The sequence below is a fragment of the Passer domesticus genome, unplaced genomic scaffold (assembly GCF_036417665.1).
Source record: "Passer domesticus isolate bPasDom1 unplaced genomic scaffold, bPasDom1.hap1 HAP1_SCAFFOLD_150, whole genome shotgun sequence".
Taxonomy (NCBI): domain Eukaryota; kingdom Metazoa; phylum Chordata; class Aves; order Passeriformes; family Passeridae; genus Passer; species Passer domesticus.
The window spans coordinates 1-56,536 of record NW_026989940.1 but is presented as its reverse complement, the minus strand read 5'-3'; the positions used below and the strand labels follow the sequence as shown (position 1 = coordinate 56,536).

General features: G+C 50.6%; 2 protein-coding genes across 2 annotated transcripts in view; both read right to left on the bottom strand.

The window, feature by feature from the left end:
- The window catches only part of LOC135291930 (sodium/potassium-transporting ATPase subunit alpha-3-like), a 41,507-nt gene extending 25,206 nt beyond the window's left edge, over positions 1–16,301 (bottom strand). The window contains 7 exon segments of the mRNA XM_064406175.1: positions 1,510–1,767; positions 3,343–3,477; positions 4,234–4,347; positions 5,454–5,657; positions 7,946–8,005; positions 9,213–9,336; positions 16,130–16,301. Coding sequence (XP_064262245.1) covers positions 1,510–1,767; positions 3,343–3,477; positions 4,234–4,347; positions 5,454–5,657; positions 7,946–8,005; positions 9,213–9,336; positions 16,130–16,134 — 900 coding nt within the window. The 5' untranslated portion in view covers positions 16,135–16,301.
- A 3,140-nt stretch (positions 16,302–19,441) lies between these two features.
- GRIK5 (glutamate ionotropic receptor kainate type subunit 5) lies at positions 19,442–56,408 on the bottom strand. The gene is given in 21 exon segments (XM_064406176.1): positions 19,442–20,389; positions 21,782–21,903; positions 22,601–22,729; positions 22,862–22,970; positions 22,972–22,992; positions 22,994–23,089; positions 24,407–24,572; positions 32,049–32,222; positions 33,926–34,035; positions 35,682–35,795; positions 38,259–38,453; positions 40,191–40,298; positions 40,954–41,058; positions 42,983–43,135; positions 44,425–44,586; positions 45,900–45,953; positions 46,872–47,050; positions 49,507–49,672; positions 51,388–51,485; positions 53,314–53,479; positions 56,263–56,408. Coding segments are annotated over 21 exon segments (3,138 nt in total). The 5' UTR covers positions 56,383–56,408; the 3' UTR covers positions 19,442–19,798.
- Positions 56,409–56,536: the final 128 nt, after the last annotated feature.

The window sequence follows — 56,536 nt, the reverse complement described above, 5'->3', positions numbered from 1 at the left end:
GAAATGACCCGAAATGGCACCAAAACGGCCCCAAAACAGCTTCAAAATGGCCCTAAAAGTGTCTCCACATCATCCATGGTCACTATGTCCTGAGTTGTGCCTGAAAATAGGCAAAAATGGGAAAAATTGAGAAAAATGAGGAAAAAAATAGAAAATATTAGAAAAATGGGGAAAAAGTGGAAAAAAATTGAGAAAAAAATGGAGAAGATTAGGTCAGAAATGAGGAACTGGCCCAAAAGTGGTTCTGGATTGTCTGTGATCACCATGCTGTGAGCTGTGCATGGAAATGGGGGGAAAAAGGGAAAAAATGGGAAAAAAATGGGGGAAAATGGTGGAAAAATGGGGAATTGACCCAAAACGGCACCAAAATGGCCTCAAAATGGCTTCTAAATGTCCTTAAAGTGTCTCCACATCATCCATGGTCACTATGTCCTGAGTTGTTCCTGAAAATGGGGGAAAATATGGGGAAAATGGGGAAAAATTAGAAAAAAATAGAAAAAACGGGGGAAAAGCGGAAAAAAATTGAGAAAAAATGGAGAAGATTTGGTCAGAAATGAGAAACTGGCCCCAAACGTGGTTCTGGTTCACCTGTGATCACCATGCTGTGAGCCGTGCCTGGAAAACGGGGGGAAAAAGGGAAAAAATGGGAAAAAATGGTGAAAAAATGGGAAATTGACCCGAAATGGCGCCAAAATGGCATCAAAACGGCCCCAAAAATGGCTTCTAAATGGCCCTAAAGTGTCTCCACATCATCTATGGTCACTATGTCCCGAGTTGTGCCTGAAAATGGGGAGAAAATGGGGAAAATGGGAAAAAACTAGAAAAAAATAGAAAATATTAGAAAAAATGGGGGAAAAGTTGGAAAATAAATGAGAAAAAATGGAGAAGATTAGGTCAGAAATGGGAAACTGGCCCCAAAATGTCTCCAGATCACCCATGGTCGTCATGTCCCGAGTTGTGCCTGGAAATGGGGAAAAAAATGGGAAAAACAATGGGGAAAAATGGGAAAAAAACAGCAGGAAAAAAAAAGGGAAAAATGGCAGGAAAAAATGGGAAAAACAAGAGGAAAAAATGGGAAAAAACAGGAAAAAAATGGGAAAAACAACAGAAAAAACAGGAAAAATAACAGAAAAAAACAGGAAAGAAAACAGAAAAAAATAGGAAAAATAACAGGAAAAACAGGAAAAAAAGCAGGAAAAAACAGGAAAAAATGGGAAAAAACAGGAGAAAACAGGAAAAAACTAGGAAAAAACGGGGGAAAAACAGGGGAAAAAAAAAAAACCAAGAAAAAACAGGGAAAAAAAAACAGGAAAAAAACAGGAAAAAATGGGAAAATAAAACAGAAAAAATTGGAAAAAAACCTGGAAAAAAACAGGAAAAAATGGAAAAAAAAATAAAAAATAAAAAACAGAAAAAAAACCCCAGAAAAAAACCCAGGAAAAACCCAGGAAAAATGGGGAAAAAAACCGAATGAAATGGGGAAAAAACCAGAAAAAAATGGGAAAAAAACCAGGAAAAAAACAGGAAAAAAAACCTGAAAAATGGGAAAAAAACCAGAAAAAAACAGGACAAAACCGGGAAAAACCGCCCCAAATGCTTCGAAATCCCCCCCAAATTCCGGGGACCCCTCCCCAAATTCCGGGGCTCACCCTCGACGCAGTTGGTGGAGAAGAAGGTGATGTTGCGCGTCTCCAGCGGGTTGTCGTGGGTGCAGTCGGGCGAGCGCGTCTGCGGCTCCGACTCGCCCGTCAGCGAGGAGTTGTCCACCTGGGGAGGCGTTTGGGGTGAATTCCGGGCATTTTGGGAAAATTCATCGTTTTGGGGTGAATTACGGGGGATTCTGGGAAAATTCCCTGAAAATTCTGGGGGGGTTTTGGGAAAATTCTGGAGATTTGGGGTGAATTCTGGGGGTTTTGGGACAATTCAGTGTTTTGGGGTGAATTCTGGGAGATTTGGGGAAATTCTGGGGATTTTTGGGGTGAATTACGGGGGCTTTGGGAAAATTCACCGGTTTGGGGTGAATTCCCTGAAAATTCAGGGGGTTTTGGGAAAATTTCCTGAAAATTCTGGGGGTTTTGGGAAAATTCTGGAGGATTTGGGGTAAATTCTGGGGGGTTTTGGGGTGAATTCTGGGGGTTTTGGGAAAATTCATCGTTTTGGGGTGAATTACAGGGATTCTGGGAAAATTCCCTGAAAATGATGGGGTTTTTTTTGGGAAAATTCTGGAGGATTTGGGGTGAATTTTGGGAGTTTGGGGTGAATACAGGGGATTTGGGAAAATTCTGGGAGTTTTTGGGGTGAATTACGGGGGTTTTGGGAAAATTCAATGTTTTGGGGTGAATTACAGGGGATTTGGGAAAATTCCCTGAAAATTCTGGTGGTTTTGGGAAAATTCTGGGGGGGTTGGGGTGAATTCAAGGGGTTTTGGGAAAATTCAGTGTTTTGGGGTGAATTATGGGGCGTTTGGGGAAAATTTCCTGAATATTCTGGGGGGTTTTGGGGTGAATTCCCTGAAAATATTTTGACTGATTTCCAGGACATTTTTGGGTTGATTCCCCGGTATTTTTCCCAGTATTTTTTGAGGTGATTTCCCAGGATATTTTTGGGTTGTTTTCCCAGTATTTTTCTCAGTATTTTTTAAGTGATTTCCCAGGATATTTTGGGCTATATTTTGACTGTTTTCCCAGGAATTTTGGGGTCGATTTCCCGGTATTTTTGGGTCGATTTCCCAGGATATTTTGGGCTATATTTTGACTGATTTCCCAGGATATTTTGAGTGATTTCCCAGGACATTTTTGGGTTGATTTCCCAGGATATTTTGGGGTGATTTCCCAGGACATTTTTGGGTTGATTTCCCGGAATTTTTGGGTCGATTTCCCAGGATATTTTGGGCTATATTTTGACTGATTTCCCAGGATTTTTGGGGTGATTTCCCAGGACATTTTTGGGTTGATTTCCCGGTATTTTTCCCAGTATTTTTTAAGTGACTTCCCAGGATATTTTTGGTTTGATTTCCCGGTACTTTTCTCAGTATTTTTTGAGTGATTTCACTGGATTTTTGGGTTGATTTCTCAGGATATTTTGGGTTATATTTTGTCTGATTTCCCAGGATTTTTGAGGTGATTTCCCAGGATATTTTTGGGTTGTTTTCCCAGTATTTTTCTCAGTATTTTTTTAAGTGATTTCCCAGGATTTTTTGGGTTGATTTCCCAGTATTTTTCTCAGTATTTTTTAAGTGATTTCCCAGGATATTTTGGGCTATATTTTGACTGATTTCCCAGGATTTTTTGGGGTCGATTTCCCGGTATTTTTGGGTCGATTTCCCGGCTTTTCGGGCCCCACCTTGCAGCCGTGGGCCGAGATGATCCTGAGGTCGGCCGGGACTCGGTCGCCGCCCTTGACCTCCACCAGGTCCCCGACCACGACCTCCTCGGCGTTCACCTGCATCTTCTCTCCCTCCCGGATCACCAGGGCTTGCTGGAAAGTTGGGAATTTCGGGAATTCCGGGAATTCCGGGAGTTCCGGAGCCGTCAGAACCCCGGGAACCCCCAAAGTTCACGAAAATCACCCATTTTTAACCCTGTTTTAAAGCCAAAATGCCACCAAAACCTCTCTGAAAAAAAAAAACCCAAACCCTAAAAATCCCAATAAATAAACAATTTTTTTAAAAAATCTCAAAAAAACCCAAAAATAAAAAAAAAAAACAAAAATCAAAAAAAAAAACCCCCAAAATAAAAAAAAAAAATCACAAAACCTCCCCTCTAAAAAAATGCAAATCCCAAAAAATGCAAAACAAATCTCAAAAAAAAAAAAATCCTCCAAAAAAACCCCAAGAATCCCAAAAAAATCCAAAAGCAACTCAAAAAATCCCCAAACCCCCCCACCCAAAATTTCAATAAATTTAAAAAATAAAATTTAAAAAAATCCAAAAAAGTCCCCCAGAAAGTCCCAAAAAAAAAAAATCACAAAAAAATCACCAAAAAAATCACAAAAATCACAAAAAATCCCAAAAAACTCCCAAAAAATCTCCAAAAATCCCCAAACCCCAAATTTCTCCCCCTGCCCACAACCAACCCCCAAAACCCCTCCCCAAAATCCAACTCACGGAGCCCTTTAGAGCTGAAAATTCGCATTTTTCACCCCAAAACGGGAGCTCCCCGCCCCAAAATTCAACTGCAGGACCCCAAACCCTGCGGGAACCCCAAAATCCGCCTTTCCTGCCCCAAAACGCACCTGGGGCACCATGTTCTTGAAGGATTCCATGATTTTGGAGCTCTTGGCCTCCTGGTAGTAGGAGAAGCAGCCGGTGATGATGACGACGGCGGCCAGGACGATGCCCAGGTACAGCTGGGGGGCCCCAAAAAACGGGTCTGGGGTCACTTTTGGGGTCTTCTGCGCCCCAAAAAACCCCAAAACCCACCCCAAAAACCCCCAAAACCCACCCCAAGTTGGGATTTTATTTCGGGTTTTTTTGTGGCGGTTTCGCCGATTCGGCCCCAAATTTTGGTGTCTTGACACCCCCGGAACATCCCAAAAACCCTCAGGACACCAAAATCTCCCCAATTTCCATCAAAACACCCCAATTTCACTTTCTCTCCCCCCACCCCAGAAATTTCCAAGACCCAAGAATGTTCCCCCCCGAAAAAATGCCCAAAATTCACCTAAAATCCCTTAAAATTGCCATTTTTGCCCCATTTTAAAGCCCACACCCCCAAAATCCCTCCAAAAAATCCCCCCAAAATCCCAAAAAATCCCAAAAAAAACCCCAACCTCAAACAATCCCCTAAATACACCCCTAAAATTAAAAAAAAATCTCAAAAAAATCCCCCAAAAAATCCAATTTTTTCCCCGCCACACCCCCAAAAACCCCTCAAAAAACCCCAAAAAAATCCCAAAAAATCCCAAATAAATCCCAAAAAATTTTTAAAAAATCTCAAAAAAACCCCAAACTCTAAACAATCCTCTAAATACCCCCAAAAATCAAAAAAATCTCCAAAAATCCCCAAAAAATACCATTTTTCCCCCAAAGACCCAAAACCCCTCAAAAAACCCCCAAAAAATCCGAAAAAATCCCAAATAAATCCCAAAAAAATTTTTTAAAAAATCTCAAAAAAACCCCAAACTCTAAACAATCTTCTAAATACCCCCAAAAATCAAAAAAAATCTCCAAAAATCCCACAAAAATCACTTTTTTTCCCCGCCACAGCCCCAAAATCCCTCAAAAAAATCCCAAAAAAATCCCAAAAAATCCCAAAAAATCCCATAAAATCCCAAAAAAAACCCCAAACCCCAAACAACCCCCCTAAACCCTCCCTAAAATAAAAATCTCCAAAAATCCCATAAAAATCCCATTTTTCCCCCTCACACCCCCAAAACCCCTCAAAAAAATCCCAAAAAAATCCCAAAAAATCCCCAAACACCCCAAAAAGGGGAATTGTTTTTTGGGGCCGCACGTTGTCGTTGGAGGGCTCGTCCTCGGTGCCCGCCTGGATGCCGTAGGCCAGGAAGCAGAGGATGGCGCCGATCCAGAGCAGGATGGAGAAGCCCCCGAAGAGCTGCCGGCAGAACTTCACCCACTCCGGGGTGGTGGGAGGCGGCGTCAGCGCGTTGGGGCCGTCCCGCGCCAGGATCTCCTGGGCTTTGCTGTGGGTCAGGCCCTGAAACGGTGAAAAAATGGTGAAAAAACGGTGAAAAACGGTGAAAAAACGGTGAAAAATGGTGAAAAATGGTGAAAAATGGTGAAAAAATGGCTGGAAAATGACAAAAAAATGGCCGAAAAATGGCTGGAAAATGGCTGAAAAATGGTCTAAAAATGACTGAAAAATGACCAAAAAATGTCCTAAAAACAACTGAAAAATGGCCAAAAAATTGTGGGAAATTACCTAAAAATGGTGAAAAACAGTGAAAAAACGGTGAAAAACGGTGAAAAAACGGTGAAAAACGGTGAAGAAATGGTGAAAAAATGAGCTAAAAATGACTGAAAAATGACCAAAAAATGAGTGAGAAAATGGTGGGAAATGAACGGAAAATGAGCTAGAAATGACTCAAAAATGTCCTCAAAACAACTAAAAAAACAGGGTGAAAAAGGTGGAAAATGAACAAAAAATGGCAAAAAATGGTGAAAAATTACCAAAAAATGGCAAAAAAATGACCTAAAAATGACTGAAAGATGACCAAAAAATTACTGAAAAATGGCTGAAAAATAATCAAAAACATTGTCTAAAACTGACCTAAAAATGACCTAAAAAGTTGTCTAAAAATGGCCTAAAAATTTACCGAAAAATCAACTAGAAATGAACTAAAAATGGCCCAAAAAGCGGCCCAAAAAACGGTAAAAAATGGTGGGGAAAATGACCAAAAATTTACCTAAAATATTACCAAAAAATGGCCCAAAAATGGCCCAAAAAAACGGCAAAGAAAAGGTTGGTAATGAAGGAAAAGTGACCTAAAAAGTGACCAAAAAATGACCAAAAAATGACCCCAAAATGGCCCACTCTGGGGTGGTGGGAGGCGGCGTCAGCGCGTTGGGGCCGTCCCGCGCCAGGATCTCCTGGGCTTTGCTGTGGGTCAGGCCCTGAAACGGCGAAAAAACGGTGAAAAACGGTGAAAAACTGTGAAAAACGGTGAAAAAACGGTGAAAAATGGTGAAAAATGGTGAAAAAATGGCTGGAAAATGACCAAAAAATGGCCAAAAAATGGCTGGAAAATGGCTGAAAAATGGTCTAAAAATGACTGAAAAATGACCAAAAAATGTCCTAAAAACAACTGAAAAATGGCCAAAAAATTGTGGGAAATGACCTAAAAATGGTGAAAAACGGTGAAAAAATGGCGGGAAAATGGTGAAAAATGGCTGAAAAATTACCTAAAAATGACCGAAAAGCAACTGAAAAAATGGCCAAAAAAGTGGAGGGAAATGACCCAAAAACAGTGAAAAAGTGGTGGGAAATGACTCAAAAACAGTGAAAAAATGGTGGGAAATGAATGAAAAATGGTGAAAAAATGGTGAAAAAATGAACAGAAAATGACCGAAAATTGACTGGAAAATGACAGGAAAATGACCTAAAAATGACCTAAAAAGAACTGAGAAAACAGCCCAAAAATGGTAGAAAATGATCTAAAAATGACCTAAAAATGACCTGAAAATTAAATAAGAGCGACCTACAAATGAAGTAAAAATAACCTAAAAAATGACCTGAAATTGTCTTGAAACGGCCCCAAAACCACGCAGAAATGGCCCTGAAATTATCTCAAAACATGGAAGATTTTGGATCTTTTTTGGAATATTTGAGAACAGCCTGGGGGCGTCAGGAATTGGGGGGTGGTGAAATTTGGGGAGTTTAGTGGGAAAAAATGGTGAAAAGTGACTGAAAAATGACTGAAAAATGGCCTAAAAACAACTTAAAAAAGGGAGAAAAAAATGGTGGAAAAAATTACCTAAAGATGGGGAAAAAATGGTGGGAAACAAACGAAAAATGGTGAAAAAGTGGTGGGAAATAAACTAAAAAGTGTGAGAAATGGAGAAAAAATGGAGAAAAAATGGTGGGAAATGAACTAAAAATTGTGAAAAAATGGAGAAAAAATGGTGGGAAATGAACTAAAAATTGTGAAAAAATGGTGAAAAAATGGTGAAAAAATGGTGAAAAAATGGTGAAAAAATGGTGGGAAATAGTCAAAAAACAACAACAAAAAAAAAAAAAAAGTGGGAAATGAACAGAAAATGACCTAAAAATGACCAAAAAAATCAACTAAAAATGACTGAAAAATGAACTGAAGTTGAAGTAAAAATGACCAAAAAAATGACCAAAAAATGAAATTAAAATGACACAAAACCGCCTGAAAATGCCCCAAAATCACCGGATAAAAAGGGGGAAAGGGGGTGGGGGACAGCCCGCGATTCCCGGCGCCCCCAGGGACCCCAAAATCTCCGGAATTCGCCCCAAAGTACCTGGACGCAGTCGGTGTTGTATTTCCTGCAGACCTCCTCGATCGACATCTTGTGCTCTGTCTGCGGGGAGGGGGCACCCCAAAATTCCGGGACCCCCCAAAATTCCGGGACCCCCCCAAAATTCCGGGACCCCCCCCAAAAATCCAGGGAATCCCCAAAAATCTGGGGAACCCCCAAAATCCTTCAAAACGCCCCCAAAATCATCCTGAAAGCCCCAAATCCCACAAAAATTCCCCCAAATCCCCACAAATTTAACCCCAAACTCCCCCAAATCCCCCAAAATTTCAACCCAAACCCCCCGAAATCCCCCATTTTGACCCCAAATTTCCCCCCAAAACCCCCCGAATTTCACCCATATCTCCGTAAATTCCCCCAAATCTCCCCGATTTCCCCCAAATCCTCCCAAATTCTGTCATTTTCCCCCCAAATCACCCCAAACCCCCCAACCTCCACCCAAATCACCCAAATTTCAACCCAAACCCCCCAATTCCACCCAAATCCCCCCGAATTTCCCCCCAAATCTCCCAAATTCTCCCAAATTTCAACCCAAACCTCCCGATTTCCCCCCAAAACCCCCCAAATCCCCCCAATTTTCCCCCAAATTTCACCCCCAAACCCCCCCAATTTCCCTCCAAACCCCCGAATTTCCCCCCCCAAACCCCCCAAATTCTTCCAAATTACACCCCAAAACGCCTCGATTTGCCCCAAATCCCCCCAAGCCACCCAAATTTCACCCCAAACCCCCGGATTTCCCCCCAAATCCCCCGAATTTCACACCATACCCCCCAAATTCTCCCGAATTTCACCCCAAACCCCCCGATTTCCCCCCAAATCACCCAATTTTCACCCAAAACCCCCCAAATTTCACCCAAACCACCAGAATTTCCCCCCCAAACCCCCCAAATTCTCCCAAATTTCACCCCAAACCCCCCGATTTCCCCCAAACGCCCCAAATCCCCCATTTTACCCCCATATCTCTGTAAATTTCCCCCAAATCCTCCCCAATTTCCCTCAAAACCCCCCCAAATCCCCCGATTTCCACCCAAAACCCCCAAATCCTCCCGAATTTCCCCCCAAATTTCACCCTAAAACCCCCCAACTTCACCCCGAGCCCCCCAATTTCCCCCCAAATTCCCCAAATTCTCCTCAATTCCACCAAAATCCTCCGATTTCCACCCAAACTCCCCCCAAACCCCCCGAATTCCCCCCAAACCCCCCAAATTTCACCCCAAACCCCCCCAAATCTCACCCCAAACCCCCCACTCACCATGGCCACCTCCTTCTTGAGGTCATCGAGGTCGCGGGTCTTGCTCTTGCCCTTTTTGGGGGACTCCTTGTCGCCCCCCTTGTCCTGCGTGGTGGCCACGCGGTAGCTGTCGGAGCCGCCGAACTGGGGGGGGCCGTTACTGGGGGGGCCCCAAAGCCCCCCGCCCCCGGCGGCGGCCCCGCAGCCCCGGAACGGGCCGAGAACGGCCCAAAAAACGGGAGAGAAACACCCCAAAACCCACCCAAATATGGTGGAGAAATAACCCAAAATATCCCTAAAAACGGGAGAGAAACACCCCAAAACCACCCCAATATGGCGGAGAAATAACCCAAAATATCCCTAAAAATGGGAGAGAAACACCCCAAAACCCACCCAAATATGGCGGAGAAATCCCCCAAAATATCCCTAAAACCGGGAGAGAAATAACCCAAAATATCCCTAAAACCGGGAGAGAAATAACCCAAAATATCCCTAAAAATGGGAGAGAAACACCCCAAACCCCCCATCCAAAATATGGCGGAGAAATCCCCAAAATAACAGAGAAACCTGGCCCAAAAACGGGAGAGAAACACCCCAAAACCCACCCAGAATATGGCGGAGAAATAACCCAAAATACCCCTAAAAACGGGAGAGAAATACCCCAAACCCCCCACCCAAAATAACAGAGAAACACCCCAAAAACGGGAGAGAAATACCCCAAAATATCCCTAAAAACGGGAGAGAAACACCCCAAAACCCACCCAAATATGGCGGAGAAATCCCCCAAAATATCCCAAAAAACGGGAGAGAAACACCCCAAAACCCACCCAAATATGGCGGAGAAATAACCCAAAATATGGCAGAGAAATACCCCAAAATATGGCAGAGAAATATCCCAAAAAACGGGAGAGAAACACCCCAAAACCCACCCAAATATGGCAGAGAAATAACCCAAAATAACAGAGAAATACCCCAAAATAACAGAGAAACCCGGCCCAAAAACAGGAGAGAAATACCCCAAAAACCACCCCAAATATGGCAGAGAAATCCCCCAAAATATGGCAGAGAAATATCCCAAAAAACGGGAGAGAAATACCCCAAAACCCCCCCAAAATATGGCGGAGAAATAACCCAAAATATCCCTAAAAATGGGAGAGAAATACCCCAAAACCCACCCAGAATATGGCAGAGAAATACCCCAAAATAACAGAGAAACCCGGCCCAAAAACGGGAGAGAAATACCCCAAAACCCACCCAAAATATGGTGGAGAAATAACCCAAAATACCCCCAAAATAAGAGAGAACTACCCAGAAAATATACCTAAAAATGGGAGAGGACCCACCCCAAAATGGCAGAGAAATACCCCAAAATCCCCCCAAAATATAGCAAAGAAAAATCCCCCAAAATACCCCAAAAATGGCAGAGAAACACCCCAAAAACGGCAGAGAAATACCCCAAACCCCACCCAAAATAGCAGAGAAACACCCCAAAATACGGCGGAGAAATACCCCAAAAACCACTCCAAAACCGGCGGAGAAAGGCCCCAAAAATCGCACCAAAATACCCCAAAACATCCACCTAGGAAAATCCCCGAAATCCCCAAATTTCGCTCCCCCGGACCCCAAAATCCAAAAATTCCCCCCCCAAAAAATTCCCCCCAAAAAATCCCCAAATTTCGCCCCCAGGACCCCCAAAATCCAAAAATTCCGCCCAAAAAATCCCCAAATTTCCCCCCAAAAAATCCCCAAATTTCCCCCCAAAAAATCCCCAAATTTCCTCCCTGGGACGCCAAAACCCTCAAATTCCCCCCAAAAAATCCCCAAAATCCCCAAATTTCGCCCCCAGGACCCCAAAATCCAAAAATTCCCCCTAAAAATCCCCAAATTTCCCCCCCAAAAAATCCCCAAAATCCCAAAATTTTCCCCCTGGGACCCAAAAATCCACAAATTTCGCCCCAAAAATCCCCAAATTTCGCCCCCAGGACCCCCAAAATCCAAAAATTCCCCCCCAAAAAATCCCCAAATTTCCTCCCTGGGACCCCAAAACCCTCAAATTGCCCCCAAAAATCCCCAAATTCCCCCCAGAAAATCCCCAAAATCCCCAAATTTCGCCCCCAGGACCCCCAAAATCCAAAAATTCCCCCCCAAAAAATCCCCAAATTTCCCCCCAAAAAAATCCCCAAAATCCCCAAATTTCCTCCCTGGGACCCCAAAATCCACAAATTTCGCCCCAAAATCCCCAAATTTCCCCCCAAATCCCCCCCCAGCCCCTCCCCCCGCCCCTCCCCCCCCCCCCCCCGCCCGGCCCGGGGGGGATTTGGGGGGTGGGGGAGGGGAAGGGGGGGGAGGGGATCCCGCCCCTCCCCCACCCCCCCCGCCATCTGCTCCCCGCTAATCCGGGTGGGGGAGGGGCGGCGTGGGAACGGCGGGGGGAGGGGCGGGGGGAGGGGCCCGGGGGGGAGGGGAGACCCCAAAAATGGGGGAGGGGACCCCAAAAATGGGGGGGATTCCCCAAAATTCGGATTTTTTGGGTTTTTTTTTTAATTTTTTTCCCTTATTTTGCTTTTTTTTTTTTTTCCCCCCATTTTTGGGTTTTCCCCCCGGGTTTTTTGGGGGGGACCCCAAATTTTTGGGGGGAGCCCAAGATTTTTTTGGGGGGATTTTCAATTTTTTGGGGAGAAATTCTCATTTTTGGGGGGGATTTTTTCATTTTTAGGGGAAATTTTCCATTTTTGGAGGGGATTGTTCCGGTTTTGGGTGGAATTCCCATTTTTAGGGGTGGAATTCCCATTTTTGGGGGGGATTTTCCATTTTTGGGTGGGAATTTTCATTTTTGGAGGGAAATTCCCCCTTTTTTAAAGTGGTTTCCCTTTTTTGTGGGGTTTCCCAATTTGGGGGGATTTTTTTTTTTATGGGCTTTCTCTATTTTTTTATTGAATTTCTCTATTTTTTGAGTAATTTCTCTATTTTTAATGGGGTTTCTCTATTTTTTTAATGGGGTTTCCCTATTTGGGGGGCAATTTTCCCCATTTATTTTTTATGGGTTTTCCTCGTTTATTTTTTATTTAATTTCTCTGTTTTTAATTTGATTTCTCTATTTTTATAGGATTTTTTCTATTTTTATGGGGTTTCTCAATTTTTTTTAGTAATTTCTCTGTTTTTTATATGATTTCCCTATTTTTTATGAGGTTCTCTATTTTTATGGATTTTCCTTGTTTTTTATGGAATTTCCCTATTTTTTATAGGTTTTCTCTATTTTTATTTAATTTCTCTATTTTTTACTTAATTTCTCTGGGGTTTTTTGGGCGGATTTCTCTGTTTTTTATTTAATTTCTCTATTTTTATAGGATATCTCTATTTTTATAGGATTTCTCTATTTTAATGGGTTTCTCTATTTTTTATTTAATTTCTCTGGGGTTTTTGGGGGGATTTCTCTGTTTTTTTATTTGATTTCTCTTTTTTTATTAATTTCACTGGTTTTTATGGAATTTCTCTATTTTTTATTTAATTTCTCTATTTTTTTATGGGATTTCTCTCTTTTTATTGAATTTATCTGGGGTTTTTGGGATTTCTCTGTTTTTTATTTTATTTCTCTATTTCTTAATTAAATATCACTGTTTTTTATGAAATTTCTCAATTTTTAATTTAATTTCTGTATTTTTTATGGGATTTCTCCATTTTCCAGGGCTGGGGATGGGCCCAGGGACAGGGACAGGACAGGGGGACAGGGGGACAGGGGGACATCACCAAGACTTGGGGACATCGGGGTTTGGGGACATCGGGGCTTGGGGACAATGGGATTGACACGGGGACAGGGACACAGGGACATTGGGGTTTGGGGACATCGGCGTTTGGGGACATGAGGGGGACTTCAGGGCCTGGCCAGGCCGCTGGCACGGGGGACAAGGACACGGGGACATCGGGGTTTGGGGACACAGGAATTGACACGGGGACAGGGGGACAGGGACATCGGGGTTTGGGGACACGGGGATTTGGGGACACAGGAATTGACACGGGGACAGGGACACAGGGACATCACGGATTGGGGACATCGGGGTTTGGGGACATGATGGGGACTTCAGGGCCTGGCCAGGCCGCTGGCACGGGGACAAGGACACGGGGACATCGGGGTCTGGGGGACATCGGGGTTTGGGGACAAGGGGACACGGGGCCTTGCGGCGCTGCCAGGCTGCTGGCGCAGGGACAAGGACACGGGGACAGGGACACGGTTTGGGGACATCAGGGTTTGCACCAGGATGGGGACAGGGACAGCGACAGGGACACAGGGACAGGGACAGGGACACGGGGACAGGGGGACAGCGGGATTTGGGGACATCGGGATTGACACGGGGACAGGGACAGGGACAGGGACAGGGATGGGGACACAGGACAGGGACACGGGGACAGGGACAGGGACATCAGGGCCTGGCAGCGCCACTGGCGCGGGGACAAGGACACGGGGACATCGTTGGGGTTTGGGGACACCGGGATGGACACGGGGACAGGGACAGGGACGGGGGACAGGGACGGGGACAGGGGGACATCGGGATGGACACGGGGACAGGGACGGGGACAGCGACAGTGGGAGGGGACAGGGACACGGGGACAGGGACAGCAGGGCCTGGCAGCGCCGCTGGCGCGGGGACAAGGACACGGGGACATCGGGATGGACACGGGGACAGGGGGATGGGGACAGGGACATGGGGACATGGGGGACATCGTCGGGGTTTGGGGACACCGGGATTTGCACCAGGGTGGGGACAGGGACAGTGCCAGCAGGAGGGGACAGCGACAGAGGGAGGGGACAGCGACACGGGGACAGGGGACAGCGGGATTTGGGGACATTGGGGTTTGGGGACACTGGGATTGAGGACATCGGGGTTTGGGGACACCGGGGTTTGGGGACACCAGGATTTGGGGACATCGGGATTGACACGGGGACAGGGACTTCAGGGCCTGGCCAGGCCGCTGGCGCGGGGACAAGGACACAGGAACATCGGGGTTTGGGGACATCGGGATTTGGGGACACCGGGATTTGGGGACATCGGGTTTGGGGACACCGGGATTTGCGGCCATGACAATCCCGGGCCCGGTGGCGCGGCTGGCACGGGGCCACGGCCGCGGGGACACGCGGGGGACACGCGTGACAGGCTGGGGGACACGCAGGGGACACTCGTGACACGCTCGGGACGTGCGTGACAAGCCTGGGGACACCGAGGGGACACGGGTGACACGCTTGGGGACACGTTTGGGGACACGCGCGCGGCTCCCGGTGACGCAGCAGCCCCACGGTGTCCCCAAAGTGTCCCCGAGGTGTCCCCGAGGTGTCCCCAGCCCCTTGCACGCCCCACGGTGTCCCCCAAGGTGTCCCTTGCACACCTGGCACACCTGGCACGCCCCTCAATGTCCCCTCAATGTCACCTCAGCGTCCCTTGCACAACCCCCAGCCCCTTGCACACCTGGCACTGTCCCCTCAATGCCCCTTGCACGCCCCTCGGTGTCCCCAGGGTGTCCCCAAGGTGTCCCCCAAGGTGTCCCTTGCACGCCCAGCGCTGTCCCCTCGCTGTCCCCCCCCCCCCCCCCTTCCAGCACCTTCCACGCCCGTCCCCGTCCCTTGCACGCCCCTGCGGCACCGCAGCGGCGCCCAGCACGCTCACACTGAGCCTTGCACACTCACCCCGAGCCTTGCACACTCATCCAAACCCATAAAAACTCGTTACAGACCCTTGCACGCTCACCCTGACCCCCTGCACGCTCACCCTGAGCCTTGCACACTCATCCTAAACCATAAAAAATGCATTCTAGCCCCTTGCACGCTCACCCTGATCCCCTGAGTGCTCACACAGACCTTGCACACTCATCCTAAACCATAAAAACGCACTGCAGCCCCTTGCACGCTCACTGCAGCCCCTTGCACGCCCATCCCGGACCCGTCCTGAGCCTTGCACGCTCACCCTGATCCCCTGCGTGCCCACACCGAGCCTTGCACACTCACACAAATCCATAAAAACGCATTGCAGCCCCTTGCACGCTCACTGCAGCCCCTTGCACGCTCATCCCAAACCTCAAACCCCCACCCCAGCCCCTTGCACGCTCATTGCAGACCCTTGCACACTCATTGCAGCCCCTTGCACGCCCGCCCAGCCCCTCCCCCGCCGCTGCAGCAACCCCTGCAGCCCCTTGCACACTCATCCAGCCCCTTGCACACTCATCCAGCCCCTTGCACACTCATCCCGCACCTGTCCGGACCCCTCCTCGATTTCTCTCCCTTCCCAAATTCTCGGGACCCCCCCCAAATTTATCACATCCCCCAAATTTATCAAATTCCCCCTCCTCAATTTCTCCCTCCCCTCAATTTATCAGGACCCCCCCCAAACCTCTCAAGACCCCCCCCCCGAATTTATCAGGACCCCCAAATTCATCAGGACCCCTCCTCAATTTCCCTCCCACCCCAAACCTCTCAGACCCCCCCCCCCGAATTTCTCAGGACCCCCAAATTTATCAGGACCCCCCCCCAAACTATCAGGACCTCCCCTCAAATTTATCAGATCCCCCCCAATTTATCAGGACCCCCCCCCCAAATTTATAAGACCCCCCCCTAAATTTATCAGGACCCCCAAATTTATCAGGACCCCCAAATTTATCACGACCCCCAAATTTATCAGGACCCCCCCCAAACTATCAGGACCCCCCCCTCAAATTTATCAGGACCCCCCCCAAATTTATAAGACCCCCCCTAAATTTATCAGGACCCCCAAATTTATCAGGACCCCCAAATTTATCAGGACCCCCCCCCAAACTATCAGGACCCCCCCTCAAATTTATCAGAACCCCCCCAAATTTATCAGATCCCTCCCCCAAATTTCTCAGGACCCCCCCCCCCCCAATTTCCCCCTCCCCCCTCGCCCCCTCCCCAGTTCCCCCTCCCCCACCTACCCCCCATGGCTGCGGCGGGTCCCGGCCCCGGGGGGGGGCGCGGATTTGGGTCTGGGGGTTTCCCTGGGATCCGGGGGGGGGTCCCCGAGGGTCCCCTGGAATTTGGGGAGGGGTCGGAGCCGGGAGCGGGAGCGGAGCCGGCGGCGGCCGCGGCGCTTCTGGGGCGGGGGGCGCGGGCGCGGGGAATTGGAGGGGAGGGGGCGCGGGGCGCGGCCAATCAGAGCGCGCCGGACACGCCCCCTCCCCTCCCGGCCACGCCCCCTCCCCTCCCGGCCACGCCCCTTTTACTGCGGATCCGATTTTTTTTTTTTTTAAATTTTTTTTTTTTTTTTTTTTTTTTGGTGGGGGGGGTGGAAAATTCGGGGGGGTTCCAGACGAGGCGACCCCCCCCCCTAATTAAACCCCCCTCCTTAATTAAAGCCCCCTCGGTAATTAAAGCCCTCTCCGTGATTAAAGCTCCCTATAATTAAAGACGCTTCTGTAATTAAGGCCCCGCCGTAATTAAAATCGCCCCCCCCCATTTTTAACCCCTCCCCCCCCGCTTGGCGCAGTGCAGCGCGGCCCCTCCCCCACCGCAATGCGACCCCCCCCCCCCCAAAAAAATAAAATAAAATCGGGGAGACCCCAGCGCTAATTAAACAACCCTAATTAATCCCCCTGCTGATTAAATAACCCCCTCTCTAATTAATCCCCCGAACCGCAATGCGACCCCCCCCCAAAAAAAAAAAATTAAAAAATAAATCAGAGGAGACCCCCCCCTCAAATTAACGCCCTCAATGCGCCCCCCCCGCGCTGATTAACCGCTGTAATTAACCCCTAATTAACGCCTCCCCGCGCCCGCCGCAATGCGGCCCAAAAACCGCAGCGCCCCCCCCCCAAAAAAAAAAAATTAAAAAAAATTTTAAAAACATTTTTAAAAATTTTAAAAAAATCTTCAAAAATAAAAACCGGCGACCCCTCCCCAAAATCGGCCCCAAAAAAAAAACCCCCGCGGTAATTAAACCCCTTTAATTAATCCCTAATTAGCGCCCCCCCCCCCGGCCGCAGCATCCTGGCGCGGTCGCCATGGCAACGGGAGCGGGGCAACGGCGTTGCCATGGCAACGGGGGGTCCCCGGCAACGGGGGGAGGGGGAGCGCCGCCCCTCCCCCCACCCCGCCCGGGACCCCCCCCCGGAAACGGCCTTGGGGTGACCTTGGGGGAGGGGCGAGGGAATTGGGGGAAATGCGGGGGAATTGGGAAAAATGGGGGGAAAATGGGAAAAATGCGGGAAAATTGGGAAAAATTCAGGGGAAAACGGGGGAGAAAATCCCGGGAAAATTGGGGGGAAAATCCCGGGAAAAAATTGGGGGAAAATCCCCGAAAAATTGGGGAAAATGAGGAAAAAAATGGAGAAAATCGAGGGGGAAATGGGGAAAAATGAGGGGAAACTGGGGAAAAAATCCCGAGAATATTGGGGGGAAAATCCCAGAAAAACTGGGGGAAAGTCCCCGAAAAATTGGGGGGAAATCCCCGAAAAATTGGGGGGAAATTGGGGAGAAATGCGGGGAAATTGGGAAAAATGCGGGAAAAAATGGGAAAAATGAGGGGGGGAAAAATGGGAAAAAATCCCGGGAAAATTGGGGGGAAATGCGGGGAAATTGGGAAAAAAATCCAGGAAAATTGGGGTGAAATCTGGGGAAAAAATTGGGGGGAAATGTAGGGGAATTGGGAAAAATTGGGGGGAAAGAAAACGGGGAGAAATGGGGGGAAATTGGGGGAAAAAAATCCCAGAAAATTGGGAAAAATGTGGGAAAATTGGGGGGAAAGTCCGGGGAAATTGGGAAAAATGCGGGAGAAATGGGAAAAATCCCGGGAAACTGGGGGAATTCCTCGAAAACTGGGGGGAAATTGGGGAAAAAAACTGGGGAGAAATGCGGGGAAATTGGGGGAAAACTCCCGGGAAAATTCGCGGGGAAATTGGGGAGAAATCCGGGGAAAGAAATTGCGGGAAAATCCGTGGAAAAAATCGGGGAAAATTCCCCCAAAATTGGGGACAAATGCTGGAAAAATCGGGGAGAAATCCCACAAAAAAACTAGGGACAAATCCCCGGAAATTGGGGAAAAATCCGAGAAAAAATACTGGGGAGAAATCCGGGGAAATCGGGGAAAAATCTGGGGGAAAAATTGGGGGGAAATTCCGGGGAATTGGGGGGAAAAAAAAAAAAAAAATCACGGAAAAACTGGGGATAATTACCCCAAAATTGAGGGAAAATCTGGGGCGAAATTGGGGGAAAATCCCCGAAAATTGGAGAGAAATCTGGGGAAAAAAAATTGACCACAAAATTCAGGGGAAAATTGGGGGGAAATCTGTGAAAATTGGGGAAAAATCTGGGAAAAACTGGGGAGAATTTGGGGGGGGTGCCGTGTTAACTTATTTTGGGGGGGGGGTCCCGTGTTTATTTTGGGGGTATTTCCCCGTGTTTATTTATTTTGGGGAGGGGTCCCGTGTTTATTTATTTTTTGGATGTTTTCCATGTTTATTTATTTTTGGGGCATCTCGGTGTTCATTTTTGGGGGGGTCCCGTGTTTATTTATTTTTGGGGAGGGGTCCCCGTGTTTATTTATTTTTGGGGGGGGGTCCCATGATTATTTTTTGGGGGTCCCGTGTTTATTTATTTTTTGGGGGGGGTCCCGTGTTTATTTATTTTTTTGGATGTTTCCCGTGTTTATTTGTTTTTGGGGAGGGGTCCCCGTGTTTATTTATTTTTGGGGGGGTCCCGTGTTTATTTTGGGGTATTTCCCCGTGTTTATTTATTTTTGGGGAGAGGTCCCCGTCTTTATTTATTTTATTTTTTATGTTTCCCGTGTTTATTTATTTTTTGGGGGGGTCCCGTGTTTATTTATTTTTTGGATGTTTCCCGTGTTTATTTATTTTTTTGGGGGGGTCCCGTGTTTATTTATTTTATTTTTTATGTTTCCCGTGTTTATTTATTTTTTATGTTTCCCGTGTTTATTTATTTTTTTGGATGTTTCCCGTGTTTTTTGGTTTTTTTTGGGGGGGGTCCCCGGTTATTTTTGGGGGGGGTTTCCCCCCTCCGGAGCCTCCCGCGCGGAGTCCCCGCTGACGTCACGTCTGGTTGCCACGGCAACCCCCGAATCCGGCGACCTTGACGGGGGGAGTCCGCTCTGAGCTCATTTGCATCTCATTTGCATCGCGACCCTCCGGCGCCCCCCGGCGGCGAACGCGGGAATTGCAATTTTTTTTATTTTTAATTTTTTGGGGGGGTTTTTTTGGGGGCGATTTCGGGCGATTTCGGGACTCGCACGCGATCGTAAAAGTCCGGGTGGGTTTTTATTAATTTTTTTTAAAGGGGAGGGGGCGCGCGCGATGACGTCACCCCCGAACAGAGAGGGGGAGGGGGAGAAAAAAATAAACAAAAAACAAACAAACAAACAACCCGCCCCGAAATCTCCGGAAAAAAACCCAAAAAACCGGAAAAATTAAAAAATAAAACCCAGCCCTGCCCCCCCCACCACGAACCCCCCCCCGACCCAAACCGAAATCATTAATTAGAATAATTAATTAACAACCGCCCCGCCCCCTCCCCTCCCCTCCCCCCTCCCCCCCCGGGAAGGCACAGTGCAAATTTGGGGGGGGGGGGGGGCGTCAAATTTGGGGGGGGGGAGGGGTTAAATCCGGATTTGGGGGGGGGGGTCGTCGCCCCCTCCCCCCCCCCCCTCAATTCCCGCCGCGCGCACGGCGCACAAGGCGGGGGGGGGGAGGGGGAAAGGTGGGGGAGGGGTTTTTAAGGTGGGGGCGACCCCCCCCCCGTCCACCGCGGGGGGCTGGGGGGGGGCGGGGGCGGGGGGAGGGGCGGCCCCCTCCCCCACCCCCACCGCGGGGGGGGGGGCGGGGGGCGTGGCGCGCAGCGCTTGGATGCGGCGGCACTCGGGGCAGACGCGCACGTGCGCGCAGGGCGGGGGCGGGGCCGGGGTCGCCCCTCCCCCTCCCCCACCCCCTCCCCCACCCCCCACAACCTCGGGGTGCGCCCCCTCCCCCCACCCCCGAGTAGAGCTTCCCGTTGCTGAAGCGCATCTCGCGCAGGGCGGGGTGGGGGTGGGGCTGGTGGTGGGGGGTGGTGTGGGGGAGGGGCGGAGGATGAGGAGGGGGCGCCCCCGGCCCCCGAATTTGTGGGGGCGGCGGCGGCGGCGCGCGCGGGGGCGGCGGCTGCAGGAGACGGCGCGGCGCAGCTCCCGCAGCATCTCCGAGCACAGCGAGATCTGGGGGAGGTTTTTTGGGGTTTTTTTTGGGGTGAATTCCGGCCGTTTTGGGGCTGTCCGCACCCCTCCCCCTCCTCCTCTTCAAATGGGGACCCCCCCCCGCCCGCCCCGCCCCGCGTGGAATGTTCCAGATGGTTCGGGATGTCCGGGATTTTTTTTGGGGGGTTCAAATTCATCGGGGTGACCCCAAACCCCTTCTGGGATCACGCTGCACATTCCATGGAGACCCCTCCCCAAAAATTCCACTGAATTCTGCCCCCCAGCCCCACTCCCCCACCCCTAATTCCCCCCAAAATTCCCCCCAAATATTCTCCAAATCGCCCCCCCAAAATTACCCCCCCCAAAATTCCCCCCACATCCCCACCCCAAACTCCCCCAAATTCCCCCAAATTCCCACCCTAAATCCCCCCAAATTTCTGCCCAAGGTTCCAAACTTTTATCCCCAAAATTCCCCCAAATCTTTGCCCCAAAATTCCCCCAAATTCCCCCCAAAATCCGAAACCTCTCTCCTCAAAACTCCCCAAATCCCCACCCTAAATTCCTCTCAAATTTCCCCCAAATTTCCCCCAAATTTCCCCCAAATCTTTGCCCCAGAATTCCACAAAATTCCCCAAATTCCTCCGACAATTCCCCCCAAAATCCCCCAAATCTTTCCCTCAAAATTCCCCCAAATCTTTGCCTCAGAATTCTCCCAAATTTTCCCCAGAATTCCCCCCAAATCTTGCCCCAGAATTCCCCCAAATATTTTCCCCAGAATTCCCCCAAAATTCCCATAAAATTCCCCCAAATCTTTGCCCGATTTCTCCCAAATTTCCCCCAAAATCCCCCAAATCTTTCCCCCAAATCTTTGCCCCAAATTCCCTTAATTCCCCCAAAATCCCCCAAATTCCCCAAAACTCCCCCAAAATTTCCCCCAAAATTTCCCACAAATTTCCCCCAAATTTCCCCCAAAATTCCCCCAAAATTCCAAATGTTTTCACCCAAATTCCCCAAAATTTCCCCCAAAATCCCTGAAATTCCCTAAATTCCGCCCCAAAATCCCAAATGTTTTCCCCCCAAATTCCCCAAAACTCCCCCAAAATTTTCCCCAAAATTCCCCCAAATCTTTGCCCCAGAATTCCCACAAAATTCCCCCAAAATTCCCCCAATTCCCCCAAAATTCTCCCAAATCTTTGCCTCAGAATTCTCCCAAATTTTCCCCAAAATTCCCCCCAAATCTTTGCCCCAGAATTCCCCAAAATTCCCCCCAAAATCCCCCAAATTCCCTAAATTTCCCCCCAAAACTCCAAATGTTTCCCCCCAAACCTCCCAAAATTCCCCCAAATCCCCCACCCCAAATTCCCCCAGCCCCGCCCCCCGGCCCCTGGCCCCGCCCCCCGGGCCCGGCCCCACCTCCTCGGTCTCGGCCGAGCGCCGCGTGGACCAGACGAACTCCATGACGGCCACCAGGATGGCCACGACCAGGCCGCACACCAGCACCACGAAGATGCCGCCGATGTTCTCCATGCCCAGCCCTGGGGGCGCGCGGGGACACGCGGGGACACGGGGGGACACGGGGGGACACGGGGGGCACAACTCAGCTCCGCTTGGTCAACCCAAGTCAACACAACTCAACCCAACTCAACCCAACCCAACTTGGTCAACACAACTCAACCCAACTCAACCCAACCCAACTTGGTCAACACAACTCAACCCAACCCAACTCAACCCAACCCAACTCAACTTGGTCAACACAACTCAACACAACTCAACTTGGTCAACCCAACTCAACTCAACCCAACCCAACTCAACCCAACTCAACCCAACTCAATCCAACTCAGCTTTGCTTGGTCAACTCAAGTCAACCCAACCCAACTCAACTCAACTCAACTTGGTCAACCCAACTCAACCCAACTCAATCCAACTCAGTTTCGCTTGGTCAACCCAAGTCAACACAACTCAACACAACTCAACCCAACTCAACCCAACCCAACCTGGTCAACACAACTGAACCCAACTCAACCCAACTCAACATCACACGGTCAACTCAAGTCAACACAACTCAACCCAACACAACTTAAATGGTCAACCCAACCCAACTCAACCCAACTCGAATTGGTCAACACAATTCAACCCAACTCAATCCAACTCAACCCAACCCAACCGATCAACCCAAACTGGGCCGAGCCAACCGGGGCCAGCCCCACCCAACCCAACCGAAGCCACGCCCACCTTTGGCGCGGTGATCCTCCTCCTTGGGGCAGTGCCCCCCTTCCCACCACTTCCTCTTGAGGATCTCCAGCCGGTTGTTCTCCTGCAGCTGCAGGATGGCCAGCGTGATCTCGTCGCGGAACGGCGACCCTGCCAGAGGAGGGGACGAGGGACACGACACCGGGGGGGAGGTCCCACCTGCTTTCCCGGGGAGGGGGGGGGGCGGGAACCCCACCCCGGCCCCGCCCCGGCCCCAGCCCCGCCCCCCCGGCCCCGCGGTACCCAGCGGCATGCCGATGCCGTAGCCCTTGGTGTCCAGCAGCCCCCCGATCTGCGTCAGGTTGCAGTTGTGGCGCCGGTGGTACTCGTTCATGGTGGACTCCAGCAGGAAGGGCGTACTTGGAGTTGAGGACAGCGCGCGATGCCTTCCTCCGTGCTCTTGACGAAGACGCTGGGCTGCTTGGAGTGCATGTAGTTCCACATCCGCTGGTAGGTCTGGTAGCGCGAGTTCTGGCGGGGGCGGCGGCGGGAGACGGGCTTGGGGGGGGGCTGCGGGGGCTGGGGGGGGCTGGGTTGGGTGGGGTTGGGTTGGGGTGGGTTGGGTTGGGTTGGGATGGGTTGGGTTGGATTGGGTTGGGTTGGGTTGGGTTGGGATGGGTTGGGTTGGGTGGGTTGGATTGGGTTGGGTTCAATGGGTTGGGTTGGGTTCAATGGGTTGGGTTGGGTTGGGTTGCATTGGGTTGGTTTGTGTTGGATTGGATTAGATTTGAGTTGGATTGGGTTGGCTGGGTTGGGTTGAGTTGGATTGGGTTGGGTTGGATTGGGTTGGGTTGGGTTGATTTGGGATGGGTTGCATCGGATTGGATTGAATTGGGTTGGGTTAGGTAGATTGGGCTGGGTTGGGTGGGTACGTTGGGTTGAGTTGGGATGGGTTGGATTTTATTGGCTTGAGTTGGGATGGGATGGGTTGAGTTGGATTGGGTTGGGGATGCATTGGGTTGAGTTGGATTGGGTTGGATTGGATTGGATTGGATTGGATTGGATTGGATTGAATTGGGTTGGGTCAGGTAGATTGGTCTGGGTTGGGTTGGGTTGGGTTGGGTTGGGTGGGTAGGTTGGGTTGGGGTGGGTTGGGTTGGATTGAGTTGGGTTGGGTTGGGATGGGTTGGATTTTATTGAGTTGGGTTGGGTTAGGTAGATTGGGCTGGGTTGGGTTGGGTGGGTACGTTGGGTTGAGTTGGATTGGGTTGGGTGGGTTGGGTTGAATGGGGTTGAGTTGGGTTGGGATGAATTGAGTTGGGATGGGTCAAGTTGGGTTGGGTTGGGTAGGGTTGGTAGAGTTGGGTTGGGTTGGATTAGGTTGGGGTGGGTTGGGTTGGGTTGAGTTCGATTGGGGTGGGTTGACTGCTTGATTGGTTGGGTTTATTGATTGGGTTGGGTTGATCCATTGGTTGGACTGATTTATTGGTTGGTTGGGTTGATTGATTGATTGATTGATTGGTCCACTGGGTTGATTGGTTGGGTTGGTTGACCGGGTTGGGTTGATCTATTGGTTGATTGGGTTAAATGATTGGATGGATTGGATTGATTGATTGATTGATCAAGTTGATCGGGTTCACTGACTGACTGATTGATCGATCGGGTTGGGTTGGGTTGGTTGGTTGAGTTGCTTGGGCTGATTAATCATTTGATTGAGTTAAATGACTGGATGGATCGCCTTGATTGATCGACCAATGGGGTCAATTGATCGACCGATGGGGTCGATTGATTGATCGATCAACCAGGCTGACCGAATCGATCCATCGATCGGCTGCCGCGGCCCCTGACCTGGAAGAAGGTCATGGTGGAGCCGGCGTGGATGGTGCCGTACTCGATGTTGGTCTGGTCGGCGAGGTCGTCGGCCGACTCCACGGGCACCTCCATGCGCTGCACGGTCAGGAACGCCGCCAGGTTGGCCGTGTACGACGAGATGATGATGAGGGTGAACGCCCACCTGCGGAGGGGCGGGGTCAGGGGCGGGCGGGGCAGGGGGGGTCAACACCTGGTGGGGGGGGGGGAGAGACCCCCAGGGTCGGACCCGAAACGGCCCCAAAAATCCCCCCAAAAAATCGCATAGAACGGAAAAATCATGCCAAAAATGCCAAAACTTTACAACAAAATGCAAAGAAATTAAGGCAAAAAATCCCCAAAAAGGTTGCCCCAAAGCCCACAGAAATTACCCCAAAAATCCCCAAAAAAAATCACTGGAAACCCCAAAGAAATCATGCTAAAAATAAAAAAAAAAATACACTGAAAGCCTTATAAATCATCCCAAAAATGCCAAAAATTTACAACAAAATGCAAAGAAATTAAGGCAAAAAATACCCCAAAAAGTTACCCCAAACCCCACAGAAATTATCCCCAAAAATCCAAAAAAAATCACCCCAAAGCCCACAGAAATTACCCCGAAAATCCCCAAAAAAATCACCGGAAACCCCAAGGAAATTACCCCAAAAATCCTGAAAAATTTACACCAAAATGCAAAGAAATTAACCCAAAAAAATCCCCCCAAAAAGTTACCCCAAAGCCCACAGAAATTACCCGGAAAATCCCCAAAAATTTAAACCAAAATGCAAAGAAATTAATACAAAAAATCCCCAAAAAGGTTACCCCAAAGCCCACAGAAATTACCCCGAAAATCCCAAAAAACAATCACCTGAAACCCCAAGGAAATTACCCCAAAAATCCCCAAAAATTTACACCAAAACGCAAAGAAATTAAGGCAAAAAATCCCCCAAAAAAGTTACTCCAAACCCCACAGAAACTACCCCCAAAATCCCCAAAAAATGACCCCAAAACCCACAGAAATCACCCCCCAAAAAAGGAAACCCCAAAGAAATCATGCTAAAAATAAAAAATCAGCCCAAAAATCCTACAAAAATCAGCCCAAAAATCCCAAAAAAAATCCCCCCAAAAATCCAAAAAAAATCACCCCAAAACACACAGAAATTACCCCGAACACCCCCAAATTCCCCCAAAATCCCTCCCAAACCCCCCAATCCCTCCCAATCCTCCCCAAACACCCCCAAAACCGCCCAAATCCCCCCGAAATCCCCCCAAATTTCGGGGGTGCTGACCAGATGCACCCCAAACCTCCCCAAATCCACCCCAAATCCACCCAAAACCTCCCCAAATCCCCCCTAAACTTCCTCAAACACCCCCAAAACCTCCTCAAACACCCTCAAACAGCCCCAAATCCACCTCAAACACCCCCAAAACCTCCCCAAACACCCCCAAATCCTCCCAAACCCCTCCCAAACCACCCCAAATTCCCCCTAAATCCTCCCCATACACCCCCAACACCCCCACAAAACCCCCCATAAATCTCCCTCTAATCGCCCCAAATCCCCTCAAATCCCCTCAAATTGCCTCGAACACCCCCAAAACTAGCCCAAAATCCCCCCAAATCCTCTCAAACCCTTCCCAAACCTCCCCAAAACCCCCCAAAACCCCCCAATCCCTCCCAAATCCTCCCCATACACCCCCAATACCCCCACAAACCCCCCACAAAACCCCATCAAATCACCCCAAATCCCCCTCTAATCACCCCAAATCCCCCTCAAATCCCCCAAAACACCCCAAAACCCCCTCAAATCCCCCTGAAACATCCCCAAATCCTCTCAAACCCCTCCCAAATCCTCTCAAACCACCCCAAATGCCCCCCAAACCTCCCCATACACCCCCAATACCCCCACGAAACCCCCACAAATCCCCATAAAATCGCCCCAAATCGCCCCAAATTCCCCCAAAATCCCCCCGAATTTGGGGTGCTGACCAGACGCCGCTGACGCAGCGCGTGGAGAGGGCGCGGGGCAGCGCCTCGGCGCCCTGCTGCAGGAAGCCCCCCTCCCCAAATCCCCCCAAAACCGCCCCAAATGCCCCCAAACCTCCCCAAATGCACCCCAAACCTCCCCAAATCCACCCAAAACCTCCCCAAATCCCCCCTAAACTTCCTCTAACACCCCCAAAACCTCCTCAAACACCCTCAAACACCCCCAAATCAACCTCAAACACCCCCAAAACCTCCCCAAACACCCCCAAATCCTCTCAAACCCCTCCCAAACCACCCCAAATTCCCCCCAAATCCTCCCCATACACCCCCAACACCCCCACAAAACCCCCCATAAATCCCCCTCTAATCGCCCCAAATCCCCTCAAATCCCCTCAAATTGCCTCGAACACCCCCAAAACTCGCCCAAAATCCCCCCAAATCCTCTCAAACCCTTCCCAAACCTCCCCAAAACCCCCCAAAACCCCCCAAATCCCTCCCAAATCCTCCCCATACACCCCCAATACCCCACAAAACCCCCACAAAACCCCATCAAATCACCCCAAATCCCCCTCTAATCACCCCAAATCCCCCTCAAATCCCCCAAACACCCCCAAAACACCCCCAAAACCCCCCCAAATCCTCCCAAACCCCTCCCAAACCACCCCAAATGCCCCCCAAAGCTCCCCATACGCCCCTGAAACCCCGCTAAAACCTCCGCGAATCGCCCCAAATCACCCCAAATCCCCCCAAATCCCCCCAAAATCCCCCCGAATTTGGGGGTGCTGACCAGACGCCGCTGACGCAGCGCGTGGAGAGGGCGCGGGGCAGCACCTCGGCGCCCTGCTGCAGGAAGCCCCCCATCCCAAATCCCCCCAAAACCGCCCCAAACGCCCCCAAACCTCCTCAAATGCACCCCAAACCTCCCCAAATCCACCCCAAATCCACCCAAAACCTCCCCAAATCCCCCCTAAACTTCCTCTAACACCCCCAAAACCTCCTCAAACAAACACCCTCAAACAGCCCCAAATCCACCTCAAACACCCCCAAAACCTCCCCAAACACCCCCAAATCCTCTCAAACCCCTCCCAAACCACCCCAAATTCCCCCCAAATCCTCCCCATACACCCCCAACACCCCCACAAAACCCCCCATAAATCCCCCTCTAATCGCCCCAAATCCCCTCAAATCCCCTCAAATTGCCTCGAACACCCCCAAAACTCGCCCAAAATCCCCCCAAATCCTCTCAAACCCTTCCCAAACCTCCCCAAAACCCCCCAAAACCCCCCAATCCCTCCCAAATCCTCCCCATACACCCCCAATACCCCCACAGACCCCCCACAAAACCCCATCAAATCACCCCAAATCCCCCTCTAATCACCCCAAATCCCCCTCAAATCCCCCAAAACACCCCAAAACTCCCCCAAAATCCCCCTGAAACATCCCCAAATCCTCTCAAACCCCTCCCAAATCCTCTCAAACCACCCCAAATGCCCCCCAAAGCTCCCCATACACCCCCAATACCCCCATTAAACCCCCTCAAATCCCATCAAATCACCCCAAATCCCCCTCAAATCCCCCAAACACCCCCAAAACTCCCCCAAAATCCCCCCAAATCCTCCCAAACCCCTCCCAAACCACCCCAAATGCCCCCCAAACCTCCCCATACACCCCCAAACCCCCACGAAACCCCCACAAATCCCCATAGAATCGCCCCAAATCTCCCCAAATCCCCCCAAATCCCCCCGAAATCCCCCCGAATTTGGGGTGCTGACCAGACGCCGCTGACGCAGCGCGTGGAGAGGGCGCGGGGCAGCACCTCGGCGCCCTGCTGCAGGAAGCCCCCCTCCCCAAATCCCCCCAAAACCGCCCCAAACACCCCCAAACCTCCCCAAATCCACCCCAAATCCACCCAAAACCTCCCCAAATCCCCCCCTAAACTTCCTCAAACACCCCCAAAACCTCCTCAAACACCCTCAAACAGCCCCAAATCCACCTCAAACACCCCCAAAACCTCCCCAAACACCCCCAAATCCTCTCAAACCCCTCCCAAACCACCCCAAATTCCCCCCAAATCCTCCCCATACACCCCCAACACCCCCACAAAACCCCCCATAAATCCCCCTCTAATCGCCCCAAATCCCCTCAAATCCCCTCAAATTGCCTTGAACACCCCCAAAACTCGCCCAAAATCCCCCCAAATCCTCTCAAACCCTTCCCAAACCTCCCCAAAACCCCCCAAAACCCCCCAATCCCTCCCAAATCCTCCCCATACACCCCCAATACCCCCACAAACCCCCCACAAAACCCCATCAAATCACCCCAAATCCCCCTCTAATCACCCCAAATCCCCCTCAAATCCCCCAAAACACCCCAAAACTCCCCCAAAATCCCCCTGAAACATCCCCAAATCCTCCCAAACCCCTCCCAAACCACCCCAAATGCCCCTCAAAGCTCCCCATACGCCCACGAAACCCCGCTAAAACCTCCGCGAATCGCCCCAAATTGCCCCAAATCCCCCCAAAACCCCCCAAAATCCCCCCGAATGTGGGGGTGCTGACCAGACGCCGCTGACGCAGCGCGTGGAGAGGGCGCGGGGCAGCACCTCGGCGCCCTGCTGCAGGAAGCCCCCCATCCCCAAATCCCCCCAAAACCGCCCCAAACACCCCCAAACCTCCCCAAATGCACCCCAAACCTCCCCAAATCCACCCCAAATCCACCCAAAACCTCCCCAAATCCCCCCTAAACTTCCTCTAACACCCCCAAAACCTCCTCAAACACCCTCAAACAGCCCCAAATCCACCTCAAACACCCCCAAAACCTCCCCAAACCCCCCCAAATCCTCTCAAACCCCTCCCAAACCACCCCAAATTCCCCCCAAATCCTCCCCATAAACCCCCAATACCCCCACAAACCCCCCACAAAACCCCATCAAATCACCCCAAATCCCCCCGAAACACCCCAAAACCCCCCAAAATCCCCCCGAAACATCCCCAAATCCTCTCAAACCCTTCCCAAACCCCCCCAAATCCTCCCAAACCCCTCCCAAACCACCCCAAATGCCCCCCAAACCTCCCCATACACCCCCAATACCCCCACGAAACCCCCACAAATCCTCATAAAATCGCCCCAAATCGCCCCAAAACCGCCCAAATCCCCCCGAAATCCCCCCGAATTTGGGGTGCTGACCAGACGCCGCTGACGCAGCGCGTGGAGAGGGCGCGGGGCAGCACCTCGGCGCCCTGCTGCAGGAAGCCCCCCTCCCCAAATCCCCCCAAAACCGCCCCAAATGCCCCCAAACCTCCCCAAATCCACCCAAAACCTCCCCAAATCCCCCCTAAACTTCCTCTAACACCCCCAAAACCTCCCCAAATCCCCTCAAATCCTCTCCAACCCCTGCCAAACCTCCCCAAAACCCCCCAAATCCCTCCCAAATCCTCCCCATACACCCCCAAAACCCCCACAAAATCCCCTCAAATTGCCCCAAATCCCCCCCAAACACCCCAAAACCCCCCGAAATCCCCCTGAATTTGGGGTGCTGACCAGACGCCGCTGACGCAGCGCGTGGAGAGGGCGCGGGGCAGCACCTCGGCGCCCTGCTGCAGGAAGCCCCCCATCCCAAATCCCCCCAAAACCGCCCCAAATGCCCCCCAAACCTCCCCAAATGCACCCCAAACCTCCCCAAATCCACCCCAAATCCACCCAAAACCTCCCCAAATCCCCCCTAAACTTCCTCAAACACCCCCAAAACCTCCTCAAACACCCTCAAACAGCCCCAAATCCTCCTCAAACACCCCCAAAACCTCCCCAAACACCCCCAAATCCTCTCAAACCCCTCCCAAACCACCCCAAATTCCCCCTAAATCCTCCCCATACACCCCCAACACCCCCACAAAACCCCCCATAAATCCCCCTCTAATCGCCCCAAATCCCCTCAAATCCCCTCAAATTGCCTCGAACACCCCCAAAACTCGCCCAAAATCCCCCCAAATCCTCTCAAACCCTTCCCAAACCTCCCCAAAACCCCCCAAAACCCCCCAATCCCTCCCAAATCCTCCCCATACACCCCCAATACCCCCACAAACCCCCCACAAAACCCCATCAAATCACCCCAAATCCCCCTCTAATCACCCCAAATCCCCCTCAAATCCCCCAAACACCCCCAAAACACCCCCAAACCCCCCCAAATCCTCCCAAACCCCTCCCAAACCACCCCAAATGCCCCTCAAAGCTCCCCATACGCCCACGAAACCCCGCTAAAACCTCCGCGAATCGCCCCAAATTGCCCCAAATCCCCCCAAAACCCCCCAAAATCCCCCCGAATGTGGGGGTGCTGACCAGACGCCGCTGACGCAGCGCGTGGAGAGGGCGCGGGGCAGCACCTCGGCGCCCTGCTGCAGGAAGCCCCCCATCCCCAAATCCCCCCAAAACCGCCCCAAACACCCCCAAACCTCCCCAAATGCACCCCAAACCTCCCCAAATCCACCCCAAATCCACCCAAAACCTCCCCAAATCCCCCCTAAACTTCCTCTAACACCCCCAAAACCTCCTCAAACACCCTCAAACAGCCCCAAATCCACCTCAAACACCCCCAAAACCTCCCCAAACCCCCCCAAATCCTCTCAAACCCCTCCCAAACCACCCCAAATTCCCCCCAAATCCTCCCCATAAACCCCCAATACCCCCACAAACCCCCCACAAAACCCCATCAAATCACCCCAAATCCCCCCGAAACACCCCAAAACCCCCCAAAATCCCCCCGAAACATCCCCAAATCCTCTCAAACCCTTCCCAAACCCCCCCAAATCCTCCCAAACCCCTCCCAAACCACCCCAAATGCCCCCCAAACCTCCCCATACACCCCCAATACCCCCACGAAACCCCCACAAATCCTCATAAAATCGCCCCAAATCGCCCCAAAACCGCCCAAATCCCCCCGAAATCCCCCCGAATTTGGGGTGCTGACCAGACGCCGCTGACGCAGCGCGTGGAGAGGGCGCGGGGCAGCACCTCGGCGCCCTGCTGCAGGAAGCCCCCCTCCCCAAATCCCCCCAAAACCGCCCCAAATGCCCCCAAACCTCCCCAAATCCACCCAAAACCTCCCCAAATCCCCCCTAAACTTCCTCTAACACCCCCAAAACCTCCCCAAATCCCCTCAAATCCTCCCAAACCCCTCCCAAACCTCCCCAAATGCCCCCCAAACCTCCCCATACACCCCCAAACCCCCACGAAACCCCCACAAATCCCATCAAATCACCCCAAATCCCCCTCTAATCCCCCAAAACACCCCAAAACCCCCTCAAATCCCCCTGAAACATCCCCAAATCCTCTCAAACCCCTCCCAAATCCTCTCAAACCACCCCAAATGCCCCCCAAAGCTCCCCATACACCCCCAATACCCCCATTAAACCCCCTCAAATCCCATCAAATCACCCCAAATCCCCTTCTAATCACCCCAAATCCCCCTCAAATCCCCCAAACACCCCCAAAACTCCCCCAAAATCCCCCCAAATCCTCCCAAACCCCTCCCAAACCACCCCCAATGCCCCCCAAAGCTCCCCATACGCCCCTGAAACCCCGCTAAAACCTCCGCGAATCGCCCCAAATCGCCCCAAATCCCCCCAAATCCCCCCGAAATCCCCCCGAATTTGGGGTGCTGACCAGACGCCGCTGACGCAGCGCGTGGAGAGGGCGCGGGGCAGCACCTCGGCGCCCTGCTGCAGGAAGCCCCCCACGGGGAACCAGAGGCTGTTGCCCAGCGTGTACTGGTTCTGCAGCAGCCCCGGGCGCTCCCGCAGGCACGGGTGCGGGTTGTACCACTCGTACGGGCTCAGCCTGGGGGGCACAAAGGAGGGTCGGGACCCCCCCCCCGGTGTGGGGGGGGTGGGGGGGACCCGTGGGTGAAGCCCCCCAAATCGTTTGGGGTTGGGCCAAATTAATTTGGGACCAGCATGAATTAATTTGGGACCGCCCCGAAGCCACCTAGGATTACCTGGACCCAGCTGGGACCACCCCTAATTAATTTGGGACCACCCCTAATTAATCTGGGACCACCCCAAAATAATCTGGGACCACCACAAATTAATTTGGGACCACCCCAAAATAATCTGGGACCACCCAAAATTAATTTGGGACCACCCCGAACCCACCTAGGATTACCTGAACCTCCTTTGGGACCACCCAAAATTAATCTTGGACCACCCCTAATTAATCTGGGACCACCCCTAATTAATCCGGGACCACCTTAAATTACCCTGAGACCACCCCTAATTAATTTGGGACTATGCCAAACCCACACGGGTCACCTGAACCTCCTCTGGGACCCCCCAAATTAATCTGAGACCACCCCTAATTAGTCTGGGACCAGCACGAATTAATTTGGGACTACCCCTAATTAATCTGGGACCACCCCAAAATAATCTGAGACCACCCCTGATTAGTCTGGGACCAGCACAAATTAATCTGGGACCACCCCAAAATAAATCTGGGACCACCCCAAATTAATTTGGGACCGCCATGAATTAATTTGGGACCACCCCGAACCCGTTTGGGACCACCTCAAAATAATTTGGGACCACCCCAAATTATTCTGAGACCACCCCTAATATAATGTGGGACCGCCACGAATTAATTTGGGGCCACCCCGAACCCATCTGGGACCTCCCCAAAATAATCTGGGACCACCCCTAATTAGTCTAGGACCACCTAAAATAAATCTGGGACCACCCCAAAATATTCTGGGACCACCCTAAATAAATCTGGAATCACCCCAAATTAATCTGGGACCACCCCTAATTAATCTGGGACCACCCCTAATTAGTCTGGGACCAGCACGAATTAATTTGGGACCGCCCCGAACCCATTTGGGACCACCCCAAATTAATCTGGGACCACCCCAAATTAACCTGAGACCACCCAAAATTAATTTTTTGGGAGCTGTTTTCTTTGGGGGAGTTTTCCCTGGATTTTTGCCTCCTCCCTGCCGCTCCTCCCTCCCTTTATTTTGGGGCCGTTTTTTGGGGTGTCCCCCCCAGTTCTGGGGCCCCATTTTGGGGTGTCTTCCCCCAATTCTCAACCCCATTTTGGGGCATTTCCAGTTTTTTTGGGGGGAGTTTTCCCTGGATTTTCGCCTCCTCCCTCCCTTTTTTGAGGCCGTTTTTTGGGGTGTCCCCCCCCCCAATTCCGGGGCCCCATTTTGGGGTGTCCCCCCCCAATTCTCGATCCTGTTTTGGGGCGTTTTCGGGGGTTTTTTGGGGGGAGTTTTCCCGGGATTTTTCCCTCCTCCTTGCCGCTCCTCCCTCCCTTTTTCGGGGCTGTTTTTTGGGGTGTCACCCCCCAATTCTCAGCCCCATTTTGGGGCATCCCCCCCCAATTCTTGACCCCATTTTGGGGCGTTTCCAGGGTTTTTTGGGGGTGTTTTCCCGGGATTTTCGCCTCCTCCCTCCCTTTTTTTTGGGGTGTCCCCCCCAGTTCCAGGGCCATTTTTTGGGGTGTCTCCCCCCAATTCCGGGGCCCCGTTTTGGGGCGTCCCCCCTCACCTGGCGGCCAGGAAGAGCACGCAGCTGACGGCCAGGTAGGCCAGGAGCATGAAGAGCCACACGGCCGGCGAGAAGGGGTCTAGGAAGGAGAAATACCCCGGCTTGCGGCCCTGGGGGGACGCCGAGTGAGACCCCCGCGCTGGCAGCGGGCCCGGAGACCCCCCTAAAACTGCGTGAAAACCGCCCCGAAAATGATCCAAAACTGACCCCAAAACTGCCCCGAAACTGAGAGAAAACTGCCCCAAAAGTGACCCTAAAACTGCATGAAAACCGCCCCGAAACTGACCCCAAAACTGACCCGAAACTGACCCCAAAAACTGACTCAAAACTGAGAGAAAACTGGCCCAAATCTACCCCAAAAATGACACAAAACTGACACAAAAAATGACCCCAAAACTGAGAGAAAACTGCCCCAAAACTGAGACAAACCTGGCCAAAAACTGAGAGAAAACTGCCCCAAATCTACCAAAAACTGACCCTAAAACTGCCCCAAAACTGGCCCAAAAAAACTGCCCCAAAACTGAGAGAAAACTGCACCAAAACTGAAAGAAAATTGAGAGAAAACTGCCCCGAAATTGACCCCAAAAACTGCCCCAAAACTGCCCCGAAACTGACCCCAAAAATTGCCCCAAAACTGAGAGAAAACTGCCCCAAATCTACCCCAAAACTGACCCCAAAACTGCCCCAAAACTGACCCTAAAACTGACCCAAAACCAAAATGAAACTGACCCAAAACCAACCTGAAACCAACCTGAAACAAAAACTGCCCCGAAACTGCCCTGAAACCAAAACCGACCCAAAACCAAAAAACCACCCCAAACCCCAACGCCATAAAACCCCATAAAACCACACAAAAACCCCATAAAAACCCCAAATCCTATAAAAACCCTATAAAAAACCTACAAAAACCCCAAATCCCATAAATCCCGTACCATGTGCACGCAGTAGTGGATGCTGATGCCCAGACCCCAAACCCCAAACCCCAACCTCAGAAAACCCCAGAAAATGCCATAAAAACATACAAAAACCTCATAAAAACCCCAAATCCTATAAAAACCCCGCAAAACCCACAAAAACCCCAAACGCCGTACCATGTGCACGCGGTAGAGGATGCTGATGCCCAGACCCCAGACCCCAACCCCACAAAACCCCTTAAATCCCTATTAAAACCCCATAAAACCCCATAAAAACCCCCAAAAACCCCAAATCCTATAAAAACCCTACAAAAACCCCACAAAAACCCCAAATCCCATAAATCCCGTACCATGTGCACGCGGTAGAGGATGCTGATGCCCAGACCCCAGACCCCAACCCCAGAAAACCCCACAAAAACTCCATAAAACCCCACAAAAAACCCATAAAAACCCCAAATCCTATAAAAACCCTAAAAAAACCCCACAAAAACCCCAAACCCCGTACCATGTGCACGTGGTAGAGGATGCTGATGCCCAGACCCCAAACCCCAAACCCCAACCCCAGAAAACCCCTTAAATCTCTATAAAAACCCCATAAAACCCCATAAAAACCCCAAATCCTATAAAAACCCTACAAAAACCCCACAAAAACCCCACAAAAACCCCAAATCCCGTACCATGTGCACGCAGTAGAGGCTGCTGATGCCCAGACCCCAGATCCCAACCCCATAAAGCCCCTTAAATCCCTATAAAAACCTCATAAAACCCTACAAAAACCCCCAAAAAACCCCAAATCCTATAAAAACCCCACAAAAACCCTACAAAAACCCCAAATCCCGTACCATGTGCACGCGGTAGAGGATGCTGATGCCCAGCGTCATGAAGGGCTTGCTGAAGTCGATCACCTTCTCCCGCTCGGCCGTGATGGTGAAGGCGGCCACCGCCAGGTCGGCTTTCTGGGGACCCCAAAAAAACCCCAAAAATGGGGGTCAGGGACCCCAAAAAAATACCCCAAAAACAGGGGGTCAGGGACCCCAAAAAAATACCCCAAAAAACCCCAAAACGGATGTCAGAGACCCCAAAAAAAAACCCCAAAAAAAACCCAAAACAGGGGGTCAGGGACCTCAAAAAAAATACCTCAAAAAACCCCAAAACGGGGGTCAGAGATCCCAAAAAAAACCCCGAAAACGGGGGTCAGAGATCCAAAAAAAAACCCCAAAAACGGGGGGTCAGAAACCGCCAAAAAACGGGGAGTCAGAGATCCCAAAAAAACCCCAAAAACGGGGGGTCAGGGACCCTAAAAAAACCAAAAAAAAAACCCCAAAAACGGGGGTCAGAGATCCCAAAAAATCCTAAAAATGGGGGATCAGAGACCCCAAAAAACCCCCCCCAAAACGGGGATCAGATACCCCCAAAAAAAAAATCCAAAAAAAACCCCAAAAAAAGGGGGATCAGGGACCTCAAAAAAAACCCAAAACCAGGGGGTCAGGGACCCCAAAAAAACCCAAAAATGGGGGTCAGGGACCCCCCAAAAAAAACCCCTAAAATCCTGAAAAACGGAGAGTCAGAGATCCCAAAAAATACCCCCAAAAAAAACCCCCAAAAAAACCCCAAAATAGGGGTCAGAGACCCCAAAAAAAAAACCAAAATGGGGGGTCAGGACTGGGATGGGATTTCCCTTATGGGATTTTTCCCTATGGGATTTTCCCAATGGGAATTTTCCCTATGGGATTTTCGTTTTGGGATTTTTCCCTTATGGGATATTCTGTACAGAATTTTCATTATGGGATTTCCTTTATGGGATTTTCCTTACGGTTTTTTTCTTGTGGGGTTTTCTGTATGGGATATCCATTATGGGATTTCCCTTACGGGATTTTTCCCAATGGGATTCTCCTTATGGGATTTTTTTCTATGGGGTTTTTCTTTATGGGATTTTTCTCTATGGGGTTTCCGTGCTGGCCCCGTACCCGGTTGATGAGCTCGCCCACCATGCTGGTCCAGGAGCCGCTGGGCTCCTTATGGGATTTCCCTTATGGGATTTCTGTTACAGAATTTTCGTCTATAGGATTTCCTCTATGGGGTTTTTCTCTACGGGGTTTTTCCCTTATGGGGTTTTTCCGTTGTGGGGTTGTTCCCGTACCCCGGTTGATGAGCTCGCCCACCATGCCGGTCCAGGAGCCGCTGGGCTCCTTATGGGATTTCCCTTATGGGATTTTCATTACGGGATTTTTCTCTATGGGATTTTTCCCTATGGGATTTTTCTTATGGGGTTTTTCCCAATAGGATTTTCCTTATGGGATTTTTCCCAATGGGAGTTTCCTTATGGGATTTTTCCCAATGGGATTTTCCCAATGGGAATTTTCCCAATGGGATTTTCGTTTTGGGATTTTTCCCTTATGGGATATTCTGTACAGAATTTTCATTATGGGATTTCCTTTATGGGATTTTCCTTACGGTTTTTTTCTTGTGGGGTTTTCTGTATGGGATATCCATTATGGGATTTCCCTTACGGGATTTTTCCCAATGGGATTCTCCTTATGGGATTTTTTTCTATGGGGTTTTTCTTTATGGGATTTTTCTCTATGGGGTTTCCGTGCTGGCCCCGTACCCGGTTGATGAGCTCGCCCACCATGCTGGTCCAGGAGCCGCTGGGCTCCTTATGGGATTTCCCTTATGGGATTTCTGTTACAGAATTTTCGTCTATAGGATTTCCTCTATGGGGTTTTTCTCTACGGGGTTTTTCCCTTATGGGGTTTTTCCGTTGTGGGGTTGTTCCCGTACCCGGTTGATGAGCTCGCCCACCATGCCGGTCCAGGAGCCGCTGGGCTCCTTATGGGATTTCCCTTATGGGATTTTCATTACGGGATTTTTCTCTATGGGATTTTTCCCTATGGGATTTTTCTTATGGGGTTTTTCCCAATAGGATTTTCCTTATGGGATTTTTCCCAATGGGAGTTTCCTTATGGGATTTTTCCCAATGGGATTTTCCCAATGGGAATTTTCCCAATGGGATTTTCGTTTTGGGATTTTTCCCTTATGGGATATTCTGTACAGAATTTTCATTATGGGATTTCCTTTATGGGATTTTCCTTACGGTTTTTTTCTTGTGGGGTTTTCTGTATGGGATATCCATTATGGGATTTCCCTTACGGGATTTTTCCCAATGGGATTCTCCTTATGGGATTTTTTTCTATGGGGTTTTTCTTTATGGGATTTTTCTCTATGGGGTTTCCGTGCTGGCCCCGTACCCGGTTGATGAGCTCGCCCACCATGCTGGTCCAGGAGCCGCTGGGCTCCTTATGGGATTTCCCTTATGGGATTTCTGTTACAGAATTTTCGTCTATAGGATTTCCTCTATGGGGTTTTTCTCTACGGGGTTTTTCCCTTATGGGGTTTTCCTTGTGGGGTTGTTCCCGTACCCGGTTGATGAGCTCGCCCACCATGCCGGTCCAGGAGCCGTTGGGCTCGGGCGCCCCGTAGAGCCCGTCCTCCACCAGCTTGATGTGGAAGCGGAACTTGAGCAGCGCCGCCAGCTCGCGCAGCATGTCCACGCAAAAGCCCTCGTAGCGCTCGGGGCCGCCCGCGCCGCCCACCCGCATCACGTACGGGTTCTCCTGTGGGGTCACGTTTGGGGTTTGGGGTCAGTTATTGGGGTTTGGGGTCAGTTATTGGTGTTTGGGGTCAGTCATTGGGGTTTAGGGTCAGTTATCGGGGTTTGGGGTTTGGGAATGGTCACTGCAGTGTCCACGCAAAAGCCCTCGTAGCGCTCGGGGCCGCCCGCGCCGCCCACCCGCATCACGTACGGGTTCTCCTGTGGGGTCACGTTTGGGGTTTGGGGTCAGTTATTGGGGTTTGGAGTCAGTTATCGGGGTTTGGGGTCAGTTATTGGGGTTTGGGGTTCGGGAATCGGTGTCCACGCAAAAGCCCTCGTAGCGCTCGGGGCCGCCCGCGCCGCCCACCCGCATCACGTACGGGTTCTCCTGTGGGGTTTGGGGTCAGTCATTGGGGTTTGGGGTCAGTAATTGGGGTCACATTTGGGGTTTGGGGTCAGTTATCGGGGTTTGGGGTCAGTTATCGGGGTTTGGGGTCAGTTATCGGGGTTTGGGGTCAGTTATCGGGGTTTGGGGTCAGTTATTGGGGTTTGGGGTTTGGGAATCGGTGTCCACGCAGAACCCCTCGTAGCGCTCGGGGCCGCCCGCGCCGCCCACCCGCATCACGTACGGGTTCTCCTGGAATGGGGGATTTGGGGTTTGGGGTCAGTTATCGGGGTTTGGGGTCAGTTATCGGGGTTTGGGGTCAGTCATTGGGGTTTGGGGTCAGTTATTGGGGTTTGGGGTCAGTTATCGGGGTTTGGGGTTTGGGAATCGGTGTCCACGCAGAACCCCTCGTAGCGCTCGGGGCCGCCCGCGCCGCCCACCCGCATCACGTACGGGTTCTCCTGTGGGGTTTGGGGTCAGTTATCGGGGTTTGGGGTCAGTAATTGGGGTCACATTTCAGGTTTGGGGTCAGTTATTGGGGTTTGGGGTTTGGGGTCAGTTATCGGGGTTTTGGGGTCAGTTATCGGGGTTTGGGGTTTGGGGTCAGTTATCGGGGTTTGGGGTCAGTCATTGGGGTTTGGGGTCACATTTGGGGTTTGGGGTTTGGGGTCGGTCAGTGGGGTGGGAGAATTTGGGGAGAAACCACTGGGGAAATCGATTGGGATCAATGGGATCAATGGGGGATCAATGGGGAAATCGATGGGAAATCAATAGGGATCAATGGGGGATCAATGGGGATCCCAAATGGAGACCCTGATGGGAACCAGTGCTCCCAATTCCCTCCCAGTTTATCCCAGTCCCTCCCAGTTTAACTGAATCCCTTCCCAGCCTATTCCAGTTTATCCCAGCCCCTCCCAGTCCCTCCCAATCCCCTCCCAGTATAAACCAGTCCCCTCCCAATCCCCTCCAATCCCCTCCTATTCCCCCCAATCCCTCCCAGTCCCTCCCAGTATAAACCAATCCCCTCCCAATCCCCTCCCAGTTTATCCCAATCCCCTCCCAGTCCCTCCCAGTCCCCAGTCCCTCCCAATCCCCTCCCAGTCTCTCCCAGTCCCTCCCAGTCCCCCTCCCAGTCCCCCCCAGTATAACCCAGTGCCTCCCAGTTCATCCCAGTATAAACCAGTCCCCTCCCAATCCCCTCCAATCCCCTCCAATCCTCCCCCAGTCCCTCCCACTCCCCTCCCAGTCCCTCCCAGTCCCTCCCAGTCCCTCCCAATCCCCTCCCAGTCCCCTCCCAGCCCCTCCCAGTCCCTCCCACTCCCCCCCAGTCCCTCCCAGTATAAACCAGTGCCCCCCAGTGCCCCCAGTGCTGACCAGTATGGTGGTGATGATGAGGGTCTTGTTGGCCAGGCTGTCCGAGGCGTTCAGGGCCAGCGTGGCCTCGTCCATGGCCAGCGTCCGGTTCGAGAACCACACGCCCACCTGGGGGCGGGGCCAGGGCGTCAGGGGCGGGGCCACGGAGTCAGGGGCGGGGCCACAGAATCAGGGGCGGGGCCACAGAGTCAGGGGTGTGGCCACGGTGTCAGGGGCGGGGCCACAGAGTCAGGGGCGGGGCCACTTAGGGGTAAGGGGTGGGGGGGCCTGGGGATCAGTCAGAGGTCAGTGGTCACCCAATGGTCATTCAGGGTCACTCAGTGGTCACTCAAGGTCACTAAGGGTCAGTAAGTGGTCAGTGGTCACTCACAGTCACTCAGTGGTCACTCAGGGGTCACTCAGGGTCACTCAGTGGTCACTCACTGGTCAGTGGTCACTCAGGGTCACTCAGTGGTCACTCAGGGGTCACTCAGTGGTCACTCAGTGGTCACTCAGGATCAGTCAGTGGTCACTCAGGGTCATTCAGGGGTCACCCAGTGGTCACTCAGTGGTCATTCAGGGGTCACTGGTCAGTGGTCAGTGGTCACTCAGTGGTCACTCAGGGGTCACTCAGGGTCACTCAGTGGTCAGTGGTCAGTGGTCACTCAGGGTCACTCAGGGTCACTCAGTGGTCACTCAGGGGTCACTGGTCAGTGGTCAGTGGTCACTCAGTGGTCACTCAGGGTCACTGGTCAGTGGTCAGTGGTCACTCAGGGTCACTCACCTCCCGGTGCCCGTCCCGGCCCTTCTCCAGCACCCTCAGGCTGTAATTCGTGCGCTGCCCTTTGCTGTTGAACTCCACGCGCCCCGTCAGCCCGTCGTACTCCACCTGGAACGCGCCCAAAATGCCCCGAAAACACCCCAAAAATGCAGCCAAAATATACCCAAAATACACCCCTAAAGACACCAAAAATACCCCAAAAATACAGCCAAAATATACCCAAAATGCAGGCAAAATCCTCCCCAAAATCCCCCTCAAAATCCACCAAAAATACCCCAAAAATACAGCCAAAATATACCCAAAATACACCCCTAAAGACACCAAAAACACCCCAAAAATACAGCCAAAATATACCCAAAATGCAGCCAAAATCCTCCCCAAAATCCCCCTCAAAATCCACCAAAAATACCCCAAAATACAGCCAAAATATACCCAAAATACAGCCAAAATATACCCCTAAAATCACCAAAAATGCCCCAAAATACAGCCAAAATATACCCCTAAATACACCGAAAATACCCCAAAACACACCCCCAAAAACACCCCAAAATCCACCCAAAAATACATGCAAAACACCCCAAAAAATACCCCTAAAACCACCCCAAAAATACACCCAAAACACAGTCAAAAATACCCTAAAATATACAAAAAATACCCCAAAATATACCACTAAAAACACCAAAAATACCCCAAAACACGCACCCCCCAAAATATCCCAAATCCACCCAAAAATACCTGCAAAACACCCCTAAAAATACACCTAAAAATACCCCAAAAATACAGCCAAAAAATACCCCAAAATACACCCCCAAAAATTCACCCCGGAATACCCCAAAATCCACCCAAAAAAATCCACCCTAAATTCCACCCAGAATGCCCAAAAATCCCCCCAAAATACCCCAAAAATACCAAATTGGAGCTGTTGTTTTTGGGGTTTTTTGGAGTTGTTGTCCAGTTTGTTTTCGGGGTTGTTTTTGGGGTTGTTTTTGGGGTTTTTGGGGACTTTTTTCAGGGTTGTTTTGGGGTATTTTTGTGGTTGATTTTTTGGCTGTTTTTGGGGTTGTTTTCGGGGTTTTTGGGGTTGTTTTGGCGGTTGTTTTTACAGTTTTTTTGGGGGGTTTTGGGGTTGTTTTTGGGGTTGTTTTCAGGGGGTTTGGGGCTGTTTTCAGGATTGGTTTTGGGGTTGTTTTCGGGGTTTTTTTCAGGTTGTTTTGGGGTATTTTTGTGGTTGATTTTTCTGTTGTTTTTGGGGTTGTTTTTACAGTTTTTGGGGGCATTTTTGGGGTTGTTTTTGGGGTTGTTTTTGGGTGGTTTTTTTGGGTTCTTTTCAGAAGTTTTGGGGTTGTTTTCAGGGTTTTTGGGGTTGATTTTGGGGTTGTTTTTCGAGGGTTTCTTGGGGTATTCCCGCCAGGTTTTTAGGGTTGGTTTTGGGGTTGTTTCTGGGTTTTTTTGGGGGGTTTTTGGGGTTGCTTTCAGGGTTGTTTTGGGGTTTTTTTTGTGGTTGTTTTTTGCAGGGTTTTTTGGGGTTGTTTCTGAGGGATTTTTTTTAGGGTATTTCCACTAGGTTTTTGGGGTTGTTTTTAGGGGTTTTTGAGGTTGTTTTGGGGGTTTTTTGGGTCATTTTTGGGGTTGTTTTTGGGTTGTTTTGGGGGTTGTTTTCAGGGGGTTTAGGGCTGTTTTCAGGATTGGTTTTGGGGTTGTCTCCGGGGTTTTTGGGGTTGTTTTTAGGGGTTTTGAGGTTGTTTTTGGGTTTTTTGAGGTTGTTTTTGGGGTGTTTTAGGGGGGGTTTTGAGGTTGTTTTGGGGTTTTTTTGGGTCATTTTTGGGGTTGGTTTTGGGGTTGGTTTTGGGGTTGCTTTTGGGGTTGGTTTTGGGGTTGTTTTTATGGGTTTTTGAGGTTGTTTTGGGGGTTTTTGACGTTGTTTTTGGAGTTGTTTTTAGGGGGTTTTTTTTGGGGTATTCCCGCCGGGTTTTCGGTGTTGTTTTTGGGGTGTTTTTTTGGTTTTTTTTGGTTTTTTCGGGGCGCCCCTCACCATGCGCAGGTAGTTCATCAGGCTGGTGCCGTGGGGCCAGATCCCGGGCGCGGCGCAGGCCAGGGGCCGCCCCCCGATCTCCTGGCTGCGGTTCAGCTCCCGCACGGCGCCCACCACCACGTGCACGGCGTCGAACAGCAGCGCCGCCGACAGCTGCGGGGAATCCGGGCCTTCTTGGGGTCCCCCAAGAGGGTCTGGGGTCCCCCAAGAGGGTCTGGGGTCCCCAAATCCCCACCCAAAAACTCCCAAGGATTCGGGTTCTCTGAAACTCCAAATTTCCAATTTTTTGTCATTTTTTTTCCCTTGATTTCTGAGTCCCTCCAAGATTTTTGGGGTTCGTCCAAGGTTTTTTGGGTCTCCTCCCAGTGTTGGGGTCCCCCAAGAGGGTCTGGGGTCCCCACATCCCCGCCCAAAAACTCCCAAGGATTCGGGTTCTCTGAAACTCCAAATTTCCAATTTTTTGTCATTTTTTTCCCCTTGATTTTTGAGTCCCTTCAAGATTTTTGGGGTTCCTCCAAGATTTTTGGGGTCTCCCCCCAATTTTTGGGTCCTCCAAGAGGGTCTGGGGTCCCCAAATCCCCACCCAAAAATTCCCAAGGATTCGGGTTCTCTGAAACTCCAAATTTCCAATTTTCTGTCATTTTTTCCCCACGATTGTTGAGGTTCCTCAGAGATTTTTGGGGTCCATTCCAGGTTTTTGGGATATCCCCCAAGTTTTGGGGTCCCACCTTTGATTTTCACCCCCAGACCCCCAAAATTTTATCATTCCCTCAAACTTTCTGTTTCTCCCCCATTTTTTCACCATTTCCTTCCACGATTTTTTGTGTTCCCCCCAAAATTTCCAAGTTTTTGGGGGTCCCCCAAATTTTCCACTTCCCCAGATTTTTTTTCCTGATTTTTGGTGACTTTCACCCCCAAATTTTCACAGTTCCCAAAACTCTTCGTTCCTCCCCCATTTTTTCACCGTTTCTCCCGGAATTTTTTGCCTTTCCCCCCAAATCCCCCTCCCCGCCCCGGGTTTTTTCGGGGTCCCCGGGGGTTTTTGGGGTCCCCCAAATTTTCCAATTCCCTGCATTTTTTTTTGAGGGCATTCCTGCCAATTTTTGGCGACTTTCACCCCCAAATTTTCACAGTTCCCCCAAAAATCCTCACGATTTTGGCACGCCCTCAAACCTTTCCATTTTTCCCCATTTTTTCAAATTTCCTTCCCTATTTTTTTGTGTTCCCCCCCAAAATTTCCAGGCTTTTTGGGTCCCCCCAAATTTTCCACTTCCCCAGACTTTTTTCCCCAGTTTTTTTGCAATTTTCACAGTTCCCAAAACCCTTCGTCCCTCCCCCATTTTTTCACCGTTTCTCCCGGAATTTTTTGCCTTTCCCCCCAAATCCCCCTCCCCGCCCCGGGTTTTTCGGGGTCCCCGGGGGTTTTTGGGGTCCCCCCTCACCGCGGGGCCGGGGTAGGGCCCCAGCTCGCAGCTCTCGCGCCAGGACATGTTGAGGCTCCGCACGAACTCGGGGTAGAAGCGGTGGCTGGTGTTGAACATGGAGAAGCCCAGGACGGTGGCCGGGGCGGCCGGCAGCGAGTCCAGCCGCAGCAGCGGGAAGTCCTGCGGTCATTTCGGGGCATTTTGGGCAATTTTCGGTCATTTTGGGCAATTGGCAATTTTCGGTCATTTGGGGTCATTTGGAGCCATTTTGGGTCATTTCGGGCAATGGGTGGTCAAGGGGTCACTGTGGTCACGGTGGCCGGAGCGGCCGGCAGCGAGTCCAGCCGCAGCAGCGGGAAGTCCTGCGGTCATTTCGGGGAATTTTGGGCAATTTTGGGTCATTTTGGTCATTTTGGTATCGTTTTAGTCATTTGGAGACATTTTGGGTCATTTTGAGGCCATTTTGGGGCTGTTTGGGGTCACTGAAATTCATTTGGGGTCACTGTGGTCACAATGGCCACAGCAGCGGGAAGTCCTGCGGTCATTTTCGGTCATTTTGGGCCATTTGGAGCCATTTTGGGTCATTTTTGGGTCATTTGGAGCCATTTTGGGTCATTTTGGGGCTGGTTGTAGTCACTGAAATTCATTTGGGGTCACTGTGGTCACAATGGCCACAGTAGCGCAAAGTCCTGAGGTCATTTTGGGGAATTTTGGGTCTTTTTGTGTCCCTTTGGGTCATTTGGAGCCATTTTGGGTCATTTGGAGCCATTTTAGGTCATTTCGGGCAATGGGTGGTCAAGGGGTCACTTGTGGTCACAGTGGCCAGAGCAACAGGAAGTCCTGCAGTCATCAAGGTCATTTTGGGTCATTTTGGGCCATTTTGGGGCCATTTTGGGTCATTTGGAGCCATTTTGGGTCATTTTGGGCCACTTTGGGTCATTTGGAGCCATTTTGGGTCATTTTGGGGCTGATTGTGGTCACTGAAATTCATTTGGGGTCACTGTGGTCACAATGGCCGCAGCAGCAGGAAGTCCTGAGGTCATTTTGGGGAATTTTGGGTCTTTTTGTGTCCCTTTGGGTCATTTGGAGCCATTTTGGGTCATTTGGAGCCATTTTAGGTCATTTCGGGCAATGGGTGGTCAAGGGGTCACTTGTGGTCACAGTGGCCGGAGCAACAGGAAGTCCTGCAGTCATCAAGGTCATTTTGGGTCATTTTGGGCCATTTTGGGGCCATTTTGGGTCATTTGGAGCCATTTTGGGTCATTTTGGGCCACTTTGGGTCATTTGGAGCCATTTTGGGTCATTTTGGGGCTGATTGTGGTCACTGAAATTCATTTGGGGTCATTGTGGTCACAATGGCCGCAGCACCAGCAAGTCCTGCAGTCATTTTGGGTAATTTTGGGTCTTTTTGTGTCCCTTTGGGTCATTTGGAGCCATTTTGGGTCATTTTGGGGTCATTTGGGACCATTTTGGGTCACTCAGGGGTCACTCACCATGGTGGTCAGGATGTATTTGTAGAACGTCGACGTCATCCCCAGCTCCGAGGCCTGGGGGGCACCAGGGTGGGTCTGACCCCCCCAAATCCCCCAAAAAATCACCCCAAAATCCCCAAAAACCGAAAAAAAAATCACCCCTCCCAAAAAACTCCCAAATCCCAAAAAAAAACTCAAAACCCAAAAATATCACCCCCAAATCCCAATAAACCCCTCAAAATCCCCCAAATCCCCTCGATCCTCCCAAAATCCAGCCAACCAACCCGAAACTCCTAAAAACCAACACAAAACCATCCCAAAATCAACACAAAACCACCCCAAAATTTAAAAAAAAAAAAAAAATCAACAAAAAAAAGCCACGGAACTCCCAAAAATCCACACAAAACTCCCAAAGATTGACAAAAAAAAAAAACACCCTGAAACTCCCAAAAATCAAAAAAAGCGCCACAAAAATCAACAAAAAACTCCCAAAAAATCAACAGAGAACTCCCAAAAAATTGACACAAAACTCCCAAAAAATTGATGCAAAACTCCCAAACATCCACAGAGAACTCCCAAAAATCCACACACAACTCCTGAAAACTGACACAAAACCACCTCAAAACTCCCAAAAATTGACAAAAAAAAACCCCACAAAACTCCCAATAATTGGCACAAAACTCTCCAAATTAACACAAAACCACCCCAAAACTCCCAAAACTCGACAAAAAAAAAATGCCACAAAACTCCCAAAAACCAACACATAATTCCCAAAAACCAACACAAAACTCCCAAAAATCCACACAAAATTCCCAAAAACCAACACAAAACTCCCAAAAACCCACACAAAATTCCCAAAAAATCAGCACAAAACTGCCAAAAATCAACACAAAACCACCCCAAAACTCCCAAAAACCGCCCCAAGCCCCCCAAAACGCCCCAAAATGCCCCAAAACGCCCCGAAACGCCCCGAAACGCCCCGAAGGCCCCGACCTTGGCGAGCACCAGGCCGGCGGTGGCGGCGCTGCCGTCGATGATGATGGTCGGCACTTTGTCGTCGCGGATTTCCTTCAGCAGCGGCGTCGGGTCCTGCTCGGCGTCCAGGACCCGCACGGAGAGCGACTCGCGGGAGATGAGGAACTGCCGCACCAGCTCCTCCAGGCGCAGCAGGCCTGGCGACCCAAAAAACCCGAAATTCAACCCAAAATCTGCACCGAAATCCACCCCTTAATAGCTAAAATCAGCTCCAAAATCGGTCACAAAAACCCCGAAATCAGCCCCAAAATCTGCACCAAAATCGGTCACAAACCCCCTGAAATCAGCTCCCAAATCTGCAATGAAATCCACCGCAAAAAACCCCAAAATTCATCCCAAAATCAGTCACAAAACCCCTAAAATTCACCTCAAATCCAGCTCAAAAATCAGCCACAAAATCCGTCAGAAAAAAAACCCAAAATCGGTCACAAACCCCCTGAAATCAGCCCCAAAATCCACCCCAAAATACCTGAAATCAGCCCTAAAATCAGCAAAAAAATCCACCCCAAAACACTGAAATGAGCCCCAAAATCCACCCCAAAATTAGCCCCAGAACCCCCAAAATCAGCACCAAAATCAGCCCCAAAAAACCCTAAAATCAGCCCCAAAACCCCAAAGCCGGGACGCGCACGGAGAGCGACTCGCGGGAGATGAGGAACTGCCGCACCAGCTCCTCCAGGCGCAGCAGGCCTGGCGACCCAAAAAACCCGAAATTCAACCCAAAATCTGCACCGAAATCGGTCACAAAATCAGCTGCAAAAACCCTGAAATCAGCACCAAAATTGGCCACAAAATCAGCTCCAGAACCAGCCCCAAAATCGGCCACAAGAACCCCAAAATCAGCACTGAAATCAGCTCCAAAAATCAGCCCGAAATACCCAAAATCCACCCCAAAATCTCCCCCAAAAACTTCAAAAAAATCAGCCCTAAAATCAGCACAAAAATCAGGACCAAAATTGACCCCAAAATGAGCCCAAAACCCCCAAAATCAGCACCAAAATCAGCACCAAAATCAGCCCCAAAAACCCTAAAATCAGCCCCAAAACCCCAAAGCCGGGACGCGCACGGAGAGCTCCTCCAGGCGCAGCAGGCCTGGCGACCCAAAAACACCGAAATTCAACCCAAAATCAGCCCCAAAATCCACCCTGAAATCAGCTCCAAAATCCACCTCGAAATCAGCCCCAGAAACACCAAAATCAGCAAAAAAATCAGCTCCAAAACCAGCACCAAAACCACTAAAATCCAGCCCAAAATCAGCCCTAAAATCAGCTCCAAAATCAGCACCAAACCCCAAAAATCCACCTCAAAATCTCTCCCAAAAACTCCAAAACCAGCCCCAAAATCAGCCCTAAAATCAGCACCAAAATCAGCATCAAAAACCCAAAAACCAGCCCCTAAATCCACCCCAAAATCTGCCCCAAAAACCCCAAAACCAGCCCTAAAATCAGCACCAAAATTGACAGCAAAATGAGCCCAAAAACTCCAAAATCAGCCCCAAAATCGGCATCAAACTCAGCACCAAAAACCTCAAAATCAGCCCCAAAACCACAAAGCCGGGACCCGCACGGAGAGCTCCTCCAGACACAGCAGGCCTGGGGACCCAAAAACACCGAAATTCAACCCAAAATCTGCACTGAAATCGGCCACAAAATCAGCCCCAAAAACCCCGAAATGAGCCCCAAAATCTGCACCGAAATCGGTCACAAAATCCCTGAAATCAGCCCCAAAAATCTGCACCGAAATCGGTCACAAAATCCCTGAAATCAGCCCCAAAATCTGCACTGAAATCCACCCAAAAAAAACCCTGAAAATCACCCCAAAACCAGCTCAAAAATCAGCCCCAAAATCGGTCACAAAAACCCTGAAATCAGCCCCAAAATCTGCCCCAAAATCATCCCAAAACCCCCTGAAATCAGACCCAAAATCATCAACAAAACCAGCCCCAAAATCAGCACCAAAATCTGCCCCAAAATCAGCACCAAAATCAGCCCCAAAAACCACAAAACCTTCCCCAAAATCGGCCCCAAAACTGGCCACAAAAAACCCAAAATGAGACCCAAAAACCCCCAAATCCACCCCAAAATCAGCCCCGAAATTAGCCCGAAAATGTCTCTTAATCCCCCCAAACCCCAATAAATCCCAATAAATCACTAATAAACATCAATAAATCCCAATAAATCACCAATAAGTCCCAATAAATCACCAATAAATACCAATAAATCCCTAATAAATCCCCAATAAATCCCAATAAATACCAATAAATACCAATAAACTCAAATAAATCCTAATAAATGCCAATAAATCCCTATAAATCCCAATAAATCACCAATAAACCCCAATAAATCCTAATAAATCACCAATAAATCCTAATAAATCCCAATAAATCACCAATAAACCCCAATAAATCATAATAAACCCCCATTAAATCCTAATAAATCACCAATAAATCCCAATAAATCAAAATAAATAAGCAATAAATCCCCAATAAATCCCAATATATCACAATAAATCCTCATTAAATCCTAATAAATCCCCAAAAAATCCCAAAAAATCACGAAAAACCTCAATAAATCCCCAATAATAGATGTCTCACACTCGGCCCTGGCGCAGATGAGGGAGGCCGGGGGGGCGCGGAGGCTGCGCAGGAGCCCCCCCAGCGCCTGGCTCACGTCCTCGTTGCTGGGGTAGAGGCTGAGCGCCGCCAGGCGCAGCAGCGGCGGCCGCGGCGCGTCCTCGGGGCCCACGCGGATGTGCGGGATCTGGGGGTGGCACCGGACACAAATCAGCGTGAAATCGGTGAAATCAGGGCGAAATCGGTGAAATCAGGGCGAAATTTGTGAAATCAGCATGGAATCAGAGAGAAATCAGGGCGAAATCGGTGAAATCAGCACGGAATCAGAGAGAAATCAGGGCAAAATCGGTGAAATCAGCAGGGAATCAGAGAGAAATCAGGGCAAAATCGGTAAAATCAGGGCAAAATTGGTGAAATCAGGGCAAAATCGATGAAATCAGGGCGAAATCAGTGAAATCAGCTCAGAATCAGAGAGAATCGGAGAGAAATCAGTGAAATCAGCATGGAATCAGTGCAAAATAGGCAAAATCAGCACAGATTGGCAAAATCAGCACAGAATCAGCGAGAAATTACTGCAAAATTGGCAAAATCAGGATGCAGTCAGCACAAAATCAGCAAAATCAGCACAAAATCGGCAAAATCAGCACAGAATCGGCAAAATCAGCACAGAATCAGCAAAATCAGCACAGAATCAACACAAAATCGGCCAAATCAGCACAAAATCAGCACCAAAATCAGCGCTAAACTGGTAAAATCAGCAACAAAACCACCAAAATTGGCACAGAAATCAGCGCAAAATCAGCACAAAGTCAACGCAAAATCAGCACCAAAATCAGCACCAAGAACAACAAAATCAGCACAGAAATCAGCGCAAAATTGGCAAAATCAGCATGGAATCAGCACAAAATAGGCAAAATCAGCGTCGAAATCAGCACAGAAATCAGCAAGAAAACAGCACCAAATCAGCACCGATATCAGCACAGAAATCAGCACAAAATCGGCAAAATCCACTCTGAAATCAGCCCTGAAATCCCCAAAATCAGCATCAAAATCTGCACCAAAATCTGCACCAAAATCAGCAAAAAATCATCAAAATCAGCACCGAAACCAGCACCGAAATCAGCGCAGAAATATCACCAAAATCAGCCATGAAATCAGCACAAAATCAGCAAAATCCGCACCAAAATCAGCACCAAAATCTCAAAATCCACCCTGAAATCCCCAAAATCAGCACTGAAATCAGCCCTAAAATTAGTCCCACAATCAGCACCAAAATTAGCCCAAAACCTCTGAAATCAGCCCCGAAATCAGCATCAAAATCAGCACCAAAACAGGCAAAGTTAGCACCGAAATCAGCAAGAAATCAGCAGAAATCAGCACAAAATCGGAAAAATCAGGACAAAATTAGCACCAAAATCAGCACAAGATCACACCAAAACAGGCAAAATTAGCACCAAAATCAGCGCAAAATTGGCAAAATCAGCACCAAATCAGCACAAAATCTGCACAGAAATCAGCAAAATCAGCACCAAAACCACCAAAATCAGCCCAAAAATCAGCTCCAAAATCCTCAAATCAGCACCAAAATGACACTGAGGGGACATTGGGGGGATTTGGGGTTTTTGGGGTGATTTTTTGGGGTTTTTGGGGTGATTTGGGGGGTCAATTTTGGGGTGTTCCCGGGGTGTTTTGGGGGTGACTTTTGGAGTGGTTTTTGGGGTGAATTTTGGGGTTTTTGGGGTCGCTCACCTCCTTCTCCCCGCAGATGTGACTGAGGTGGGGGGATTTGGGGTTTTGGGGTTTTTGGGGGTCCTGGATGGGTTTTTTGGGGTGAATTTTGGGGTTTTTGGGGATCCCGAGGTGGTTTTTGGGGTGAATTTTGGGTTTTTTGGGGTCGCTCACCTCCTTCTCCCCGCAGATGTGACTGACCGTGGCCGCAGCGGCCGGGCTGGCGGCCGGACCCAGCACGGAGACCACGCCCTTGGGCAGGATCTGGCACACTGGGGGGACCCCAAAATCCCCCTGAACCCCAAATCTGAACCCCAAAATCCTCCTGAACCCCAAATCCACCCCAAAACCCAACCCTGAAAACCCCATGAACCCCAAATCCCCTGAAATCCCCCCAAATCTGAACCCTGAACCCCAAACACCTCCCAGTCCCCTCCCAGTCCCTTACTGGTATTTTTGCTCCCCTAAATCCCCCCTGATTTCCCCTCCCAGTGGCTCCCAGTCCCTCCCAGTTTATCCCAGTATAAACCAGTCCCTCCCAAACCCCTCCCAATCCCCCCAAACACCCCTCCCAGTCCCCTCCCAGTATAAACCAGTATAAACCAGTCCCTCCCAATCCCCTCCCAGTTTATCCCAGTTTATCCCAATCCCCTCCCAGTTCCTCCCAATCCCCTCCCAGTATAAACCAGTCCCTCCCAGTGCTGTACTGGTGTCGGTGGTCTCGTACTGGTTGTCCCGGGCCAGCTCGAACACGTCCACCTCCAGTGCCCCCCAGACCCCTCCCAGTATAAACCAGTGCCCCCCAACCCGCCCCAATCCCACTCCCAAACCCCTCCAGTATAACCCAGTCCCTCCCAGTGCCGTACTGGTGTCGGTGGTCTCGTACTGGTTGTCCCGGGCCAGCTCGAACACATCGACCTCCAGTGCCCCCCAGTACAAACCAGTGCCCCCCAGTGGCTCCCAGTGGCTCCCAGTCCCTCCCAAACCCCTCCCAGTTTATCCCAGTCCCTCCCAGTCCCTCCCAGTATAAACCAGTCCCCTCCCAGTGCCGTACTGGTGTCGGTGGTCTCGTACTGGTTGTCCCGGGCCAGCTCAAACACGTCCACCTCCAGTGCCCCTCAGTCCCCTCCCAGTATAAACCAGTGCCCCCCAGTGGCTCCCAGTCCCCTCCCAGTATAAACCAGTGCCCCCCAACCCGCCCCAATCCCACTCCCAAACCCCTCCCAATATAAACCAGTCCCTCCCAGTGCCGTACTGGTGTCGGTGGTCTCGTACTGGTTGTCCCGGGCCAGCTCGAACACATCGACCTCCAGTGCCCCCCAGTATAAACCAGTGCCCCCCAACCCGCCCCAATCCCACTCCCAAACCCCTCCCAGTATAAACCAGTGCCTCCCAGTGCCGTACTGGTGTCGGTGGTCTCGTACTGGTTGTCCCGGGCCAGCTCGAACACATCCACCTCCAGTGCCCCCCAGTATAAACCAGTATAAACCAGTCCCCCAAACCCCTCCCAATCCCCCCCAAACACCCCTCCCAGCGTCTCCCAGTATAAACCAGTGCCTCCCAGTGCCGTACTGGTGTCGGTGGTCTCGTACTGGTTGTCCCGGGCCAGCTCGAACACATCGACCTCCAGTGCCCCCCAGTACAAACCAGTGCCCCCCAGTGGCTCCCAGTCCCTCCCAAACCCCTCCCAGTTTATCCCAGTCCCTCCCAATCCCCTCCCAGTGTGTCCCAGCCCCTCCCAGTCCCCTCCCAGTATAACCCAGTTTATCCCAGTGCCGTACTGGTGTCGGTGGTCTCGTACTGGTTGTCCCGGGCCAGCTCGAACACATCGACCTCCAGTGCCCCCCAGTATAAACCAGTGTAAACCAGTCCCCCCAAACCCCTCCCAATCCCCCCCAAACACCCCTCCCAGTCCCTCCCAGTATAAACCAGTGCCGTACTGGTGTCGGTGGTCTCGTACTGGTTGTCCCGGGCCAGCTCGAACACGTCCACCTCCAGTGCCCCCCAGTCCCCTCCCAGTATAAACCAGCGCCCCCCAACCCGCCCCAATCCCACTCCCAAACCCCTCCCAGTATAAACCAGTGTCTCCCAGTGCCGTACTGGTGTCGGTGGTCTCGTACTGGTTGTCCCGGGCCAGCTCGAACACGTCCACCTCCAGGCGCGCCGGGGGCCGCCCCCCGCCCGGGCCGTTGACGCGCTCGCGGGCCAGCGCCAGCGCCAGGCGCTCGCCCCGCCCGCAGCCCCCCCCGCTCGTCCAGGATGGCGGCTGGGGGGGGGCACAGCGGGGTCGGGCACCCCCGGAAACCCCCAGACCCAAAACACCCCGAAATCAACCCAAAAAACCCCAAAATCCAAAAAAAACCCAAAAAACACCAAACCCCCACAAAATTACCCCAAAATGACCCAAAAATTAACCAAGGCCCCCCACCCGCAGCCCCCCCGCTCGTCCAGGATGGCGGCTGGGGGGGGGCACAGCGGGGTCGGGCACCCCCGGAAACCCCCAGACCCAAAACACCCCGAAATCAACCCAAAAAACCCCAAAATCCCAAAAAAAACCCAAAAAACACCAAACCCCCACAAAATTACCCCAAAATGACCCAAAAATTAACCAAGGCCCCCCACCCGCAGCCCCCCGGCTCGTCCAGGATGGCGGCTGGGGGGGGGCACAGCGGGGTCGGGCACCCCCGGAAACCCCCAGACCCAAAACACCCCGAAATCAACCCAAAAAACCCCAAAATCCCAAAAAAAACCCAAAAAACACCAAACCCCCACAAAATTACCCCAAAATGACCCAAAAATTAACCAAGGCCCCCCACCCGCAGCCCCCCGGCTCGTCCAGGATGGCGGCTGGGGGGGGGCACAGACGGGTCGGGCACCCCCGGAAACCCCCAGACCCAAAACACCCCGAAATCAACCCAAAAACCCCCAAAAAAACCAACAAAAAACACCAAAACCCCACAAAATTACCCCAAAATGACCCAAAAATTAACCAAGGCCCCCCGCCCGCAGCCCCCCCGCTCGTCCAGGATGGCGGCTGGAGGGCACAGCGGGGTCGGGCACCCCCGGAAACCCCCAGACCCAAAACGCCCCGAAATCACCCCAAAAAAAAACCCGAATTCCCCAAAAAACCCCAATAAAATACTAAAAATTACCTAAAAATGACCCAAAATGACCCAAAAATGAACAAAATCCACCCCCCCCGCTCATCCAGGATGGCGGCTGGGGGGCACAGCGGGGTCGGGCACCCCCGGAAACCCCCAGACCCAAAACACCCCGAAATCAACCCAAAAAACCCAAAATCCCAAAAAAAACCCAAAAAACACCAAACCCCCACAAAATTACCCCAAAATGACCCAAAAATTAACCAAGGCCCCCCACCCGCAGCCCCCCGGCTCGTCCAGGATGGCGGCTGGGGGGGGGCACAGCGGGGTCGGGCACCCCCGGAAACCCCCAGACCCAAAACACCCCGAAATCAACCCAAAAAAACCCCAAAAAACCAAAAATTGCCTAAAAATGACCCAAAATGACCCAAAAATGAACCAAAAATGAACAAAATCCACCCCCCCCGCTCGTCCAGGATGGCGGCTGGAGGGCACAGAGGGGTCGGGCACCCCCGGAAACCCCCAGACCCAAAACACCCCGAAATCAACCCAAAAAAAACCCAAAAAACTAAAAATTGCCTAAAAATGACCCAAAATGACCCAAAAATGAAACAAAAATGAACAAAATCCACCCCCCCCGCTCATCCAGGATGGCGGCTGGGGGGGGGCACAGCGGGCTGGGGCACCCCCGGAAACCCCCAGACTCCAAAAAACCCCAAAAAGACCCAAAAAAACCCCCCAAAATTACCCCAAAAATCCACAAAAAAATTTCCCCAAAATCCCCGAAATCCTCAATTTTCCCCAAACTTCCCCTGACCCTGTGACCCCCCGAGAACCCCAAACCCCCCAAAATCCCAAACCGCCCCAAAACCCCCAAACTCCAAAGCCCAAAAACGCCAAATCTCACCCCAAACCCCCCAAAACCCCAAAACCCCCAAAAAATTCCATAAAAACCCAAAATCCCCCCGAACGCCCCCCAAAAAACAAAAAGTATCCCCTAAAATAAAGAAAATACCCCAAAAACCCCAAAACCCTAAAAAAACCCCCAAAATAAAACGCAAATTAAACAAAAAAATTAAAATAAAGCCCCAAAAATCAACACAAAACCCAGAATAAACCAAAAAAACCCCCAAAAAAACGAAATAAAACCAAAAAACCAAAAAACTCCCCAAAGAAACCCAAGAAACAAAAAAGAAACCCAAAATAAAAACCAAATTAAACAAAAATATCAAAATAAAGCCCCAAAATCAACAAGAAACCCAGAATAAACCCAAAAAAACCCAAAAAATCCTCCAAAAAAACTCCAAATACCCCCCAAAAAACCCTAAAAACCCCCAAATACCCCAAAACAAAAAAAAAAACAGAAGAAAACCCAAATAAAACTAAAAAAAAAAAAAAAAAATCAAAATAAAGTGCCAAAAAACAACAAAAAACCGAAAAAAAACCAAAAATCCCCCAAACTCCCCAAAAACCCGCCAGAAAACCAAAAAAAAAAACCCAAAATAAAACCCAAATAAAACAAAAAAAATAAAATAAATCCCCAAAAATCAGCAAAAAACCAGAATAAATTAAAAAAAAAAAAACCTCCAAAAAACCTCCAAAAAATCCCAAAAAAAACCCCCAAAATAAAACCCAAATTAAACAAAAAAATCAAAATAAAGCCCCAAAAATCAACAAAAAACCCAGAATAAACCCAAAAGAACCCCAAAAAACCTCCAAAAAAACCCCCAAAAAACCCCAAAAAATCAAAAAACCCCCAAAATAAAACCCAAATAAAATTTTTTAAAAAGTCAAAATAGAGCCCCAACCCCCCCCCAAAAAATTACAAAAAATCAAAATAAAACGCAAAAAAAACCCAAAAAAAACCCAAAAAAATCCCAAAAAACCCCCAAAAATCCCCCAAAACCCCCAAATTCCCCCAAATTTTCCCGAAATCCCGGTTTCTCACCCATGCGCAGCGCGGGGGGCCCGGGGGGGGTCCCGGGGGGGGTCCCGGGGGTCGCGGCTCCCGCCAGGAGCAGCAGCAGCAGCGCGGGGGGGGAGGGGCGCGGCATCGCCCCCTCCTCATCGGGAGGGGGAGGGGCGGGGGGGGCTCCGGCCGCCTGCGGGGGGAGGGGCGGGGTGAGGGGGGGGGGGGAGGGGGGAGACCCCTCCCCAAAGAAACTGACATAAACTCGAAATTACCCCAAAATTACCGAAATTACCCCAAAATTACCCGAAAT